The following is a 62,076-nucleotide window of genomic DNA, read 5'->3' as shown; positions in this document are numbered from 1 at the left end:
AAGAGAATGAGAATTTTTTATGTTTCCTAAAAGTGGAGTTCTATTCTTCCACTTGTGCTTGCTAAAGCTAACCAAAACTTGCTGAATTTTTATTGTTGTTGGTGGATTCTTGGAGATTGAATTTTCAGTGGAGTTCAGGTGATATTGTGGGCTGCATATGATGGTTTTTATAGTGAGAATCTGGTGAGGGAATGTAGCTGAATTTCAGTGTGTGTTTCAATAGAGATGTGATTGAATTTTCAATGTTAAAAAGATGAATTTTGGTGGTTGCATAAGGTGTATTGCGGCTGAATTTTTAGTGGAGTTAAGGGGAAATTGTGGCTGCATAATGAAGATTCTTATGGTTGAACATTAAGGAAGTTGTGGTTTCATAATGGAGAATTCTTGCAATTGTTTAAAGTAGATACAATATGAAAGCTTAATGGTTGAAAGTGGCAGCCATCAAATGGTTCTCTAGTGGCTGAAATAATGTAGAATATATTGTTGCATGAGTGCGTGTTTTAGTGGATAATGCTCTTGAATTTTTTATACCATTTTGAGTCATGATGAAAGCTTGATTTTAATGGAGATTTCCATAAGCTTTTAGCTGTAATGAAAGCTTGGATTTATGAAGAGATTGCATCTACTTGATGCTTTGATCTAATGAAGTTTTAGCAGCACACCAGAGATTATACCCATCTTTGCCAGCATCTCTCTACTCTAAGACTCACTTCCACATGGCTTTGCATGGCCACCCTCCAATGCACTACTCTAGAGGCCAAGTGTCATCCTCTTAATTCTTCATCTTTTAGTGTCACGATTTAATTTTCAAAACTCTAATTTCCAAATAACTTTCAAAACTCCAATTTTTATTTTTTAAAAAATAATTTAATTTTCAAAACTCCAATTTTTAAAACTCCAAATTTTCAAATAATTTTAATTTCACTCCAATTTTCAAATAATTTTAAGTCCTTTCTTTTTTTCTTCCTTCCTTAGGGTTTAAAGTCATCAAAAATCTTGTTTTTAATAAACTTGTTACATTTCCCTTTAGGTAAGCACTTTCACAAATTTTTTTCGATTTTCAAATAATTTTCGATTTTCACGTTTTTTTTTAATAAGCATGAATGGGTTTTTTTTTTCATAATTCCAAAATAATTGAATTTGTGGGATTATTTCATACAAAATCAATTGGGCTTTGGTGGGGGCCCAACATCCATGATATTTTCTTTAAAAATGATCTTAGTGAAATGCATAATTGCCATTGATGATTTCTTACTCTATTTTGTGACACATGCGATATATTTTGTATTTATTATTGTGCACTAATCTCGTTTCATGATAACGCACTATTACTTGCTACTAAGGTATAATCTCATCCCCACTTTACTTATACTCATGCATGATTCGTTTTATTATTTGATCATTTCATCAATATCCATTGATTTATTTATTAATTGTCAAATTTGCTTCACTTTATTTAGTAGAGACTCGTTTCTAGAGGCATAGAGGGGTGTTGCGGTCTTTTACTGTAACTTTCCAATAGGTAACCTGACATCCGGACTCAACTTTGGTTTCCCATAGACTGTCTTTTCCAAATAAGGAGTCACACTTAGGTGACGTTTGTGTTTTTTGGCTTTTTGCTGAAAGCAATTTTCTTTTAGAATTTAGGTTGTTTGTTTTTAAAATTTTTTATGACTTATTACTGAATTTTAAAATTTTTTGGCTAAATAGAAAAACCAGTTTTTTAAACCTCTCCCAAATACGATTGGAACCCGATGCCCAACCCTAGCCCACCCATTCCTTGTAACTCTCTGCAACGGGCAATCCTGTACCCTCACCTCATCCCCAAAGTGGTAATTTCTTCATTCTCCTCCTCCATCGCTCTCCATCCGAGACTACACAGTTGGAAAGACGCTCCACTTTCATTCGACATCGTTGATCTGATCGAAGGTAACCCTCTGTTCTTTTCTTGTTTTTTTTTTAGGATTTCAATAGAGCAGTCGAGTCTCATTTCCCAGTACTTCTCTCTTTAAAACTCTCATTCTCTATTCTGGTTCACATATGCAAGTGCTCTGTTTAGGGTTTTTGAGTTCACGTGTTGTAGGTCCTAAGATAATTTTTGGATTTCTAGGCTCTGATAGAGAACCTGTGTGGGTGTTTCTTTTGTTTGAGTTAATTTTTAAGAAAAGATTTCTTGGCTACTGATTTTGTTTGAGATTACAAAGAATGTGGGTATCAGGTATTTGGGTTTTTGTTATTTCTTACCTGTTGGACGAAATTTCTTCTTGAATTTGGCTCATTTTTATTCTTCTTAAATTGTGTAATTCGGAGTTCTAACTGTGAATGAGTTGCTACACTGAATTTGTGCTTCCATGTCTTCCTTTCTTCTATTAAAATAAACCCTAGAGGGATCTTTCTTTTTCTTTTTGTTTCTTTTTCCTTTTCTTCTATTAAAAAAAGTGAATTTTTAGTTCAGTTTATGGGATGTATTGTTCATTTCTGCACATGTCTGTCACTTAATTTCAAATGAGATGTTCTCTCCCCCTCCCTCCATCCTCCATCCCCTTTTATTTTTTATGCATTGTTTCTTAATCCTGCCCTGTTTCTTAATCGTCCTTACTCTTACCCATTTAATTTCAATCAAATTTGTGTGTTATTCAGATCTTTTTGGAAAAGAAAATTGTTGATGGGGGTAACAATTTGGTTCAAAATACAGGTGTGAGGGAACCTACTTGGGATGTGGTCTAGGTCCACTTTCGTAAATTTTAGTTTAGTACATATTGCTAGCTGAACCTACTTGGACCTTAATTGGCATAAGATGGCACTAAATCAATTTGTTCTCAATTTGTGGTTGTTGAACTACTGGTTAAACTACATTCAGTTTAGTTGCAATGGACCTTAATTGGCATTTGGATGTCATGCTGAAATCTGAAGGATTTCTTGATGTTGAATTTAGTGAAGGTATATGAATACTTGCATTGAACTTTGATTGTAAGACATTTTTCCATGAAATTTGCTTCCATACTAAGCATTGGTTGTGATGCCACTATACTAGACACAGTTAATTCTTGCTTTTTTTTTTTTCCTAGAGATCAATTTTTAATGTTTATAAGATGAAATCATTCTTGGCATAATTTGGGTTTTAATGTTTCTTGTGCTAGATGAATTCATTCTCTACATAGAATGGTTACATGTGAATGGATTGATATTTGTTGTCTATTCTTCCATCATCCAAACTATATATTTAGTGTCTCTAATTAAAAATTAAAAATTAATCATTAATGTTGGTTGGTTTTTTGTACAGTAACAAGTCAAAATGTTGAGATTAGTAAGGTAAATTGGACTGATCCCATCCAAAGAAAGCACTTTATTGATCTTTGTCTTCAAGAGGCAAACAAAGGCTTTAGATCAGGTGGAGGTTTAAAGTCTAGTGCTTGGCCTCGAATTGCTGAAGAGTTGGAGAAGTTACTTGGAAGACATTATACTTCAAAACAACTTAAGAATGGGTGGATTACATGAAAAAACAATATTTCATTTGAAGTAAAATGATGACTATGACAGGACATGGTTACAACTCTGTAACCAAAACTTTTGATTGGCTAGCTGAAAAATTGGAAGAATATCTACAGATAGTTTTTTTTTTTATTTTTTTTATTTATGGATTTGAGTGAATTTTAAAAATAATTGTCTTATATATGTATGCATGACTAATTTGTTGTTTATCTTGTAAAATAGAAATATTCAAAAGCTAAACAATTTCGTTTTAAACCATTAGCAAACATGGAAGAATTAAAGGCATTGTTTGGAGGAGTGTTAGCTACTAGGTCTAAAAATTGGAGCTCTGGAGGAGTGATGTCTTCTGGTCCTGAGGAATCATCAACACATTCTACATCTATGCCTAGCGAAACTTCAATTAGTTTAGAAGAAGATGAGAATTTGCCCAGAAGTACTAATGATGAAGTAGAAGGTTCTAAGAAAAAACAGAAGAAAGGAAATAAAGATCAAACTCAAGAAGAAATGAATAGAATAATGAATGTGTTGGAGAATTTTGAAGGACCCTCAATCAAAGAATGCATGAAGATTTTGAATAGGCTCTTGACTTATGAGGATCCATTATACTATGTAGCAATTAATGCATTTTGCAAGAAGAAAGAGTATAGCAATTAATGTTTGTGATTTTGACATGATATTTAGGTTTGTTGTTGTTGGATGGGAAGGAACAACTCATGATTCAAGAGTCTTGACAGAAACTATCCATAACCCGCAACATAATTTTCCAATGCCCCCATCAGGTAAATATTTTATTTTCATTTTATTTAATATAATTTGTATTTATTCATTATAATAATGAACTCAATTTTTTTTTTCCAGAAAAATATTATTTAGTAGATGCAACATACACACACACTCAAGGTTTTATGGCACCATATCGTAATGTGCGCTATTGGTTGAGTGATTTTCATAGTGGTGGTAAAGTTGTCGAAAAAGAGGAGATATTCAACCAATGCCATGCAAGATTAAGAAATGTCATTGAACGTGCTTTTGGTGTTGTTAAGGTGTGTTTCCCAATATTGAAGAGAATGGCACCTTATTCGTTTACTACTCTAACAAAAATTGTCATGGCATGCTTCTCCATTCACTATTTTCTTCGACAAATCTCAGTTGCGAATAGATTATTTTCTGAATATGACAATGAAGTAGAATTGGAAAGTGACAATGCAAATCAAAATCAAAACTCAACTACAAGCAGTCTTTTTGCAGCATCTAATATAAAATTCATGCAACGGTTTCGAGACCAAATCGCAAATGAACTCTTTCAAGTGTTTAGTTAACTTGTCATTTTTAGTTTTTTACCATTGTAAGAAATGCAATGTTTAGATATTAGCATAAAATGTGATGTCTTTGGATATTTGAAAATATGCACTTGAATTGTTATGTTTTTTTTTTAATTTGATTTAGATTTTATCAATCCATTATTTTTCAGATTATTAAGTTTAAATATTTTATTTTCATTATATAAAAAATAAATATATTAATTATTTTTTGTAAGAATGATAATGATAAATTATTTATTATAACAATTTTATTATTTTGAACTTTTTAGAAATACGTTAAATTATATTTTTTTAATACATTAAAATATTAAGATATTGGTTTTTAATATACAAAAAAACAAACAGCTTAATACTTAATAGAAATAAAATATTAAAAAACAAACAATTTAATACTTAATACTATTAAGCATTATTTAGTATTAAGTTAAATATAAGTTCTACTTAGAATTAAGCCAAAAAAACAAACGTCATCTTAGAGTTTTTTTTTTCTTAAAAATAAAACAAAAATAAGTGACGATTATAAGTCTTTTCTAAAAATCATATTTTTTATAAAATAAAAAATAAATAAATAAATGAGTTTCGTGAATAAGAATGTATGCAAAAAATGTAAGTACACACAGGTCTAATTAAAGAAACGGATTTTTACGTATTAAAAAAGGATTATCAATCAAATTACATCACACGCACTTAGGAATCATTATTTGTATTTCAATTTCATTGTTTATGTAATTGTTAAAAGATTTGTATTTTATCGTATCTTTTCAACCACTAGATTAAAAGTTAACATAATTAGAGTACATTGGATAATGATTCAAGAAAAGGTTTTTAATTTTTTAAAACTTAAATAATAATAAATAAATAAAAATCGTTGTCGACCAAGGAATTAGTCTTCATTCCTGAAAAGAAAGTTTCTAATGATTCGCCCTCGAAAAGCTTCTAATGGATGTCGACAGAGGAGAAAGATGAATAAAATTGTATAATTACACGTGGCCATTTTATTTGAAAACAAATGATCTAAATAACTGTGGGGTCCGAAGAAAAAGGGTGTCCCCATGTAAATTACCTTGTTATATCACGCGGACCACGCTAGGCCAAGGCAATTATAGCTTGCCAACCCGATAGGGAACCATGCACGTGGACCCCGGCAGAAAATAGTGTGACGCCCATCCTAAGATTTTAAATTTTACCTTTATTTTATTCGATCTATTCTTTACTTATATCTCCAAACTAACCTTTTGTCAGCTATTAAATTGAACACGTGGATCGCCAGATCATATTAAAGTCAAATCTTCTGTTTTAATTATTCGTGAGTCATTTTCTCGTAATAAATTATTAAATGAGATGGCAAATTAATATTTTTACCACAATTTTTTAATGTTCTTATTATATTCTTTACTTATATATACTTATCTTCGAATCACACTTTTTGTCATCAATTAAATTGGCCACGTGGATCACCAGATCCTATTTTATTTTTTTCTATTCACGTTATGTTGCGCCTTATCTTAAAATAATTGCGCGTTATCCCCGAGAACAAGTTAAAACATATCTTATGGAATAAGTAAGTTTTCTTGTTTTGGTAATGGTTGGTGCTCAGTTCATCATTGACTACAGTACCTTACTGTTTTTTAAAATATTTTTTAAAAATAATTTTTTAGAACAATTTTTTAAATTTATTTTTTGATATTTTAAAAAATAAAAATTTATTTATAAACCCTAAAATGTTTTTAAATTATATATAATATTTATAAATATGTTTTAAAAGTCATTTATATCTAATACTTTATTTTTAATTATTTTATGTGTTTGTATAATTATTTTTTTAAATAATTCTAAAAAAATAAAAACAATTTAAAATAATTTAAAAAAATATTATTTAAAAGCACCATATTTTTATTTTTAAGAACAAAAAGTATAAAACAATGGGCCTGTTTGTTTAGTATTTTCAAGAACTGTTTTCTGTTCTTGAAAACAAAAAACACCAAAAACTCGTTTGGTTGAGAGAGTTGTTTTTGTTTTTGTTGTTCCCCGTGTTCTCAAAATGACACTGTTTAGAGAACAACAAAATGTTGTTTTCCCCGTTTTTTTACTGTTTACAGAACAAAATTAAACAAAAAAAAATCATCTGTTCTCCGTGTTTTTTTTTTTCTTCCCGTTTTCATCTCTTCTCCAGCACAGTCGCGTCACCTCTTCTTGATTTTTCCCGTTTCTCAGTTTTGATTCAAGGTTCGTGAAATTTAAATCCAATGGCACAATAGCAAAGAGACCCTAAAACGGATCCAGAAAACACAAGGAGCAAAAGAAAATCCATTTTTTTTGTTTTCCTTGGGGTTTTTGCTTGGATTTTCTCGGAAATCAAACGAGGATGAATTTTCCCGGAAATCGAATGAGGGATGGATTTTCTTGGGAATCAAACGGGGGTTGCAAAAAAAAAAAAAAAATGATAATAACATGATTAGATTAGTACCTGCGAGGATTGAGAGTGGCAGAGGAAAATAGGGCCTTTTAGGGATTCTCTCGGCTGGAGGGCAACTTCAGAAAAGGGCTTCTTGATGCCCGATCAGAGAAGGGTGGCTTTTTGAATTTTATATTTAGTAGAGATAAAAAAAAAAAAACAAATCATGAGAACAATTTTATCTCAATTTAATAGAAAATGCTATAATTTTTAATAAAGTTAAAGATTAAATAAAAAAATATTAATAAAAATGATTTTATTATGTTTGATTTATTTTAAAAAAATATAAAAAATATTTTTATTTTTAAATTAATAAAATAAATAATTTTTTTAATTTAAATGAACTATATATCTAAAAATCATTTATAAATTTATAATATAAAATTACTTGAAGAAAATATTTTATTAATTAGAAAAAAAAAATAATCTTTCAAACGTGTTTTTTATTTTATTTGTTCTAAATTTTTTTTTTATTAACTCAACCAAACATGTTTTTTTGTTTTTGAGAACAAAAACTGTTTTTCAAAATTCAGTTCCCAAACATAATTTTTTTTAAAAAAACACCAAAAACTGTTCTTAAAAATTGTTCTCAAAAACTGTTTTCCAGAACAGTTTTCAAAAACAGCAACCAAACAGGCCCAATATTTTTATTTTTAAAAACAAAAAATAGAAAATAATTTTCAACCTGCAACATGTGTTTATATATATAAAAGAAAATAGAAAATTATTTTTAAAAATTATTGTCAAACAAACACTAGCATTTTCCTAAGTTGTATATTAAGATTTTTCTTTTTCTTTTTTAATCTTTCAAATTATAAACTTAAAAAGTAAATTTTTAACTTAATAGAAATTAATCCAAAACAAGGCTAGACAATAACATCTTCCATTTAATCATCAATAATTAAGAGTCCGTTTGACCATGTTTTTTTAAACTTCTTTTTAAAAACTGTTTTTTTTTTTTTTTTTTTTTTTTTTTTTTTTTTTTTTAAAACTCATAAAAACAACTTTTACTTATTTTTAAAAAACTGTTTTCAAATAACAATAATCAAATAATGTTAAAAAAAAATTTAAAAAACAGTTTTACATTTTTTAAAACAAAAAATTGTTTTTAAATCATATGACCAAACAAAGTCTAAATTTTAATTTAGTTTATTAATTGGTTTCATACCTCCCAAACTTTGTCATTTCTTTTGTACAATGTTTATAATTTTAGTATTTTTATTCTACTTTGTTTTTAGTGGCATGTTCCATGTCTTAATTATATGACTCATTACTCTTAATTTAATTTATATGTTTAGGTATGATGCTAAAAGCGTTATTTCTTAATAGAATTGATGTCACATTCCTATTGGAAATTATACTAAAAAGGGATGGCAAAAATTCACCCCACAATTTCTATTTTCTATTTTCTACACATTTTCTAAGGTATTATTGTATGCTCACAAAAATCTAGCGTGCAATTCACTTCGTTGTGGAATTTAGTCCAAAAAAAACAGGATTCCCAATGTCGCCAGAGACGGTCCAAAAGGCTGATTTTGAGTAGTGAAAAAATCAATTGACTTTACAGGGAGACAAGGCACTAATCTAACGCCACGTGGAAATTAATCCTCCTAAAACGGTGTCCACCGGATCTTCCCAGTTCTTGTGGGCTTGTCCAACCGAAAGCTTTTGTTTCAGGCTTTGAGCTCCCTGCTCTGGGATCTCCCATCAAAGCCAGAAGCACTGTGAAATGACGATTTTCTCCTTCTTCTCCGGAGCCTCCAGAGCTCTCGGTTCCAGCTCTAAGCTTCTTGTTATCCTCTCTATCAGGTTCATTTCTTGCTCAGTCACCCTCATTTCCGTTTGGTTGCTGGGAAAATGAAGGAAAATCGAGCAGAATTTGAAGCACGCAGTTTCTTTTCTGTTTCATCCTAGTCTCATTGTGTTTTCGTTTTCTTTCTTGTGGAGACTGCATCAATAGTGAAGATAAATTGAGATTTTGAAGAAAATTTGTAGATTCAGTTTCGTCTCCGTTTCGTTTTAATTTCATTGCGTTTCCGTTCGCGAAGATAGACCGAACTTTTCTTGAAAATTTGAAGGTTTCAGTTTCTTCTCCGTTTTTTAATTTCATTGCTTTTTTACTTTTTTTTTTTCCTTATGGAGAGTGCATGAAAGCCAAGATAAACTGAGGTTTTCAGTATTACAGAGGGCCTGTTTGGCTGCGTTCTCTGATGTGTTTGCTGTGATGAGTTCCGCATTTTTTTTTTCAGAAATGGAAAGGAATTAATATGTTTTGAAAAGTGCGTAAGAGCTTATGATTTTTTATTTTTTATTTTATTTTAAGTTCATTTCTAAAAGGAGTGGGCAGTTAAATTCGGTGAGATCGGAGTGTTTCTATTGCGACGAAGCTGAGATTCTGAGCTTTCATTTCGGTTCCTTCGTTTTTCCTTCATTTTCTTGCCAATCAAACTGAGAATTAGGCCATTGTTTTGTGATCTATTGATCTAAATGCTGTGAACTGTGACAATTCCTACCTAGAATAGCGCGGATCAAAGCTTCTGCCTTTATGAATGTTTGGTTACCGAGTTAACTTATTCATGCTACCAATCAAACTTACGTGTGTTTTATGATGAACATCTTACACTTGATCAAGTTCACTTTATCTGAGCTTTTTTATTTTTTTTAGAAGTTCACTTTCTCTGAGCTTTTGAGTTGATGCCCTTTTTCCTAAAGTGCTTTTCCTGATAGACTCTTGAGACAATGCACAACTGTTCTCGATTTTGCAAAAGGAAAACAATACGTTTCCTGAGTTGATCTTAGACGCAGTTAGGATCAGTATTCCGGAAAACTTTAGGTCCTGTTTTGTAGGGGAATGGAGAAAATTTTCCTGTTTCCGGGAATAGAAGAAGAAATGAAAACAACACAGAAGGTGTGATAAGATGAAAATTTGATCATTTTTCAGAAATGTTAAGATGCTGTTTTGGTGTTATAAAAAAGAGGCAAGCAAATGACTCTCCAAAACTGTTCAAAAAATGAATCTTTTCCTTGTTTTCATGCAAAAGGAAATGCATCTGAAAAATCCATTTTTTTTTTCCAGCCACCTAAGACCTTGTTATTTTCCTCTTAAAGTAGAATTTCGGAGATTCGGGTCTGAGCAGACATTGCACTGTTCTTGAAAAGATGATAACAGTGATTTGTGATGGCTTGAAAAGAAAAATGGGGCATATATTACATGTGCTCGGCTCAGGGTTCTATTTGTTCCTTCTACTTACCCTTAAATGGCTCCTAACCCTTTGACCAATTAGCCTTCTTCTCTCAAGCTAGCTCATCCACTTTTTTTTCATATCTATCCTCTCTTCTGGACTGTTGCAGTAGTGGTGGTCTTGTGGCATACTCAGAATCACAAACAGATGCTGGTGCACAAAGTGCTGAGATCAAGCAAAAGGAACCCCAGAAGAAGAGAGTGGTGGTGCTTGGAACTGGATGGGCTGGCACTAGTTTTCTGAAAGATTTGGATATCTCATCATATGATGTTAAAGTGGTTTCGCCCAGGAATTATTTTGCATTTACTCCTCTTTTACCTAGTGTCACATGTGGAACAGTTGAAGCACGAAGCATTGTAGAGCCAATTCGGAACATTATAAAGAAGGTAAAGCTGACTCAATATCTTAAAAATAATAAAGAGCATTTATGCTCTTGTAGGAGATAACATTATGCCAGGAATCCATGATACCTGGTTTTGATTGATAACAATCTCTTTAGTATATATGTACCTCACTTACCAGAATATCTTTTGTTTTGCTTTCCCTTTTTTCTGACAGAGAAATGGAGAAATCCAATATTGGGAAGCGGAATGTGTTAAGATTGATGCTGCAAACAAAAAAATTCGATGTCGGTCTGTCATTGACAACAGCTTGGTAGGCAATGAAGAATTTCTTGTAGACTATGACTACTTGGTTATAGCAATGGGAGCACAAGTAAATACTTTTAACACCCCTGGCGTCAACGAACACTGCCATTTTCTAAAGGTGGATATTACAGCTTCATTCAAAATGGAGCTTTTACAGCATTAAACCGTATTCATGATGTTATAGACTAGATGCTTGTTTTTGTTCTTGAGACCCCTTACGTGGCTTTGGGCATCAGTCTTTCTTTCTTTTCTTACTTCTTTAATTTTATTTTTTTTTAATTTGCAAACTCTATTTTTTCATGAAGTAAACATATCAGTTTCATAATCCAATGCATCTTAACAATTTATATGAACAATTTACCATCAGTTTTCTTTAATGAGGTGCTGCATTTGCCTTTTTTTCCCCCTAATTTTTAATTGTTATTTTTTTGATAAGAAACTGTGATTATTCATGCAGGAAATAGAGGATGCTCAGAAGATCCGAAGGAGTGTGATTGATTGTTTTGAAAGGGCAGTCCTTCCTGACTTAACTGATGAAGAGCGAAGGAGAAACCTTCATTTTGTTATTGTTGGAGGGGGTCCCACTGGTGTTGAATTTGCTGCAGAACTACATGACTTCATCCTAGAAGATTTAGTCAAGCTATATCCTATGGTTAAAGATCTTGTGAAAATAACAGTGATCCAATCAGGAGATCATATCTTAAACATGTAAGGAATATATGGCATTCACAAGTTATTTCAATTTCTTATGGACATGTATGAATGGAGTACTATGGTATCTTAGCAACTATTTACTTTTCTTAAAGTGTCATTTTCAATCCTGTATTGTTTATGGGAAGATGAGGTTTCTTTAGTAATAAGTCTTAAGACTCTAAGCTTCATTAGGTGTTATACTTTCTCAGTACTAGAAATGCAAATGCAACATCAATGCTTTAAAGCTTGGGAAATGTTATATTTTATATTTCTGTAGGTTTGATGAGAGGATTAGTTCATTTGCTGAAAGGAAGTTTGGAAGAGATGGTATCGAAGTTCAAACAGGATGTCGGGTTACAGGTGTTTCCGATAAGGCAATGACCGTGAAGGTGAAATCAAAGGGAGAAATTTGTTCTGTGCCTTATGGAATGGTTGTGTGGTCCACTGGTATTGTCACTCGCCCAGTTTTGAGAGACTTTATGGATCAAATTGGCCAGGTTGGGTTTATTAATTCTATCCTATTATCTTAACCTTGAGTAAACTGAAATGATTTGCATTGTTGATGATTATTTCTTTTATCAGCTATAATGATGGATTTCTGTCTTATATGCAGAGTAATATAAATTCTATGCACTTGCTTTGACTTTGTGTTGATTGACATTACATAAATGGTTTCCATCAGTTACTGATGGATTTTGTATTTTCAATCAATTATGATTTTGGTTTTGCTCTGTATGCAGAATAAAAGACATGTTCTAACAACTAATGAATGGTTGCGAGTAGAGGGATGTGATGGTGTGTATGCTCTTGGTGATTGTGCTGCTGTAGCTCAACGTCGAGTCATGGTATGTGAAGCCTTCTTCTGTTGATTTTATTCTATAATTTGCTGGAAGTGCCTAAATCTATTGAGGTGCAGTGCATTACCACATATATACCACATACCGAAGTCATCACGGATTTAGCCAACTTGTCCTGGTATTCACTGACAATATCAAGTTCCTTGTGTGGGTATTTTGATTGAGGTTCGGAGGACTTGCTCTGGTTGGCATTGAGTCATAAAATGTTCTCCTTGATTTAATCTCTAATCCCCGTGTGGTTTTTGAACTAATTGTGATTTTTTCTTTGGTAGGAGGTGGATAGATTGTTAGTACAAGGATCACACCAAACCTAATGTTACTATTTCCCTTAACAAGGAAAAACAGCAAGTGTTTTATTTAAAAAACCAATGCTCAATGTATATCACTGATTTTGTTAGAGTGAACCAAATCTCCCCAAGAAGCAGATTGCATTGAGAAACAAAATAGTTTCCTTACTCTTTACTGCCAGAAAACACTCTTCTGAGTAACCTGTTGAAAGCTTATCTGACACTGGTGGGAATATATTCTTGTCCTGTTATCTGGTTGTCACATCAGTTTCCATCTGTAAATGCCATTTTGCATTTAATTGCTCTGTTTATAAGCATTAATATATTTATTCAATACAATCATGTCTTTAGGAAGATATCTCGACCATATTTAAGACCGCCGACAAAGATAATTCTGGTACCTTAACTGTTAAAGAATTCCAAGATGTAATTGACGACATCCTCGTAAGGTATCCCCAAGTGGAACTATATTTGAAGAACAAGCATCTGAATGATGTGAAAGATCTGTTGAAGGATCCGCAGGGCCATGAGAGAAAGGAAGTGGACATTGAAGGGTTTAAGTCTGCCCTTCGTCATGTGGATTCACAGATGAAGAGCCTTCCTGCAACCGCTCAGGTATTTATATTTCATGCTCTGGTGAAATGAGAATTTATATAGGTTTCCAGCTTTGTGCTGTCTAGGAGAATATTACAATGGTTACATGTTATCTTTTGGCACTACAGGTTGCTGCTCAACAAGGTGCATACCTCTCTAGTTGCTTTAGCCGTAGGCAGCAATGCCAAGAGACCCCAGAAGGGCCTTTACGTTTTAGAGATTCTGGCCGTCATCATTTTCGTCCCTTTCGGTATGCCATAACTTTTCCATTGCTCATCTTATTTTACCATTACCTGCAGCATTTTACAGTAATTTAATCCAGTGTTGTATGATGTGCCTAATTTCCTAGGTAATCTACCAAAGACTAAACCTTGTTTATTCCTATAGCTTTATGTTGTAGTCCATATATGTAATGCCATCCTTCCAAAAAACAGAATGGCCAAGTCATCCTAACTGCTCCACAGATGAATTATTTTGCATGAGTTGCAGGCCTCTATTTTCTAATTTGCTGCACTCCCAGTTTAGCTCCAGACCAATGTATCATGCCTTTAAGGTCGAGTCACCCACCAGTTCTGCCTGCTAGCAGGCATTTCTGATGGACAAGATGGTGAATCATATGAATAATTTGGAAATGGAGAAAGGTGAACCTTAAGTCCATACATGGTCAAAATTTGTCGGTCTTCACATCTTTAAATCGCTAAAGCATTCATATCTGTGTGCTTCATAAACTGATCATCATTGCTTGAACATTTTTATACCTCTTTGGCTTACACTTCATATACTAGTTCTGCTTTCTACTTTTCCATTTTCTTACATTTTATCAGAGCATATAATCTGCAATATTTCATACAAAAGAAAGCCATTTTATAGAATGCCTTAAAGACCCAGAAAATAAAGCACCCATAGCCCATCACCAACACATTTACCATAGCATCAACATTCCTGCTTCTCCCTATCTTTGCATGCAATTTTTTTTTCTTCATTTTTACCCTTTTTGACCTTGACTTGCTGATAACTTGTGATCACAAGGTACAAGCATTTGGGGCAATTTGCCCCTCTGGGAGGAGAGCAAGCAGCTGCAGAGCTCCCTGGAGACTGGGTATCCATCGGCCACAGCACCCAGTGGCTCTGGTATTCTGTATATGCAAGGTGAAAAATGAAAATCCTCTCTCCTATTCAGTGACTAACAAGTAAAGAATCCCTGCATCGGTCTATCTAATTCGGTATCCTTCTCTTTGTTTTCTTCAGCAAGCAAGTGAGCTGGCGCACAAGATTCTTGGTGGTATCTGATTGGACGAGGAGATTCATTTTCGGGAGGGATTCAAGCCGAATATAAAAGCCTAAAACAATTGCGAAAACTATCATATCAAGCTCACCTGCTGTTCTGATTGTGATGCTTCCACCTTCTTCTCCTGTAAATTTCTGTTGTTGTCTATTTTTTGGGAAACTCGGTATATTGTAATACTTAAGCAATGGACAATGCACTCTCGTTCTGATGTAATGCCATTTCTGATATGAATTTTATGATCAGCTATGAAAGTTGAAAGGGATACCATTGAGCTCCAAAATGGTGAGAATCTTTCTGTTGACCTTCATATCATATTATCATCTCTTTTCAAATTCAGGTGGGCTTCAGTAATCAACTCTATTGGGCCTTGGGCCGTGAGTATTGCGCCAATATTGGGCTGTGAGACCTCTTCATCATCGGATCTGAACCAATGAAAAGAGGGCAAAAAAGTTAACACGGCCCCACAGAATCCAACCGTCCAAATCAGAGACTTCTCCGTTTTGGAACCCCGATCCGACGGCCAGATACAATCTAAGGACTTCGTGGTGTAGAAGCATGACCACGCGGCAAATTCCTGCGAAGGAGGAGGTCTCCGTCTGGAGCGAAAGACACGTGTCCTAGAATACCGGGGTTTTAACTAGTCAATGAGATCAAGCATAGAAAGTGCATTACGTGTCAGTTCTTCCTTATAAATGGTACTACAAAACTCACGTAGGAAAGAAACTGTTACTTCCATCTTTCTCTCTGTCCGAAACTCTACCTTCTAGGGTTTGCAATGAGGACGTTTACTATCTTTGAAAGAGCCTTCAAGGCTTTTCGTGACAACCCTTCACTCTCCAAGTTGATGGTTGTCTGCACAGTCAGGTTTTTCTTTTTTCTCTTTTTTTTTTTCTTTTTTTTCGTATTGTTATTATTATTTTGATTGTGAGATTTATTGTTGAAGAGATTTGTTTGCAACAGATGGCAAAGTTTAGATTTGGGTTGAGAAAATAATGTTGATGATGAATGTCTTTTGCTTTAGGCTCTTAGTCTTTTGACTCTTTTCTGATCCGTTTGGTTGCTGAGAAATTTTATAAAACGTCAAGAAAATTCTGAATGTTTTTGTTAGCTTGTGTTATTTTGTAGGGGACAAAAAGAAGTGTTTGAAATAGAACAGAATTATTTGTGGCCTCTTTGACCATGTCGTTCAAAAACAGTTTTCTTGCTTTAAAAATTTTAAAACTATTTTGAAGTAATTTTGAATACACCGGAAACATTAAAAGAACTGTTCTTTTCTTTAGGTTGGAAACAATTTAAAAAAAAAAAAAAACTATTTTTAAAAGTTTGTATGCATGTCATGTGTATGATTTATCCTTCAAAACAATTTTAAAATTCGTTCTTTTTTCTTTTTCCGAAATTGTTTTTCTTCATCAATTCTACTACTTTTTCCAATCTGAGTCAGGACTCAAACCTATATATGATTTTACCAACATTTCTCCGCAGCGGTGGGGGCTTATTAGCTTTCGCAGAAACGAGGCCATTCTCCGGCTCAGATTCAGTACCAAAGAAGAAAGTGGTGGTCCTTGGAACTGGGTGGGCAGGCACAAGTTTCCTGAAGAACTTGAAGAGTTCCACCTTCGAAGTCCAGGTGGTGTCGCCCCGTAACTATTTTGCATTTACTCCTCTGCTGCCAAGTGTTACCTGTGGCACGGTGGAAGCTCGCAGCATTGTGGAGCCTATTCGGAACATTGTCAGGAAGGTAGAGTGCCATCAAACCAATTTGCATTCATTGACATATTACCTCATAGAAGCTTTAGGTTAAGTTTGGTTTTCGGAAAGAAAGTACCATCCAAAGAAAAAAAAATATTAACAAAAATGATTTTCTAATATATATATATATATGCTTGTTTGGTTTAGAGAATGACTAGAAAAGGAAAAAGAATATTAAGAAAAATAATTATATCATGTTATAATTAGCAAATAAAGAAAATAAGTGAAAAAATAAATAAAAATCAAATCAAATTAAAATTAATTAGAAATTTATATATATTTAAATTATTTAATCATTTTATAAGTGAAAAAATATAAAATGAATTTGAAAAAAAATATAAAAATAATTATTTTATTTTATTTTATTTTTCCTTTACTTTTTCTTTTCTATTATTTCTTCTATTTTCTATCTTTCTCATTTTTTTTTAAGGCTATATTTGGTTCCCTAAAACATTAGAGTAAAAAAAAAAAATGGTAAAAAAAATGATTTTCTCATGTTTGGTTTTACCATGGAAAATATGGAAGAAAATTAAATATAATTAAAATTAATAAACATTTTGTATATTTTTAAATTATTTAATTTATATATAAAAGAGTTATATCCGTAAAAAAGAATTAAAATAATATATAAAAATAATTTATTATTTTTAAATTTATTTTTTATTTTTTTTCTTTCTTTTTTTCCTCTTTATTTTCTTTCTCTCACATTTTCTTTCAAACTATCTGGGAATCAAAGATAGCCTAAATCTTCCAAGAACCAACCATAGGGCATGGAAGCTTTTATGACAAAAGGCAAAGCCCCACTTGCAAAAGGCATGATGATCCATACTTGAAGCCATGTTCATCATATAATCAGCACTGAACATTGATATTTCTTGGTTTTAAATTGACTGTTCATCAAAGGATGATTTTCAAGTGATTATTTTGATGTCTTTCATCTCTTGTCCAATAATTGCAGAAAGGTATAAATATTGAATTCAAGGAAGCTGAATGCTACAAGATTGATACAGATAATAATAAAGTTTATTGTAGATCAGGCCAGGACACCAATTTAGGAGGGGAAGAGGAATTTTCTGTAGATTATGACTACTTGGTGATAGCCATGGGGGCTAGATCAAACACATTCAACACTCCTGGTGTGGTAGAGAATTGCCATTTCTTGAAGGTAAAAAAAAGAAACTACTCTCACTCTGATCCCATATCAATACTAAAGAAAATTTTCAGTGCCCAGAATAATAAAACTGTGATTCAGGAAGTGGAAGATGCTCAGAGGATTCGTAGGACTGTGATCGACTGCTTTGAGAGGGCAAGCCTTCCCAATCTTAGTGAAGAAGAGAGGAAGAGGATCCTGCATTTCGTGGTTGTTGGGGGTGGCCCAACAGGAGTGGAGTTCGCTGCAGAACTTCATGATTTTGTTCTTGAAGACTTAGCTAAACTGTATCCTAGTGTAAAAAATCTTGCAAAGATAACACTCCTCGAGGCAGGCGATCATATCTTGAACATGTAAGTCCATGTTTGGATTGACATGATGATAAGCTTCTGGCCCTGCTTTCTCTTTTGTTCTTAGTATAATTGATCATGGAGTAATGCTCATTATTCCCTCATTTTCCACTGTAATTCTCATGCTTTCCTGGTTGGTTGGACTTGCAGGTTTGACAAAAGAATTACTGCTTTTGCTGAAGAGAAGTTCCAGAGAGATGGTATCCATCTGAAAACAGGGTCAATGGTGATCAAAGTAGATGATAAACATATTTCTACGAAGGAAAGATCAACTGGGGAAGTTTCAGAAATCCCATTTGGAATGGTCGTATGGTCAACTGGTATTGGTACTCGTCCTGTCATAATGGACTTCATGAATCAGATTGGCCAGGTTGATTGCCCTAGAACTATGCCCCATCTCATTGCTATCCTCTCCATTTTACTCTCTTATGCTTATAGAACAAATTTCTATTTGTTTGAGTACAGACTAACAGGCGGGCTTTAGCAACTGATGAATGGTTGAGGGTGGAGGGATGCAATAACATATATGCTCTAGGTGACTGTGCTACAATTAATCAACGAAAAGTCATGGTAGGCACAGTTTGATCTTTTTTTTTTTTTTTTGGTTGATCAGTTTCTTGCAGTTCAAAAAATTTCATATTCAAGTAATCTTTCTAGCATTCAATGACAGGCTATTGTAAAATAGTCATGCTCATATGTTTCCCCCCACCTGTTTTTACCAATTTGTTAGGAAGACATTTCTGTGATATTCAGCAAGGCAGACAAGAATAATTCAGGAACTCTAAATTTGAAAGACTTCCAAGAAGTAATTGATGACATTTGTGAGAGGTACCCTCAAGTGGGGCTATACTTGAAAAAGAGGCAGATGAGAAACATTGCTGATTTACTGAAGAGTTCTCAAGCTGAAAAACAGGGAACTGAATTGGATATTGCGTTGTTCACATCAGCTCTTTCTGAAGTGGATTCCCAGATGAAAAATCTTCCTGCAACAGCTCAGGTAAAAACTCAAAAGTAATTCCTCCTCAATAGCCTCTTTCTGCAATCTTCTCATACTTTCCTCCTTTCACTGTGTTCTTTCAGGTAGCTGCTCAACAAGGCCAGTACCTTGCCAACTGCTTCAATCGCATGGAAGAGTGTGAAAGGAATCCTGAAGGTCCTCTCAGGTTCAGGGGAACAGGACGCCATCGGTTTCATCCTTTCAGGTACAAGTTGAAGTCTCTCCCCAGGAATCCTGTTTTCAATTCTTCTTCCCTGGTTGAAATATTAACCTGAAAAATGACTTCTTGTAGGCTTATCTGTCTGGAAGGCCTTATTCATTTCCTTCTGTAAGGAAGGAACTGGGGCCTCTCTATATTAAAAGTAGTTGTGTTACAATATGCTCAGTGCCTTATCCAATATCTTGTTCAGAAATAGGGCACCAATCACCAAAAATATCTTCTTTTTTTTTTTTTTTTAGCATTGTGCAATTAAAAGAATGGTAATTTTGTGGTATTTTGACAATGAACTCTATAATCGGTAAAGGCCTTACTCTATTCCGGACTCTAGTCAGGAATAGTGGCCTTGTCTAATCTAGTAACTCAAACAAGTTGGGGGAGCACCCACTTCCCCTGGTACCAGGGAGTACCCTGGATCCCTTAGTTCCCATCTGGCCCCTAGTTGTCTTTACCTTGGACCCCTTAGTATTGTTTTTACCCTGGACCCCTGAACACGGCTTATATGTCTGAAAGGCCTTATTCAATTCCTTCCGATTGCGGCCTCTCTATATTAGAAGTAGTTGTATTACAATATGCTCAGTGCCTTATCCAATTTCTTGTTCAGAAATTGAGCACTGATCACCAAAAATATCTTTTTTTTTGGAGCATCGTGCAATTAAAAAATGGTAACTTTGTGGTTTATGGATATGCTCTAACTGACTTGATTAGAGTCATTTTACCTTCTTGGGAAAGAAATTTACCTTTCCATCCTTGCAATTTGACCTTCATTCACTCCTCTATAGAAGCAAAGACCTCTTTGTTAACTCTGGTTTTGATCAGTGGAGCTCTTAGAGACTTTTCTGAGCTGACCATATGAGGAACCTTTAGAGACCTTCCCTACAGCTCTTTTTAGCCTGATCGATAAGTTTGCTGAGAAAATGATGTCAGAACTAACCATTTTGAATGCATTTTCCAAATTTTGAGTGAATCCCCATGTTTTGTTTTGTTTTGGTCATTGACAGATATCAAACTAGTTCTAAGATATATCAAAGTTTCTTCAATTTTTGGAATTGACTGAATATATGCAGACTTCAGGTTGGATAATGGCTCAAATCTGTAGACTTCTTTCAGTTAGATGCCAAGAAAATAGGCCTCTTTTTAAGTTAAAAACACTTGGGATTATTGAGGTACTAATTTCCCTGTTATTTGACTTAAGCTTATGATGTTTTTTCTGTAAACAAGGTACAAGCATCTTGGGCAGTTTGCTCCACTGGGAGGTGAGCAAGCTGCAGCTCAACTCCCTGGGGATTGGGTTTCAATTGGTCAAAGCACCCAATGGCTCTGGTATTCAGTATATGCAAGGTAATCTTTTGTGAGGTTTTTGTGGGGTTTAAGCATTTGGTCTATATTTTACTGTTGTTAGCATACCCTCATTCTCTCTGATTGTCGTCTCCACATCCAGCAAGCAAGTCAGCTGGCGCACAAGAGCATTGGTGGTATCTGACTGGGGACGGCGGTTCATTTTTGGAAGGGACTCAAGCAGAATCTGAGACAGCTGAGAATGCAAACAACACTGAAAATGTCTTCTGTAGTAGACAAAGCAACTGAGACTTTGCCCCCGCTTCTCATTCAACATTCTATAATTTTACAATTGTTAATTCAATAATGTTCTTTCATTCAAACTGAATCTTGGGTTCATCATTGGTATACTGTATTATGCTTGCAATCTATTCAGTTCTTATTTAACAAATCACTCATGTGCCTCTTCTGCTTTCTCACCCCCCTTTAAGTGCAAAGTCATGATGAACAGAGTTGGATTTGATTCGATCATCAATGTCAGTTTTTTTTTAGCTTAAGAAGTAGTGTTCCAAAAGCTCTATTCCATTATCACATAACAAAGAAAGCTTACACAACCAATTCCGAGGAAGCAAAAGAATGCTTTACCCCACATTACCAAAGCTATAGCTCACAACATCAATTGCAAATGATTGCAGAAAAGAAAATGGTGGAAAAACCTCTTATTTGCAGCTTATTTTTTCTTCAATACAGGCTTCTGCAAAATCCAAACTCAGGGAAACCGAATGATCCTCTCCATCTTCATCTGCGCAGAAGTATGATTTTCTTCCAATCAACTCAGCCACCCTCTTTGCAGGCCCTGAATTTCGGGGACTCTCGTTAATACACCGGTCAGTCCTGATCATTGGAAGTATATCGGGCATCTTTGTGATTGATCGTGGAGATGGTGGAGACTCATCATTCTCCAGGCTCTTGTGAACCACCACCACCTCACTTGGAATCTCCCACTTCTTTTTCACTCTCCCCTTATCCAAATTCTCTCCATTTTCCTGGAAAATTCCACCAGGTTTTTCCAGCGATGAGTTGCGCCTCTTGTCACATCTCTTACCGTTGTCTTCATTTTCTGGTAAAGATCTCTTCCTCAATGAGGAGGAGCATCCCCCAGTAGACTGGTTCCCTATCAGACTGTACCGGCTTGCCACGACTCTGCCGTTCTTTAATGGCTTCTTTGCTGACTTCTCTCCGTCCGTGAAAAGCTTTTTTGGCTGAATTGATGAGACAAACCCCAGTTCTTTCTTCACAGGCCTTTTGGATGCTATGGTGGTCGCGGCTTGTTTGGAAGCCTGAGTCTTGGAAATGATTTTCCGATTTTTTGGACTCACAGTCATGCTCTTTCCCCTTTCTTTTGTCACTTTCCCTTCATCGATATCTTCAAGCTTCCAAAAGCAAGATTTCCTGCGACTCTGGGTCGAGATAGGGGTCACTTCAGGCTTACCCAGGTGCCGGAGCCTGCCTCCGGCGGCAATCTCCGACGGGCCAAGACTCATACCTCTGCGAACTCCGGCGACAATCTCCGATGGACCCAGACTAACCCCTCTTCGATGAACCTTTGTTCTTACACTGGAAGATTCTTCAGTCTTCACTCCGTCACCCCCCTTCACACTCTGTTTCTGCTCCATGAACTTGGCGGCCACAATTCTCCCACGCTTCTCCACCATTTTCGCACTCCTTTTCACCTTTTCGAGACAAAGCTCATCGAGCCTCGACGACAATCTGCTAATCTCTAACCTAATCTCCTCAATCTCCGCATCGATCTTTCCCTCATCTCTCACTTCTTCCTCTTCAAGAACCTTCACCGACTTCCCTTGGGACTTCACAGTTGCGCTCTTGGCCTGAAGGGGATTCATGGGTACCGAAGATTTAACAGAAACAGCAGATTGCTTCACAATCACAGGGATGATATTCTCTTTTCCCTGATCAGAATCGATCGATTCAGAGACATTAGTGAATATGTTCTTGAGAGGAGTCCAAGGCGCTTTGATACCAGAAGAGTCTTCAAAATCCCCGCTGTCGAAGGCGGCATTGTTCCATATTTGGAGATCTGAATCTTCAACAAAACTCATTTTTCTTCCTGTGGAATTCGTGAGATGGAAAGATGATTGATGTTAGGGTTCTTGGAGGAGATCGAGAGAAGCTGGATAAAACCTTAATTGGGGAAGTTCTCTTTTCGACCGTTGAGCAGGAAAATGAGACGTTAGAATCTGGGTTTAATCCTGGCCGTTGGATGCTAAAACGGCTCCTCCAGACGCTCCGATTTGATTTAAAGGTTAATTTTTGGTCAACAAAATCGTGGGTTTAAAGTCCGGATTGGAGCGCATCATATCTGGGCCGCGCTACGATGTTGGGAGCAGATTTCAGACCTGGGCCTGGCCCAATAACTATGATGACACCCGCACTTTTCCTCGGTTTTTGGTCTCCAATTAGCCCAAAGAAAGCTAAAATCAGTGTAATTAGCTAAGTGGTTGTGCTATCTTGATGAGCTAAAGGGTATTATTAGATTAGTTTATAGATAATTTACAGACATATCATATCATATTCAAATAGACTCTTCAATATTTAAAAAAAAAAAAATTATAAAATGGAAGGAGAAAATTAAAACCCTTACAAAAACATTAATTGGTTGATGCTCACAATTTTAATGCTTGAAGGATGATATTAGAATTTTTATGTTTTGTTTGAATTAAGAAAATATAAGGCTATGTTTGTTTTTCAGAAAATTTAAGGAAAAATATAATGGAAAGAAAATAAAAAATATATATATTAAGTTTAAATTTAATTTTTAGTTTCTTTAACTTTTTTCTTTTCCATATTTTCATTTTTCTTGTAGTTCTTTTCTGACCGTTTAACAGCCACTGGAAATCGAGGCCCAGCCCATCTCAATGGTATGGACTCAAGAACTGGGCCGGCTCACAATCTCGCCCCAATTGGAAAACTTTTTTTTTTTGAACAATAATTGCCTTTTTGATGTTTTTCCAGTTAGGCAGAGTTGAGGCTCTGATCTCTGTAATGAATCGAACTGAAGCTTCTTTGTTTCTTCACCTGCAAAGTCACAATTCCAAGAGGAACTCCAGTTCTTGATTTTGCAGAATCAAAATTTGGAGAATGGATCAAGTGCGGCAGGTCTTCACCGTCGATCTCTTGGAGCGGTATGCAGCCAAGGGCCGTGGAGCCATCACCTGCATGGCTGCTGGAAACGACGTTATCGTCTTGGGCACCAGCAAAGGCTGGATCATTCGTCATGACTTCGGCGTCGGCGATTCCTACGGTACTTTTTATTTATTTGTTTATTTAGGAATATATTCGAATTAGGTATAGCTCTGCAGGAATTTATTTTAGAAATTGTTTTTGGTTCTCAAATTGCGAGCATTTTCATTATTTTTAGGAAAAATGTTTAGTACTGTTTTTGATGGAGACTGATGGATTTTTTCATTTTGATGCTGATGATTTTAGTTATTGTTGATATTGATTATAAAATAGGCACTTCTTTTTTTCTTTTTTCTTTTTTGGATTTTGATTGATTCGCGTCAAAGAAATTTGAACAAATTTCTCTTGTCAGAACTTGTTTTCGGTTCTATATTGCCACCATTTTTCAATCATTTTCAGTAGAATGTTTCATGGAACTGTTTTCCAAAGCCACTGACGTCATTTTTTTATTTTAATTATTTTGGATTTCTGTTTTTGTAATATGGATATATTCGTGAAACAGTTTCTGTTTCATTCCCTGAAATGGTGTAGATAATCCTGTTGCATTTTCTTGGAAAAGATGCACTATCAGGAAGTGATTTATAAGTCCATTTTAATTCCACTGTTTTTAGTTTCTTTATATGCTAGAATCTTATTACATATCTATCTAGGGACTAGCAATTGAAGGTAGATACATGATGAAGCAGTTTTATTTGGCACATTTCCAGGAAGTATTTGTACTAAACAGTTTTCGCTTTGATTTTAATTCAGTTTTGTTTTGATTATGTTTGATATGTTAGAATCTCATTACATGTCTGTGTGAAGAATTGCAATTGATCTTGCAACTGTTGGGAGTCTAAACTACAGCCATATTGGATGCTTTGCTGATGTAAAATGGCTATGAATTGGTGAATGGGAATTTATAGATTGCTTTGAATATCTTTGACTGCATACGAACTTTTATATTGGTATGATATTGCAATTTGTTTATAAGATTAGAGTGTGATCTGAAGTGAGCTGTTTAAGATTGACTTGGTTGGCCCTGGTTGCCAATAAAAAATGACGAGCTTCAGACAGAGTTAGAAACTCAGGTGCTCAAGGAACCAACCTTAATAGCACTAAACTTGGGTGGAATCAAAATTTATTTAAAAAATTTTAATGTGACACCAGTTGGACTGATAAGTTGAGTGAAGCTGAGTTTAAGGAGCAAATTAGAAGCATGGAACATGCCTCGAGTTTTCTAATAGTTGCACAATAAACCCCCTACTAGGCTCAGATTGACTTGGATTAGTTTGTTCTTGCATGCCTATGTAAAATGAGGCAATGACTAATCTTTTTCTTTTTTCTCATTTTAATTCTAGATATTGATCTTTCTGTGGGTCGAACTGGGGAGCAATCCATCCATAGGGCTTTTGTTGATCCTGGTGGGAGCCACTGCATTGCTACTGTTGTTGGCAATGGAGGTGCTGATACTTATTATACTCATGCAAAGTGGAGCAAACCTCGTGTTTTAAGCAAATTGAAAGGTCTTGTCGTGAACACTGTTGCTTGGAATAGACAACAGATAACAGAAGGTGAACTTGTTTGATATGTTTTGATGGAGATTTACACATATTTATTTATTTTTTATAATAGAAATATGTTGATTTATTGGATTTGATGTCTCTAAACACAGCTTCTACCAGGGAAGTCATTCTTGGTACGGACAATGGCCAACTTCATGAGATTGCAGTTGATGAGAAGGACAAAAGAGAGAAATATATGAAGTTTCTTTTTGAATTAGCAGAACTTCCAGAGGCTTTCATGGGTTTACAGGTGCTTCTTTCTCCCTGAAATGGCTTCTGGATTACCACTTGGTGCTTCTTCTGCATTAGTGGAGGCTTCCTTACATGTCATCAGCTCTGCAATCAGCCAGAGTTTTTCCATTATCACTGTAATTAATGCATATATTCTTCCTTTTGCTTAGCACAGATGGAAACAGCTAGCACAAGCAATGGAACAAGATATTATGTAATGGCTGTTACTCCCACCCGAATGTATTCTTTTACTGGAATTGGATCATTGGATGTAAGTTCATATCTTATTTCTATTTTACATGGTTGGATCCCTAAAATTGGTAGACTGTTATGCAAGGAATATATACAATTTGTTCAATGTGGCTCGGATGCATGATTAAGATAAAAAATTCTGGTTGAATAGTTATGCATTAATTGGGTTGATTTTTTTGTATCCTATACTATTTTTCTCCATAAAATCTGCTTAGTATGAAGTCTATGTATAGTCTGTTTCATATTAATGCCTCAAGGATGATATCCTGTATATTAGCTTGTACAGGCTTGTGGCAGGATGCTCCAATCTTATAGAATATGCCAGATATTTGAGCTGGTTGTCCTTCAGAAAGTGTACCACCAATGTTGGTTCAATTCTTGGTCTGAGCTTGAACACTGGCTTCACATATTTGCACATAGAAACAAATTTTTAGGTCTCTTCCCTTCTGCTTCTTGGCGCAAGAAAATTTCTTTTCCTTAGAATCATTAGTTTCTGTCTTGTGTTCAGCACATTCCCATTGTACAGGACAATTCTGATGTTTACCTTCCGTTCTAGGCAGACACTGTTAAGTTATGAACAAGTTCTAATTGTACCAAGTATAAGGGCTAGACCTTTTTCTTATTTCTCTTGAAATTTTGCTCCCCAGATAGCTAAATTAGTGGCAATTTTCAACTTTATTTTGCTTTACAAATGTTATAGAGGATAAAAATTTGGAATCTGCGACATAGAGTTGTTAAAGACGTGCTTAAAGCGCAGCTAGGCCAAGTTATAGCACTTGCATGCTAAGGTGTGCACCTTGTTGGGGAGGCTCGTTTCGTCTTCTTTATTTATCCTCTTTTAACACTTTTATTCTAACTATGTATTGAAATTTATATAATTTCATTACTTATTTGTTGATTTTTTCTTTTAAAGATTTGAAATGTTAAACTTTTTGTTGTCTGGATTGGATTTCAGTTCATATTTTATAGAATTGATATACATCCTAAGTTGCATTTCACTTTGCTTAGCCATGTGCCTTGTCTTGCACCTTGCACTAGGGGAATTTTTCACCTTACATGCATCTTGTGCCTTTTAAAACTATGATATGAGAATCCTCAACCTTTATGAAAAGAAGCATCTTTTTGCGATCTTTTTAGATATGGAAAAGAATTTCATGTTAACTTATTACAGGAAAAAAGAAGAAGTAGATGAATTCTGTTTTACCTCAGGTCGTACACTGTAGATCTAAATATGTGACGCCTTGGTGGCAAAGAATATGAAAGAATTTTGAACAGTGGGTGACCATTTTTAAAAATTAAAGTAAAGAGGAAAATCTATTTATGTTTCAAAGAGAAATGTGACCATATGAGATGTTTCATTCCCTGGATTTGTGCTTTCATCATGAGTTTCATGTTTTTGGCCTGGACAATGTATTGTTGGCTGACAGCTCTTTCTCAGTCAATATTGCTTATATGCTCATCTATTATTGTGCATTTTCTAGACTGTTTTTGCTAGTTACTTGGAGCGTGCTGTACATTTTATGGAACTTCCTGGTGAAATACCAAACAGGTAAGTGATTTTATTTAATGTAATTTTTCTTTCGATGTATTAACTTCCCAATTTTCAGGATGATACTTTGAAGGACAAGTCCTTTTCATTTGTTTTAAAAAAATAATGATATTATCTTTTCTTATCCAAAAAAAACAAAAAGGAGAAAACTCATCGCTTCAACTTCTCTAAGCTGTACATGATATCAGATGTAGTTAAAAAACTAGGCTTCAAGCGTAAGCTTGTTTATTCCAAGCTTAGAAACACTTCTTTTAACTACTTCTAAAAGACATATCATACTCAGTTTTGTTAAGATTTTCAACATCAGAGAGGTTTTATTATCTCCTCTAATTGACCACTTATGATTTTATATCTATTAGGTGAAAATTTGATTTGCTCTAATTCTTTCTAGTTTTGTGAAATGAGGTTTGCCTTACTTTTTCTGATCTTGCAGCGAACTACATTTCTTTATCAAGCAAAGAAGAGCCATACATTTTGCCTGGCTTTCTGGAGCAGGTATCTATCATGGTGGCCTAAATTTTGGAGCACAGCATAGGTAGTGAATGAGATTCATAACTTTTTTTTTTTTATGTTCTGTAATGTTTTTCCTTTTTTTTTTTTTTTTTGATAGGCTTGTTCTGTATCATGGTATGAAACTTATTCTTGCATTCATGTTTTAAAAATCTCTCAATAGTTCATCAGATGGAGATGAAAATTTTGTGGAGAACAAGGCTCTTTTGAACTATACAAAACTATGTGAAGGTCCTGAAGCTAAACCCAGTTCTCTGGCAGTATCTGAATTCCATTTTCTGGTTCTCATTGGGAACAAAGTGAAGGTGTGTCCTCAAGAAACTTGAGCCTTTAATGATACCCATTGTTTGTTAACTTCATGAGTAGGAACTTCATTTATACTCGAGGTACTTAAGTTCCTTAGGTCCTCTTATTTTAGAATGAATCAAGTTCAAGAATTTTTTCCTTGGTTTTCTTAGTGCTTTCCAAGGATTCTTCATTTGCATGTCCTCTTTTAATAAACTGTTAAGATTTTTTCCAATGTTCCTGTAGGTTTTAAATAGAATTAGCGAGCAGATAATAGAGGAACTTCAATTTGACCTAACATCAGAATCAGCTTCCAGGGGTATAATTGGATTATGCAGTGATGCATCTGCTGGGTTGTTCTATGCATATGATCAAAGCTCCATCTTTCAGGTTTTTTTACTAATAACATCATCTTTTTTCTTCTTCTTCTCCTTCTACTTGTTCTTTTTCTTTTTTATTTTCATTTTTCTGCTTAAACTTTTTTCCTTTCTGGCCCCATGTTTCTTTGCACATTGAAATTCTTCCCCGCTCACTGGCTTTGAGGATATAATGCAGGTTTCAGTTAATGATGAGGGCCGAGATATGTGGAAGGTGTACCTAGACATGAAGGAGTATGCTGCAGCTCTATCAAATTGTCGTGACCCACTTCAGAGGGATCAAGTGTATTTAATGCAGGTTGCTTTCATTACAAATAAAGTGATGGCTGTTTTAATTTCAAACTTTAATTGCTTCTTTGTTATGAAGCTTTGCTACTCTACCTCTTATCCATTGAAAAGAATCCTCTAGATTCGGGCAGCATATAACTACAGTAATCGTTATGCAGGCTGAAGCTGCTTTCTCCACCAAGGATTTCCTTAGAGCAGCATCTTTCTTTGCAAAAGTAAGTTCTCTCTCTCTCTCTCTCTTCCCCTCTTTACCTTTTTAATTAACTTAGCTGCTGTGCTGGAACACTTTTCATTAACTGTTACTCATTTTGTCTTTAAGTTGTTGTCATTATTATTATTGATGTTAATTTTGTTATTATTATCATAGATATCATCATCATCCATCATTATCATTCATATTCTTAAGGGTAGTGACCCTTGTTTTGTTATTATTAACATTTTTCAGATTAATATGGAAACTAACTTTATCATTTTTAAGATACCTTCCATGTTTAAGTTAATTTTTGTTTCTCCTGCCTGCTAGGCTACTACTTCATAAATGGTTAGTTAAATAATCACTTTATGGCTATTTCAAGAATGTTTTTAAAAAGGGGGTTCTGGGTAAAATGATAGAAGGTCTTCTAGATTGAGCAGGATTGGATTAAAAACCATAAAATTCTAAGCATCTCACCAATTGTTAGGATTAATGTTTTCCCAAGCTGACTTGCAAGCTCAAAACAGCTTCAATGTGATTGTACCTTTCATAATCCTTTGGTGTGAATGAATTAATGTTGAGACATGGACTATTGGGTAAATATGTTATTGATGGTTCCTTTAGGAAAACTTGGAAGCCCTTAATAAGCTTGGCTATTTCTACTGTAACCTAAAGCCTACTCAGACTTTCATCAACATTTCAAAAGTGGTTGGGAGGGTTTGGACAAGAATCCCTTTGCACGTCCTCAGGAATCTTGATACAGCCTTAAAGGATTCTGTGTATAAGATAGAAAGTAGAAAGGCTCGATTTCATTTTGTCCAAATTACATGCATTCTAGTAGTAGTTAAAGTAGCCAATTGACATAAATCACACACTTCTCCCTTGTCAAACTTACAAACAAGTCCTGAACAGCTAATTCTACTCAATCATCACATTCGTACATTCCTAAGAAATATGTGAGGTATATTCCTCTTCAGGGACAAACCTTTTTTGGTTCCAGTGAGTCCAGTTGATGGTCAAAGAATGGTCCTTCCATGAACCTTGGCCAAAAGCAATTGGTGGGTGGGCAACCTACCCAATAAGTTGTGCATTAAACAAGTCATGGAACCAAGCCATTATTTTCTTGGTTATATGTTGCACAAACCAGTTTTAAAAGTAATTGTATGATGGATACACACACACACACACGAGAAGTACAATACTGATGGGAATGCATTTTGCAGATTAACTATATATTGTCATTTGAAGAGATCACGTTGAAGTTCATTAGTGCAAATGAACAGGTAAGAAAGATTCTTGCTTATGCTTTCAGTTTTATAAAAATTTAGCACAGATTTGGGAAAACATTTATGCAATGTGCGTTATCACATATTTGTGCAACAAAATCTCTTTCATGTTGATCCGTTCTGTGTTTATGGAATTCATACTTTCTTAAACAAAATTCTGTCTGGACTCTGTTTATGGAATTCGCTTTATTTACATATTACTTACCTTTGTGAGGATGGCCATTATGTAATAGTTACGAAATGCTCATTATTAACTTTGGGGCACTTTTTATACTCTCTGTGTATGTGGTTACAGCCCCTTCTCTTGATGGGTGCTTTTCAATAATACTCCATTCCTACAAAAAATAGGACAGAAAAGATAAAGATAAAATGAAAATTGTTATGTACACTTTTAGGATATAATTGATGCCACTTATTTTTGGGATTGAATTGTAGATACAAAGGCTTCACCTAAATTTGTTTCATGACAAGCTTAATTCATCTACTTGCATCCCTTTCATGCCTAATGAGTTTATTATTGATATGCAAAAAATTACCTGTGGCATACCTTTCCTGCTTGGCATGGAAAGAACAATATTTTGGAATATAATCTTGTATCTGATGTGTTAGTTCATTATTAATCACTGCTTCAATTAATAGCATGCCTAGCCTTGTATAATCCTATCTATTTCAGATAAGAACCAGAATTATATCTGCATTTACACAATTGGTAATTTATAAATGCTAGGATCACTCATATTTTACAAACAGTTAATATTGGTTTTTAAGCAGTCCACTTATTTGAGTATGAGGAATCTTCACTTGAGAGACACTTGGGATTTTCCTATTATTATTGCAGGAACTTCTGGACAGTTATTTAGTGATTTTGTGAGATTTCAAAGTGCTTCCTAATGTTTGGAAGTATTTTCTTTACAAAAAAGTATTTGACAAAATTTTTAAAATCCATATAATCACTTGAAGTGATTATTGGATTAGTGCTTTGTAGGTCCTTCCAAAAATCACTTTTTTTTAATGTAATGCATTACCAAAAGCATTATAAAAAGTACTTGCTTTTGTTTATATACAAACATTAATTGATTCTTCACAAAAGTCTTTTTGATAGAAGTGCTCTTGATAGAACACTACATGCTAAAAATGCTTTTATAAGGATCATTCTCTAACAGCCCTAAGCCTCCTGGATTAACTTAACCAATACCCTAAGATTTATGTACATCAGAACTGCTTCCATTTGGAATTTGTGCATGCACACAATAAAATCCATATTTTTGTGCCTTTCATGCAGGATGCTCTAAGAACTTTCTTGTTGCGGAAGCTTGATAATCTTTCAAAGGACGATAAATGCCAAATAACAATGATTTCCACATGGGCAACTGAATTATACTTGGATAAGGTTTTGCTCCTACCTATTCCTGACTCTTCATTAATAACTTAGCCATCCTTTTTGTTTTCTTTTTCTTTATGTTTTCTACTTATGCCCTATTAGAGATGACTTCATCAATTAAAAGAAAATTATTTAATTTAATTCATCTTACTGTACCAAGGTATTCCAGAACCATTTGGTCATGCCACTTTTTGGTTTCTTGCTTTGTGTTTGTCCAGAGATCACCAAAAGAGGCAATGTAGCAGAAAATAACAACACCAAAAAAAAAAAAAAATTAATAAATGCAAAAAGGCGAGAAACAGAGGTTAAAACAAGTTTGCTTTTTAGACTATTGTTCAGTAGGTCATGTTCAAGTGTTAAAATATCAGGTTGTCTGTTGTTAGGACTGAGGAATGTTGCACACCAAGAGCACCTTTTGTGGACTTCTGTCCCTTTTGTGTTGGTACTAGCCATGATGACCTTATTTTTTGGCAGTTAGAGTCCTAGACTTTTATACGCTCACCATAAATATTGTAATTCTAGCCAGTTTAGTGAATTGGTCAAATTCGTAACTGTAGTACCCTCAAATGGATCTAGCTTGGGTTATATACATTATATTGCTCCTCAACATGAATAGAACCCCTTCACTTATATTGTGACTTACCCAAAATAGTTCATTGCACAATAACTAACATATTGCCATTCTAAAATTAATTATCTATTCTGTTTTCATAATTTTAGGTTAATCGGCTTCTCTTGGAAGATGACACTGCTTCTGAGAATCGTAATTCTGAGTACCAATCAATTATCAAGGAATTTCGTGCTTTTCTTAGTGACTGCAAGGATGTGTTGGATGAGGCAACTACAATGAGACTACTAGAAAGGTAACTTAATGTAACTTGCACATTTGGTGTGGACCTTTTATCTGATTGTGCAATTCTATCTAATAGTCGTTATTTTGTATGATCTTTTAATTTATAAGGACTGCAACACACTGCATGCCATTGGAAACCTTGTTTTTGCCTAATTTTCAAGGAGGCAAATTCAATGGGAATCCTTTAGTAGATCTATATTAAGAAATTGACAGTTTTATCAATTAGTTATCTTTTTTATAAATGTTCTTCACTTCTGTCTTCATTAACTTCAATCAGGAAGAAAGAATTTGTTTTGCTCTAATTTCATAAATTTAGAAAAGTAAAAATTTTTACATTTGGATTTTGGCACGCTTAACCTATTCTTTTTGTTTTTGTTCTTTGAGCCTTCACATAGGGTCCTGGTAAGTTTCTGTTTCGTTTTTTTCTTTTTTTTACATTTTCCTTTTGTCCCTCTTGGTTTATTTGAACTCTCTTTCATGTTTCTGTTCTGTATATTTCATGGTAACTGTAATTGGAATTGTTTATCATAAAACAACCAGTTTCTTCCTGGAATTTTCTCTTAAAAGATTTTTGTAGTGAATTGCTGATTCTGAGGCATGGATGTGGGGACTCTTTTACATTTTAAGGCATTGGGTGTTTATTTAGCTCTAGCATAATTTGAGACATCACGATCATTTTGATACTCATTTCCAACATCTACTATCCATGATGCATCACTGTCCTTATGCTGAAAGAAGATCACTTCTTAAAATTGTCACTCTATCTTGGTTTTCTTGTGTCAGTTAAAAGTATGACAGAATAATTCTTTTCATTTGTTTTTTATTGCAGTTATGGAAGGGTTGATGAATTGGTATATTTTGCAAGTTTGAAAGAGCAGTATGACATTGTAGTTCACCATTATATTCAGGTGTTTTTCTTTCTTTCTTTCTTTCTTTTTTCTCCCCATTTTCTTTGAAGAATTCTGGTAACACCACCTATTGTGCTGCTCATATGTTCTCCTTAGTGATGTCGTACGTGTCACATGTTTTTTCTATGGTATCATTTTTTATCCCCTTATGGGATTCAAGAAATAACTAGAATTCTTTGAAGAATTCTGGTACACCATCACCTATTCTGCTGCTCATATGTTCTCCATAGCTATGTCACAAATGTCACATGTTTTTATTTTTTTTATTTTTTTTTAATTCTTTTATTTTATGGTGACAAATTTTTTGTCCCTTATGGGATTCAAACTTGGAACCTCCTCTCACATACCTACCCCAACATCTTGCCACTTGAGCCCAGGCCTCAATATAACTACTACAAATCTTGTGACATGTTTTTTCTTGGCTGTTTTCTCCCCTTGATGGAAAACTTAATCATTCCATTACAAATCGAATAAAACAAAGCAAGCAAATGTAAAGGGATGGATGAGAGGTTGTTAAAAACACATGGTAAGCAAGAAAAAACTTTACAAGATGATCATCCCCTCCCTCTGGAAAAGAAGGCCACGTCTAGAGAAACTGAACCTCCAACCACAAGCAGTAATGAAATGTGGTAGCTTCCACTGGAAGTTTCTAAATTAATGGATCCTTTTTTGCAAGACAATTGGCTTCCTTATTTTCTGAATGCTGCACTCACAAATAGGGGGAAGGCATTTTGTTAGTTTAAAATTTAGCAGTGTAAGTAATGTTTCTTGATAGTTTATTTGTTAAATTTTCCCATATTTATCATAAGTTGACATATTGGTTTGAACTTATTGTGCACTTTTGGGGCTGGATTCAGCAAGGAGAAGCAAAGAAAGCATTGGAAGTGCTTCAAAAACCTTCTGTTCCTATAGACCTGCAGGTACATACCAATCTTGAGGATTAAGAAATTTAATATTTCTCATCATCTGTCCTTACGGTCTGAGCTGGTTTATTTTATGTTTCTGAGAGGTTATAGGCTTTCATCTTTTGAACCTGTTACTTCATTTTCTTAAAAGGTAATAAATTGTGCTTATTTTGTAGTACAAGTTTGCCCCAGACCTCATCATGCTTGATGCGTACGAAACTGTCGAGTCATGGATGGCCACAAAAAACCTGAACCCAAGGAAACTGATTCCTGCAATGATGCGCTACTCAAGTGAACCTCATGCAAAGTAATATGCAGCTATATTTGTCTTATTATTAACAGTGTGTTTCTGTTATGTTGTTAGGACTTGAGGCCATAAATTCTCTGTTAGTGTATATCATCCTAAAATATTCTCAGCCCCTGGTTAAACTTGGATGTGGTACTGGATTATCGTACTAAATTTCTTTGCATGTTGTACTAAATTTCCATTAATTTTAGTTTTTGACCTGACTGTATATCACACGCAGGAATGAAACTCACGAAGTCATCAAATATTTGGAATTTTGTGTTCATCGCTTGCTTAATGAGGATCCTGGTGTTCACAACTTACTGCTCTGTTTGTATGCCAAGCAGGTTGAGTCCTGTACTAGAGTTAATTGAATTTTTTAGAACATGTTTCTTTGTTTATGGTCGAATTTCATTTCTTGTTATTTTTACGAATCTTTTTGATAAAATCATATGATCTTATATGAGCACAAAAAAAAAAAAAAATTATATTAAGGCTATGAAATTCGAAGTTAGTTGACTTGCAGCCTTTATGTTATTTTAATAAGAGAAACAAATTGAAAATGGACTTGCACTTGTTAAGAAAATTAAAAATCTTGGTAAAAAATAGAGTCTGGCCAAAAGGTCAAGTTCTAATTGTTGTTGCAAAAATGACATGGAACTCTGGTTTTCCAGGCTATTCTAATTTCATCATTCCTGGTAAAAGCAGTGATTGTTGGGAAAAAAAAAATCAGTGTGAATCAAACTTAATATAATCTTCTTTTGATATTATAATCAGGAGGATGATAGTGCACTTCTGCGTTTCCTACAATGCAAGTTTGGCAAAGGACGAGCAAGTGGTCCTGAATTCTTCTATGATCCCAAATATGCCTTGCGCCTTTGCCTCAAGGAGAAGAGAATGCGTGCTTGTGTTCATATATACAGCATGATGTCTATGCATGAAGAAGCAGTTGCTCTTGCCCTGCAGGTGGAGTTTACTTTGATATTTTTATGTGCAATTCTCTGTGATTCTGCCCTTTGTATTTGCTATTCTGGATGTAGCTTAATTTATTGCTAACTGTTGACAGTTCTATCATTCTATTTAGTGTTCTACTGCTTGTGGCTATTCATTTTTAGTATGATCTATGGCATAATTATGAATCATTTGATTATAGAGACAGTAACATTTGATGGTCTAAATTATAAAATTTCAGTAACGTACTTCCAATCTAACAAGAATTCCATTGAAAAAGATGGGCTCAAAGTTGTAAATGGTGGGGCGCATATCTCATAGGTAACATTGGAAACAGGAATGGGTGTTAAGATGTGCAAGGTCTAGGTATCACTAGAAGTGCCCTATGCCAATTACTCAATGTTTGCAATATGAACCTCACTATAGCCACTTTTTCAGTCTGGGTTTTGGATTTCAAATCCCTACTTGTAATTTCTTCTCATTTTCATTCTGGCTTTGCTCATCTATTTTTAGCACCTTCAAGTGTACTTTTCTTCACAATGTTGTTATTGGCTTTCTTTGTACTTTTCTGAGCCTTTAAGCTTCAGTCCTAATCAAAGTTTTTCTTATCATGCTCAATTTGTAATCCTATTGTGCATATTATCTATCTCTGGACCTCCTCTTATCTAATATATCTTGCTACATGTTTGTTTATTACTCCTTATCCAGCTTGTAGAGGATAGTAAGTCCTATTCATGTTCCACAGAATCATCATTGGAGAAAACAAATTTCTCATCAAATTATCTCCACTTTCGCTCCCTATTTGTTATTATACTAGCGGTACCCTTTTGCATGCTTTTGTTACTGAAAATAGCAATGGAATGAAGCATCCCACCATAACCAAACAAAAAAAAAGGGGGCAAACTAGAGAAAGAAAACCCACTCACCCAAAAAGCCTCATGCAGGATAATATCTCCAAGCAATTCCTTTGTTCTCCTTTTCTCTGCTCATTATGATTAGCAAGTCTCCTTCTGCTATAATCTTATGAAAACCAAGAGTGAGCACTTCACTTGGGCCTGATGTTGTCTTGACCTCTAGGTTCGGATAAGTATTGGATCAAGTTTCATTCACTTCCCTGAAAAACCATGTATTCTCAAGCAGCCTGGTTTCCCTAATGGACATTCATCAAAATTAAGCTTGACCAACTCAGGAGGACAACTCCACTTAACCATCTTACGAACAAGTCTACTTCTAGAGGAATCAACAGTTTTCCAAACTCTCATCTGTGTTCACTTTTCCTGAGACCTTGGGAATGAGATGAATCCTCCAGCTAGACAGAAACATGCATTTTCAATCCTATGATAGGAACTAACAGCCTTATGCTGCCACTTTTGCACTAACTAATCATGGTAAAGGAATTAGGAAGTCAATTTTCTTCCTGTCTCTTGCATGTATGGCTTTCGTGCATCAAAGTTGAAATTCTACTAAAGGTAAAAGCATGTAATCCAGCATGGCTGGAATTATTAGCCATGTGCTCTTTCACTTTTGAAGTGTTTTGTTTCAAAAGTTTACGTGTGTGTATATTTATGACACTGCCAATTAGCACCTGCATCCGTTTCAAATTATGAAATGCAATGCACATTTGCTAATGAAAGTGATACAATTTTAGTTTCTAATGGCTCTTTGTGATATTGCTGTTCTGTGCTTTTGTTTATTGAGACCATGGATTTGGAGTGTTTGTGTAACGGTGTTGATGGCTTCTATGTACAGGAACTTATACCAAGGATTAGTATCATATCGTTATTATTGTAATATGAATTTTAGAATATGTTTTTTGCCTTCTAACATTTGGCAGATGTATTGTACAAGTACTTAGTTCTAATTTTGTTGTATAAATTGTCATTCTGGCGCACTAGGTGGACCCAGAGCTTGCTATGGCAGAAGCCGACAAGGTTGAAGATGATGAAGACTTGAGGAAGAAGCTTTGGCTTATGGTTGCCAAGCATGTAATTGAACAGGAAAAGGGAGCTAAAAGGGAAAACATTCGGAAGGCAATAGCATTTCTGAAGGAAACTGATGGTCTCTTAAAGATTGAAGATATTTTACCATTTTTTCCGGACTTTGCCTTGATTGATGATTTCAAGGTATGATTTTGTTCTCTTGATTGTTATTCTAGTTTTCAATAATCATGATGATTTACTTTTACCTAAACTACATATATTGCATGATAGTCAGTTTTCAAGCTTTTGTGTACAAATGTCTAGAAGTTTCCTGTCTCTTGGTAAATTTACAAAAGGTAATTTCACAACTCCGCATTTTAATCAAGCGGTGCTTTTTAATCTAAATGATGGTATTTAGACGAGCATTTTTTGATGCGTTTCTATCAGCATCTTTAGGACAATCTTAATATAACATTTAGAAAAAATGATAGATTCAGTGTCATTTATGGATTTTGTGTAACCAATTCATATACATATGTTTATATCATACATAGATTTCATATAATATAACACAAGTACATCATGTAGAGTCAAATCAATAGATCCACATCATTATGACATGACCATCTAGTTGCTTTCGCAGCCTAAACTATTTAGATGGATGTTTTTGGTATTACTAGGCTACATTTTCTCCTATGATATCCATTTTTATGTTGATGGTTGCTTGATTGTTGGCTTTTAAACCAAATTGAACTGCCTTCAATACTAAATGTCAAGAACGAGTTTGCAGGAAGCAATTTGCTCTTCGTTGGAGGATTACAACAAGCAAATTGAACTACTGAAACAGGAGATGAATGACGCAACACATGGTGCTGACAACATTAGAAATGATATCAGTGCACTTGCTCAAAGATATGCCCTTATTGACCGTGATGAGGAGTGTGGGGTATTGATTTTCCTCATGTTCTAGTTTCCTTTGATTAGCAAATAATTCTAAGTTTTCACATTCTTGCTTCTCACTTATGTTTACATTCGGGTTTGTCACATCTATTTTCCATGGTTTATCAAATTAGGACCCAATCAAATCATTATGCTTGATTTGGTTTGCATTTGAAATGCTGCAGCAAGTTCATCAGGAATTCTAACAAATCCGAAAATTTGCCTCTGGTTTGAACTTGTGTGGAAGCTGTCTCTTCAAACTCTTCTCCTTTTCTCCAAATTGGATCTAATACAAACCAGGAGACCATCCCAATTTGTAGATGGCATATTTTACAGCCTCTTTTATTCAGCTCCACTTGATTGAATTGGCAGAGTTTTCTCAAAATTTAAAAATGGAACAAATGGATTTCAATTGCACCCTTCAGATTTTTCCTTTCATCACTAATCTTAGAAATCAATCATTTCTCCAGCAACATGATGAGATTAAGATTCATTTTTTTAATTTCATGCCCATATCTGGCATCTGACTTCTCATCCTACAAATTATCAGGTTTGTCGCCGCAAAATCTTAACAGTGGGTGCAGACTTCCGGATGACTAGGGGTTATACATCTGTAGGGCCAATGGCTCCTTTCTATGTCTTTCCATGTGGACATGCCTTCCATGCCCAATGCCTGATTACCCATGTGACACAGTGCACCACCCGAGCTCAAGTAAGTTGTATGATATGGCATAAATTTGCAATTCTCTAGCTGAAAATAATTATTATTACTTTATCATTGACTTCATTGAAATATATATGAAAATTTGTGGAGCTGATTCAATATTAGAGTCATTTTTCTGTGCTATATTAATGTAATGTAACAGCTTTCTCGGTTAATCTACAATCTATCTCTGGTTATGTATTGTACAACCCTACTGTAAAACTTCTGGAAGAAACTGAATCCAGCAGGCTTTAATTCTAATAAGAGTTAGCATTCATTTTAGTATTTTACAACCCCATCCATATAGCATTAACATTATTGATTAAGAGCCCATTTGAGAGGATTTTGAGAGCTTTCTTCAAAAAAGTAGGTGTTTGGCAAATTGCTTTTAAAAATATCAACAATTACTTGATATATGACTTTTCCAAAATTCACTTTTTTGTTGTATAAAACATTACCAAAAATACTATCAAAACATTTTTTTATTTTTTTATTGTTTATATCCAAACACCAACCAAGCACCAAACAATTTTCTTTGAAAGTGTTTCTAATAAAAGCACCACCAACTAAAGCCCTATAGATGAAAGCTTTTTAACCAAAATCACTCCCAAACGAGTTCTAAGTCATCATTCCTGTGCAGAGATGACAGAACTTTTCATAATGGATCTTTTTTTTTTTTTTTGTCATTTCATATCTATGCAAGGGGCACGTTTTTGGAGTGTCTCATTTTAACATATTGCTTTTTATCCATCAAATTGGAGTGTCTCGTTTTAATATATTGCTTTTTTATCCATCAAAAATAAAATAAAATTCTACGCAAGCCTTTTAACATGCTTGTAGGCAATAAATTATCAACAAGGACTTTGATGATTTGCACAAGAATCCATGACCTTCATTCATGTCTCTCAACATATACATCTCTTTGAATTTGCAGGCAGAACTTATTTTGGATCTGCAGAAGCAACTTACTTTACTGGATGGCAACACCAGGAGGGAATCAAATGGTGGCCTAACAGAAGAATCTATAACTAGCATGACCCCTGCAGATAAGGTGTGCTTTTATGTTTTTCCAAAATTAGTGATTAAGGAGTCATTTGGATTCCGCATATGAACAAAATCATCCTATATTTAATAGGATCACTTGAGATTCCTGTGAACAGTTGTGCCTTCGGTCTTATCATAATTGCATGAAGCAGTGTCCAAATATGCAGTTGAATTCACCACTATTCTACTACTAGTCACCGCTGTATTCCAGATGATGAACTTTGCCTTATCCTCTGTTTGGTTCCTTGGTTCCTAAAAAGTACCAAGGGAAGGTTAAAAAAAGATAAAAATGAAAGGGAAAAGATGGGTTTAGACTAATAAAATTTTCTAGTACACTTCTTCAAATTTGCTTCTTCTTTTTTTCTTTTCTTCTATTTAAAGAATGAAGTATTTGAAAATGCAAAAGTTTTTAAATAATTTCATTGTATTTAAAATTTTTATTTTTTTTCCTTTCTCTAGTGCTTGGTATCTGATCTCATTCATAAAGCTGACCAATTCATGGTTAAATTGATGCATAGATCCGATCACAGTTGGACGATGCCATTGCTGGTGAGTGCCCATTTTGCGGTGATTTGATGATCCGTGACATCTCCTTGTCGTTCATCTCCCCAGAGGAAGCACATCAGGACTCTTCATGGGAGATAAAGCCGCAAAGCCTTGGAAACCAGAGGAGCCTCTCTTTAGCCATATGATTCCTAACTTCCAGGTGTGCTGAGTGTTTGGATCTCTACCCACTTCATTGTGTGCAATTTTTTGTGTATTTTCTTTGTTTTTTTTTTTCTTTTTTTTTTTTTTTCCAATTAATGATTTCCCATGTGTAAATCCACTTACTAAGAATTTTAAGTTGCAGCACAGCATCCACCTAAAAAAAAATTTATGCCTACGCCCAGTTAGGGTTACACTTGGGTCTTGGAAAGTTTAGAAAAAAAAAAATGTTATATATATACAAGGAAAAGTCATCAAATAGAATGGGTTGGTGGTGATAAGTGTAGGAAAGGGTGGGTTAGTTTGAAAAATCCTCCAGAGGGCCGGAGAAACGAGTAAAAAGTACTCTAAAGGCCTTGCAAAAGTAAAGATAAAAATATAAAAAATAACCTTTAACTGATAGTATTAGGATTCTATTGGTACATTGGCTTCTTGGATTATAGTTATAATAGAAGTGTATTAACATTACCATGTGAAAACACAAAAAGTACGATGCATTTAGAATAAAATAAAATTTTAAGCTTTGCAAGTTTCTTCTTTCAACTAGACACTTGATCATGATTGTATTTCCTTACAAAAATTAGTTAACGACACCATACATATAATGTTGGTTAGTGAATTGACAACAATGAGGAGCAACTTGAATCATTATAAATAATCAGAAAATTTTTATGAGTATCCAATTATGAAGGTACACATAAGCAACCTATGTTCATATTCAACTGGAAAAATATGTAGAAATTTGTAATAAAAACGTGAGATTGTAGCAAAATCACATTACATATTGAAGTTCCCATGACTCAATGCTTGTTGACAGGAATGATCACACAAACTTTGAGAATGGAAGAAAAGGGTCTCCACTGATGAAATTGAAGGATTATAACACAGAAATATTATGGGTATCGGGTTTAAGGAAATTAAACAAAAGGAGACAGTAAAGGGTATTTGAATCAGAGAAAGTGGGCATGTGGGGAAAGGCAATAGATTAAAAAAGGAAGAAAGAAACGAAGAAAAAAGAAATACTTGTATGGAATTTGAAGTTCATTTATTGTCATGCTAACTAATACCCACAGCATACATCTCATAATGTAAAAACCCATGTTGAATAAATAGAAGATGGAAGAATCAAAATGGAGTTATTATTTTTTTATATGGAGTTGCAAACCTTTGACATATAGAGGATGAGAAAGTAGAATCAAAACTCAACATGTAACATTGAAAAATAAAACTCTTACTAGTAAGAAAATGTACAGAATAAAGAAAGGAGATAAAAGGGAGATGGTGATGGAAAAATAAAAAAGAAATGAAAAAAATTTCTTCAAAACAAATCAAAACCCAATGCTCCCATGTTGTTTTTAATCTCATTGTTCATTTCCCTAAAAAAGGTGTATAAGATTGAGTACCAATATCAAGAGTTTCCCATTTACGTGTGAAAACAATAGAAGGATATTAAATGAAACCCTAAAAATTGAAATTATTGTAAAACAGATTTCTCAAAATTAAATCCTAGAAATTGAAATCATTGCAAATAGATTTCTTAAGCAAAAAATAAACCGATCTACAAAGAAAAAGATATTAATATATCTTGTAAAGAAGAGTTTCCTCTATCTTTTTCCATGTCGTCAATAATGAAGATAAAGGGTTCAAAAGGTTATTAGAGTTTCATTGAGTTTTTCTTATTTTAAGCTTATCTCATTCTTTTTTTATAATCCATGAAAATAAACCATCATATTGGGTTTTATTTGGTTTTTCTCATATTTATAAGGAATAAAAAAAATGTCATTCAAAAGATAAAACTATCATTTTAAAAATTAAATCTTTGACAGAAATTCAAAAATATTGGTAACCCCTTAAAGCTAGTTATCATCACCACACCACCTTAATAATTTTCCCTATATAAATATTTGGATACTATAAAAAAGTTAGGATAAAAAAAAATAGTAAACATCCATTTGGTTTTTAAAAAAATCAAAGGAAAATATGAAAAAAAATGAGACGAAAAGAAAGAAAAAAAATTAAATTTAATAAATTATTTTTGTACTTTTATTCAAATCTGTTTTATCTATTTTTTATGCAAAAATATTTTATTCTTATTTTATTTTATTTTTTATATGTAAAAATATGTAAATAGTTATCTTTTTTCAATAATTTATTGGCTACAGAGACCATCAATCCCTTTCTCCTTTAAACAATTAAGAAGAAAATAAAATATCATAATTTTTAACTTTTGCTAATATTTTTCTACTCCGACTCTTTCCCCTCGGCGACCAAACGCATCTGACCAAACATATCTTACACTAACAACAATAAAAGAAGAGCCGAAAATTCAGAACCCTAACTTCAAAGACGACCTGAGAAGACGTTAAAACCAGAGTATAGAATCCCCTAAACGAAAAGATCAGCACCGCAAACAAACCCCGGTAGTACCTGGAACTTCACGATCGATACTCATAAAACTTATACAAAGAATATTTCCTTTCCTCTGATTTATTGGTAAGCCGACTAACTCCAGAAGACCATGGCTAAATTGTTCTTATGTTTCTTGAATTTCGAATCTTCCCTAGGAAGAATACAAGCAGCAAATTGAACTTCTTCAAAGCAAGCCTTTAATTCCTTTATAGCTACAATTATTGGCTCGGCCTCAGCAAGGAATGGAATGGAACTGCCCCCACATAAAGATAATTTCATATGTTCATCAATTCATCCCATTGTTACTCGCGGATTATCGAAGATAAACAACTGCCTCTTTCGGTTTTTTTTTTGGGGTTTTTTATTTTATTTCTTCTGCATATTTACAAGAAATTTTTTCCGAAAACCCCTTCGTCTATGTACAATTTACATACCAACACCTCCTCCTCCCAACAATTCCAAGTTTCAACTCCCCAGTAACTCGCCTCGTCCGACTCAGCATCTCTCACTGCCGAGTCAGCTCGTTCTCCATCTCCGGATCTCAGCTCTGACCCCAGCAATTGAAGTACATCACTTGCCGGAGAGACTCATCGGCTTGTGTCCGCCTCTCCTCTCTGTTCCCGACGAGTCCGCCGAGATCTGGGTCACCTGCGCCAGAGACCGGTCGGATATCCGCCGAATCCCCGCCGGAGGAGAACCTCCTCTTACCGATCTGAAAAGGTCGGGCGCCGGACTTCCACTTGCATCCCTGATCGGCGTGGCCATTCACCACCGCCACGCTCGTCGCCATCCAAACCCGATTCAAATAACTCATCCTGAATATTCGAACTCGAGGTAAATCTACCGGAAATTCGGTATCTTAGAATTGTGTTTTAGATTTCCAACACCGTCGTTCTGGTGGATAAGAAGCAGTGCATTTATAGACGGAGAGGGAACGCTAAAGAAAAGGCGGTTTCAAAAAACCGGAAACCGGAAACCGGGTTTGGGTATGGCGGTATGGAGACATTATTGTAGGGGATGTGGTCGAGATCTTCTCTTGGCCTTATCGATACTGTACAAACCTTATTTTATCTCCAATTTCTCGGATGTGGGATAAGATTTTGTCTCGGACGTGGGATAAGATTTGGTGTAAGCGTGGTGGATCCCTACGCATGTTACCAACCTATGATAGGAAATATTGCGCATTACGTGGTGTATCCAAGTGATCCTCATCTTGCTTCTAAGGAAAATAAGGAGAAATATTTTTTAATATTTTTATTTTTTTCATGATTATCTAGACATAAAATAAATTATTTTCTTTGATATTTTTTTTCCTTAATAATTTTCCGAGATTTTTAAGGTTCTTTGCCCCTTTAGTGATATTTTTTTTTTCCCTATTTATCGTATCTATTCAAAGCTACTCAAACATTCATATAGTATATGACATGTCCGGTATCCCACTCATTAGGATGGAAAGAGGACGTCCGAGTGACAACACGCAAGTGCCTCTCCAGTCTCCACTCCCTTCCAAATCACGATATATTAATTCTCTAAATTATCGCGAGAAATGGAGGGAATAAAGTAACTCGACTGGTCCATATAAAAGAAAGGGACATGTGGCGGGCTTATCCGAAGGGTGAGTTGTGACTCATCAAATTCCAGCCAATAGAAAGAGACCAAATATTTTAAGGTGGGGCCCACTTTTCAGATGTGATATTGTCCTTTGCTTATATAGGGGTAGACTTGTCTATTTCTCGGTCTCTCGCAAGTGGACAAACGAACCACGTGAACGCGTATGGAGTTGGTCAAGTGGGTCCCAACTTCGCTTTTACCAATGGCGAAGGTTGCAGGTGGCAACCGCTAAGGCCTAAATAAATAAAGGAATGAAATTAATTAAATTGAAGTCAATTATATAAATAATTTATTTATTGATATAAATCTATTCAACTTATTATTTGTTTAATTTGGTTTGATTTTGACAATGATACATAAAAGGGAAATAATTAAAAATAAGAACTCACTCTTGGAGGTACCGCACAGAGGGCGGCCAACCCGCTCGGGTCGAGAGGGGGATTTCACCACAACAATTGCCTTTCAAAGGGTGCCAAATTCTTTCGAGTAGGGGTATCAGCCGAATATCATCTCTCGGTTGAGAAGTCCTCTTGGTCTCGTTTAAACCTATAATGATTTGAGAACTTGCCTTAATCCATCCTTGAAGAACTCAAATGGATCATCAAAAAGAATTGATGAACGGATATTGAAGACGATGATAAGACGTGTACAAGGAGCAATTTCAGAGAGAAAACCTCATACTATCAAATCAACATGAGGTGTCAAGAAGGTCAACCACATGCCTCCTTACACAAATCTACGTGCAACCTCCAACGTCTAACTCCTTGTTTGAGAAGTCTATAAAGGAGGAAGAAGAAGAGAGATGGACGATTTTTCTCCTATATAGTCAAGACACCCATGAACTGAGGAAGTGACACTAAAAGATTGGCTTAGTAATCCAAATAGTCACTAAATCATCACATCCAAAAGGGTTGAACATCAACAATTCTTGTGTGTATATATCTATATATAACCATAATCACAATAAGTAAATTACTATCATACTATCTAGATCTTAATATTCAAACTTTCCGTATTTGATCTCAATCAAACACCATAAATTTCCTATTAGAGCCCAACTAAATCATCCTCTTAGTTCATGGTTTTCTCTATCATTTCCTAAATAAATAAATAAAAATTATGGATCAATTATGATTAATATTAATGGACTTTTCCCAGCATGGTCTTTTTGAAAAAAAAACAAAAAAAATTGTTGATGACTAAAAAAATAGGATGATTCATATTACTAGGCATATTAAGGAAAATAATCAAATAAAATAATAAAAATATAAAGAATCTAAAAATAATTAAGGAGATGTAAAATTAAGCCAGTCAATATTTTTATAAATAAAAATATTCATAAGGTCGTGGCTTACAATTCAAAATTGCAATAATCTAATTAAAAAATCATGGCTTAATAATCTAATCTAAAGCATAAGGTGCTATGTCATAAACTTATAGTACATAAAACTTTATAATATTCATGATAGTTCAATATAAAACATCAAATGATCACCTAATATTATGAATCAAGTGTCATGGTTTGTTAACCTAAGAAGCTTTTCTAGATGTATTTGTAAACTTTACCAACATTTTTTAGTTTGTTCGTATTAACTTAACCAAATTTAAAATTTTGAAAAAACTAATTTGATTTGGTTAAGTTCATTTTGTTCAAGTTCAAAATTTTTTTAATTCATTCTTTTTTTCTTTTGATGATCGAAATTTGATTATATAATTTAACAATCCAAAATTTTTACTTTAAAAACTCCGTAGTGTATATAAGTGTACGTTACTTTCATGTATAATAAGCAAAAAAAATTGTTTTTTATATTTGAGTTACGAATATTTTTATTTATGAAAATATTTCAAAATTAATTTTGAAAACAATTTTCAAGAATGATAACTATTTTACAAAATCTAAATTGTAATATTACCTTGGAGCTATATTCGTCTATCCCCAAATTATCTATTCAAACATTCATGACAAACTACAAAAATATAACTTACAAGATCATAACTAGTAAGCTCATTGCTTGAAAACCCAACAAGAATATACAACTGGGATTCTTATACAATTGAAAAATGTTGCATTCAACATTGTGTTCTTGATGGGGGTTCAGCCCTGGCATGAGCCCATTAGCCTTGTCACCAAGCTGTGTTGAACCTCGTCTCCAAGACTCCCAGCTCTGCACAGCAGGAGTACTACTCTTCAGTTGGGTCCCCAGCAGCTCAAGTACACCACCATCCTCAATGGCTCCTCCCTGGCTTTGCGCACCGTGTCGCCGCCTCGGGGCTTCTCCATGGAGCCCTGAGGGCCATGCCGGAATAGTTCTTGGGACGATGATGAGCCGATTGCAGCGAAGTAGTTAAGCTTGAGAGCAGATGAATTTGATTTCATCACTTGGTCTTCAAGGCCAAATGCAGCTCCTAGGGTGACTGCCAAAAAGGCCTTGTTGATGAACCCCATTTTGTACCTTTTCCCAGAAGTGAAATTCTCTAAGGTAATATGCCTATATGGGAGAGAGTTTCAGTTATAGGAGAATGTCCTACGCAGGGGAAACAAGAGGCAAGAGTGGCCTTGAGAACCAGGGGGCTAGTGTCTTATAAAGCAGCCACAGGAGCCAACGTGGCCCTAAAAGAGAGTATGGGCTGAGGCGTGAAAGGTGGTTTGGTGAGGGGAAAACCACTGGCAAATGGCAAAAACCATCCAAGTCCTTAAAATATGGAGATGGAAAGATGGATTTTGAGTATGGTCTCTTTTGTTTTCCCCTTTTTTTCTTTCTCTGGCTTTAAGGACACCTTTTGTACATACTTGGGTGGGATGGGCCACCAAGCTCTCTTCATACAGTGTATGAAGATGAGGATTCAATGTGCTTCCCTATTGTCTTATCCTTTTCAGCTTTTATCTCTATTCTCTAGTGCTCATGGGTCACCCTCATTCACATTCTTTTGATCTTTCAAGTGAGGTCCACCTATAAAACTAATTCTAAATAAAGAGCTTTGTAATTATTTTGCCCTCAACTTTAGTAAGTTGTTTAGGATATTATCAAATTAATGGGTGTGGTGGGAGAGGACAAAAGAGTATTGAGCTTCACTCTCCATGGAGGAATGCTTTATTTTTTCCAATTATTTTCTTTGTTAGCTTTTCACAGAACATAGAAAAAGGAGATGGAATTGGCCTGGAAAATCATTCCAAAAAATTTCTCACTTTCCCTCTGGATTTAACCAATCCCATTAATGCCTTATTTGATATAGTTTCAAATTTTCAACAACCAAAAATCTAATAATGTTTCTACTGATCTTTCAACTCCCAAAAGTCTAACAATGTTTTTATTGATCTTTCTACTCTGAATCTGGCTAAGATGTTGTATGATTAATCAAGAAGCACATGGAATAGACTGGCATTAGGGTTCTCCACTGATGACAATAGATCTCAATTCAAAGAGGAAGGTCCTCAAAGAAAAAAAATAATAATAAGTTGGGCAAAGTCATTGAGTGGGTCAGTAGAGCACCCCACTTAAAACAACTACTTGATTGAAGGTGGGTCTTCTCACAATAATCTTGTATAATGTTTCCCATTTTATAAAAAGAAAGTGACACTAACCCATATGGTTATTGGCTTCCATCTCACATCATATCTACTACTATCAACCATTTTAAAAGATAAGATCTTCCCCTTTTGTTATATTCATGATTGCTTGCTACTTTGGCTTATTAAACTACCCTGTTGTCTTAGTTTATTCTCAATACCTAAGGACATGTTTGGATGCACCATGGGGAATGCTTTCAATGGCAACTAAAATGCCCAGTAATTGAGCCATCACTGCAAAACCATGAAAGCTCAGAACTTGAGCATGCATATGCAACTGAGAGATTCACCAAACTTTAGAATGTTCCCAAACGCGTCACAACGCCTCGATTATATTATAAACTAACGTTATAATCTAGGATTAGTGGACAATATAATCGAATCTAGATCTCAATCTTCATTCCACTAGTTCTATTCAATTAAGTAATGTAACATTTGATCATCCTTGTTCTAACCAAATCTCCAGCCAAGCATCCTATGGAGTTTTGCTTGCTTTTAAGCTGTCAATTCATTTATAATAGTACTAACTAACCATTATTTTATCACTCTAACTACACATAAATCTTCCTTATGGTATGTCATGCCTTTGTTTAGGTTTCTTTAAAAGCTATTGGTGCCAACAAAGTTTGTTCATCAAGGTTCAGGACATGTCTATGGATTCTTCCAGGGAGTAATATGCTGTATAGCTTAAAACTCTTTACCACCTTTGGTTTATGGGAAATCCTACCGGAAAGTGTCTCAAATTTTTATTTGATATATATTTTTTTGGATAAAGAAGAAACATTATGTAGAATATTAATTTCATATACCATAATTCCTTCTAAAAAATGGTTTCCTTTTTGTTAAGAATCAACTTTTCTTTTCATTAAAAAACAACTTTCTTTTGTTAAAGAAAATTGTATAAGATAATTAGGAAGAGTGACAGATGACCGATGAAGCAAGAATTCGTGATTTAGGATGTAGACATAAGGATAAGCATGAAATATTTCAAAGCTCAATAGTCATATTGAATTTTTCCCTTTTTCTTTCGCATTCTTTTTGTGCATCTTCATGCATGGGGTTTTGCACTGACTAAAGACACCGAAGCTTCTACCGGCATAACAAGTGTTATCAAGACCTTTTTTGAGAATTCATACAAATTTAGGAGTTTGTTGTCCACCAAACTGGTGAAAGTAGTAATTAACTTCATGAAGAATATTGAATGCTACTGCAACAAGCTGTTAATATAGCTAATGGATCTGAAGACAAAGGAGTAAACAACTTTTGATTTGCCAAAAAATAATGATTTTATTTCTAAATCAAAATCCTCCTATCTACAAGAAGGAGAGCATGAGCCCTGAATAACTGTAACTTAAACCAAATGCATGTAATATCCCATGATAATGGCAAAAATACAAGAATTTTTTACAACCCCTTGAGGGAGTTTAGGAGCAATCCCCTGGACAAATGAGCAAGATTTCAAGTAGGATACTACAAACACTTCTGCTTGAGCGTAAAACAAAAGAGGAAACCACACATTACACTGAATCAATCCCTTCAACCTGCTGCCTGGCCAGGTATCTTTCCCTTCTTTCTTTCTGTAAAAAACCGGAAAATGGAGCATAACAGAGTAAGGTGATGCAAGAGAAGTGCATTTTCAGAAAGCCCAAACGGGCAAGGAGAAAATGGAATACTGAAATGCCTCACCCATTCATCTATGACAAGTCCTTCCCCAACAATTCTAGGGCCTGTGTCTTCTGGGGGCTTTTTTCGTGCCTCAAGTGCAGCCTCAGCCTCAGCTAACTGTCGCTTAAGTTTTTCCAGAGGCTTGACAGAAATGGGCAATGATTTAATGCAAACACAAACACAGATATAGACATCTATGCGGGCATATAACCAACTAAATCCTACTTACAGGACTAGGGCGCTCTGTATCAAGAAAAACAACCCGCAAAATCTGCTCTTCTGCAACTTGATCCTTTTGCTCATCAAACTGTGAAGAAAGTGTTAAGTCTCAAGAATTCAAATGTCCAGTGTTACAATTCTTGAATTATTCAGAGAAGTTTGTAATGGAGCATGTTCATAGAAAATAAAGTTAAGGCCAGGGTCCCAGATTCAAGCAAGCAGGGATTTATCATAGTAGTCTTAAAATAAGTTAAAGGAAAACCCGAAATTGATCCTTAAGAAGGAGAAAAAAAAGGGTGATTATCATTTTGCTTAAAGGGTAACAGAGATCATTGTTGCTTGAAGAAAACCTTCACCTCAACCAATGTTTTCTTTTGATAGCTAGAGCCCAAATGGAAAATAACAAATACATTGCCTCAATAGGATTTTCAAATGCAACCCAAATTCGAATTGATTGTCTTGTTCGTCTTCATCCACTCTGACAACAATATTTATGCAAATACAGAAACACCATTTAATGTTATAACTACTTAATATGTCCTATTTCTTTGCCTTTTTCCAGTTTTAAAGGAGCTACTGTCAATGGCAACTTGATGCAACCACACATGGTGGCATTGAATATACATTAAAAAATGGCAGATGATTGATTGAGCAGTTTTTGGCATCAAATATAAAAGAAAAGATGTAGAACTTAACAAATTTGGTTCCATACAGGAAAAACCAATAAATTTCAAAATTCAGGAGATTGCACATAAGTTATCCAAGTAATGATAGTGTGATAAAACAATAACAAGCAATCAAAGAGCTAGGCTAAAAAATATACCAGCTCAGGCACATAATCCATTTCTCCTTTAACTTTTAAGCTCATGATCTTGAACTTAACCTTGCTCTTCTGATCTACTGCTGGTTTCTCGTTGTTCTCAGGATGCTCCACAAACTTGAACACTGGCCGTTCAGTAGAAAGTCAGGGGAAGGAACACAAAAAAAAAAGGGAAGCAAGAATAAAGAGACCAAGAAAATAGCTAGAACTATTACCTGTTGCAATAAGACTTTCGCCTGGAGCCAGTATCCCCCCTGGAGGACGCATATAACAGCTTTTTGGTGCTGTTGTTTGAAACTAAAGAGAACATGAACACCAGTTAGATCTCCTGAGTAGGTATTGGCACTAATGACACAAGTCAAAGAGACTATTACAAAAATTAAAATTCTGATTATAAAATGTAATGGGGTATTTAATGGAATCCAAATTTAGCAGCCAAGGGTCTGGCAATAGGCCAAGATCCAAAGAGGGTAGGAATGGGGTTGCAAATTTTTGAATAATGGGCATCAAGGACTCCGACACAGCTACACACCACTCAAATATCAGCATCCAAAGAAGGAAAAAATGAAGAAAACAATTGACAAAGCTAAATTCCATACCTTGAAAGCTAAATGAGACCTACTAATGTTTTTGATGCTGATGGCACTCCTCACCTGCTTACCAGGTTCATCTTGAAAAGAAACAGAGTTGACACATATCAGGAAATGGAAAAGAAAAATAAAAAAAGTAACAAATCTAGCAGGCATTCATGAAGATCTCCTACATTATTCTTCCTCAAAATGTTAGGGAATATGATGTAGCCCAGATTCTGGAGCCAAATCTATGCCAGGCTACTTATCACATTGATGAAAGCATTCTAAGGAAAGTTTATTTACAGGGCCTAGTGATTGAGTGAAGAGTAATTGGAACCACATTGAAACTCCAAGAACCAAGAAATTATGTAATGGAAACACTCCAAAACAACAGAAGATATCAGCTATAGAGACGGAATGAAGAAGACCCAGATCAAGAAGTCATCAAATAAAGCAAGAGAACACAGCCTAAACCAATAAATCATCCAGAATCCACTAAGCCACATCAGAAAATCCTCAAACAAAGAGAACCAGGAATGGAAAGGAAAAGGAAAAGAAAAAATGAAGGCTTTACAGGGAAAGTAGAGCTTGTTGGGAGGATCAAGATGAAGCCTCCTCCTTGTGGGCAGAAGAGACTTGGTCACGAAAGACACAGCGTTTGAAGATTGAAGAACCTGGTGACTCTGGCTCTGCTGATGAACACTCTGCAAAGAAGAAGAAGTCGAAGAAGAAGAAGAAGCGTTGTTAGATTGCCAAAACGGCATTTTACAGAGGCTCCAGACTTTCTCTTCAGAGAACGACTTCTCACTGTCAACAGCCATCCTTCCACCGGAATCCGACACACGGTCACCGCCGGCGACAGTGTATCGCCGGAGATTATATTTTTTGAATTTGATTCGTTGAGGCGATCGTTTTTTGAGGTGGTGTGTATGGCCTTTTTATCTGTGTATGCCTGTACGGTGAATAATGTACTGTCGTTATCAAAACGACGACGTTTCGAAGCTGGCTGGGTTTTGTAGTTTTTGATTGGGAAGTGGCAATGGCTGTGGTTGGTGCCTTGGTGGGTGATGTGGTGGGGACCACTTGCTGACTGGGACGACAGTTCGGATCTCAAAATATGGATTTAGCTCGATTTCATTGGTGTCTTTCACGTCCCACTTTTTGGGCCCCATTTTCAACAATTTTACTGGAATTTTTTTTTTGAAAATTTTACAACATTTAAAAAAAGATTCTTCAAAAATTGAAGGAAAAATATTTTTAAAATATGACAACTTTAAGAATTCCTCTCGAATAGTTTAATTTTAATTTCATTTTAAATTAAAATTAAAAATAAAATTATAATTTTTAAAAAAATAATATAAATATATAAAAAATTGACAAAAAAAGAGATCGTAAGATGTGATTACAACAAACAAAAAGGAGAATAAGGAGATAATATGATTAAAAATGATGGTTTTTCCTACTTTATCTTAAAAGAAAAAGATTAAAATGATAATTGATGTGAAACATGAGAGAGGGAGAGAGGGGCATGATATGTTATGATGTGAGAACATATTCTTGTAGTGGCATTTGAACTACAACATGGGAAGACCCACTGATGCTCCCATGTGCCCCTCTTGCAAAAGGCATCCCCCTTTTTCTTTAGGGATTTTGGGTCACCTATTTGGGAATAATTGGGTTCTGAATCAAAACCCAAGAATTGGATTTACTTCCAAAAAAACCCTTTTTAAAAAACAAATAAATAAACTTTTCTACTTTTAAGTTTCAATATGCTCCTTAGCCTTTACCTTTCTTTTTGAAAGTATGTTAGTAGTTCAAGTTTTTTACGGATTCACCAAAGGATATATTTGGTATGAGTTCTTCAATTAGTGGACTAGGGTGGCCATAGATCAACTACTTCTTTAAATTAAAAAAGTTTTGGATCATCAATATCATTCTTTATGTTAAAATCTCCCTCGAACTAGGTTCTACCACCGCAAGACCCATTACTAAAATCATCCAAGGGACATGATGCTAGGCTTTTGATATCCGGATTTAGACATAAGAGGGTATCCACTTTTTGCAAGGTAAATTTTCATCAGTTTTAGTAATTAAACTAAGGGAGAATTACCCCGAATGGTGGGCCGGGCAAAACAATTATTAGAAAGGGTGATATCTTTTAATAATTAGGGAGAATTATGTTTTAGGGGTAGATGGGCCCCCAAATTAACAAAAAGTCCATGTAACTCTTCAAATTGAGTCTAAGACCCAATGAAAGTATGGAAATTGAGTTGAAGGATATCATCCTTCAATATTTCCAAAAATGCCCTTTGTTGATTTTAAGAAAAAAATTAATATTTTTGAAAAATACTTTTATTTAATTTAATATTTTTTAAAAATGCTTTTATGTAATTTAATATTTTTTAAAATACTTTTATTTAATTTAATATTTTTTTAAAATAAATTTATTTAATTTAATATTTTAAAAATATTTAATTTAATATTTTTTTAAATACTTTAATTTAATTTAATATTTTTGAAAAAAAAATTAATTTAATATTTTTGAAAAAAAATTTTAATTTAATATTTTTGAAAAAAAATTATTTAATTTAATATTTTTGAAAACTACTTTTATTTAATGTAGTATTTTTGAAAAAAAAATCATTAAAAAAAATATTTAACTTAATTTTATAAAATATTTTATATATCTTCTTAAAGGGTATATTTGTCCATTATTATTTCATATCCTTCAACTCAATTTGAAGAGTTATATGGATCTTTTGTTAATTTGAGGACCCATCTACCCCCAAAACATAATTCTCCCTAATAATTATTGGGGAAAACTTTAATAGGCTTAATATATCAAAACTACCCTTTAACTAAAACTTTTAAAATTCAAAGCATTTAAAGCACTTCACTTGATTTGTCAATACATTTATAGTACATAGGTCCCATATTTATTGTAATTATTGATATTTAAATTTTAAATCAAAATTTTCGGTTTAACCCTTACAATTATATATAATTTGTTAATTAAATTTACTATTTAAAACAAAAATATTTTCAAAATATCATTTATTGTTTTTTTACCTTTTTTATTTTTATTCTATTTTTTAATTTTATGAAGAAAAAAATAAGTTTTATAATTATATAATAAAAATGATGATTTTTTCATATATATATATATATATTATAATTTTAAATTGATAAATTATGTTTTTGTATTAAATTTAAGGAAGATAAAATGTTTAATTTTTCATTCAAATTCTCTAAAAAAATAAGAAAATGATAAAGAAGGTTTAATTATTTTTTATTTTTATAATAAAATAATTTTAAAAAATTTATATGATTTTTTTTCCTTTGCATAATGTTTTTTTTTTTTTAATTTTCATATAAATTTTTTTTCTCAATGCATCGAGTAGATGATGTTAATATATTTAATATGTTAAATATTAATAAGGTATAAAAGGTGATCCTCAATATTATTACTTTTATTATAAAATATAGGTACAACAAAAATATGTTATAATTACAGTATAAATACATTTACATTACAATACATTACAATAAAACCTAATTAAGAAATTTATGAAATTTTTTATAAAAATGGTAATTTTGTATGATCATAATATATTTCACAACATACCTATATCATAAATAATTTCTGAAACCAAATGAAAAACTAATTTGAATTCATGTAGTTTATATATATATATATATATATATATATATATATATATATACCGTTGTTAGCCGTGGATAGGCGTTTGTTAGGCTGTAAGAGGGTTGGGGTGACGTCTCATAAAGTTTGTCAATATGCTATTAGGCTCTAGATCAAAACCCTAAAATGAGTTCAATTTTTAGAACCATGTCTAGGAGATCTAATGATTCTCAAGATGTTGTTGTAAACAGTGAAGAGATCAATTATCCTAAGATTCAAAATGATTTAAATGACTGGAAGTTACCCAATGTGTCTAATCAAGAAATTTATAAAAAATGAACCTTTAAGTTTTTCACAGATTATACCATCAAGACCTCTGAAATGTCAATCAGCTTAGAACAAGACGACCAAATCATAAGACTTTTAGATAACAGCTCCATTGAAAAGCATAAGAAAGATGGCTATAATTTCATACACTTTGGTATGATTCAAGTAGCAGTTAAGCCTTTGACAAGATTAGGTTTAAACACCTCTATTGTCATGTGTTTAAGGGATAATAGACATCTCGAATATCGAGATTCTATTATAGGCGCAGTCCAAGCTGGACTGAATGATGACCCAGTATATTTCCAATGTTATCTTAACTTCATAGTTAGAATAAGAGATGCAGACATCTTAGATTCTGTTGTCCTGCATATTAAGACCCATGACTTTAATATCAAACCAGGAAACAGTCCTGTTTCTATCATAACCAGGTTTGCCTATAAGAGCATGAACACAAGCGTTGGATCTGGGGCTCTTTGCACCAGCCCTAAAGGTGAGACCACTTACTTTCACTCAGATATCCTAAATAAGTCAAATTTCATCATTCCCAAGAAGATCTTGTGGAAAGATGTTGAGTTTCCTAAAAACTGGCATTTTGCTAATGTCGTTCCAGCCATTGCACAGTGATCTGAAAGGATTGAACAAATTGTTCAATATCCTGATGGAGGAGGAAAACTGGTTTTCTCCAACTCTTTCAAACATTCTAACACTCCTAGAGTTTTAGTTTATGAACCCTCTAGAGCTTCAAGCTCTTCTATCCCAGTTAGAACCACTAGGGAAGAAGAAGGATCCAGCTCAGGAAATCGTAAGAACATTAAGCTAACAGGTGTTAGAAGTCACACCAACGTGGCTAGACCATTTTACATAGAGGAAAATGAGTCTACTCAGGAATCCCAATAGGATGAGTCCCCTGTTATGTCTCCTACCTATTCCCAGATGATTAACATAATAAGCTTATATGATGAGGACTTTGAGATCAACAAGGATCTCTTAAGAAATGACTTCTATTCTGAAGTCAATAAGCAAAGAAATGATTGGTTCTTTAGCACTATCCCTAAAGTCATTAGAGTCATTTATCAAGAAGAATTCTATGCCTACTTAGGACAAGAAAAGAAAAATATTAAGTTTTGGATTTGGTTTGAACTTTTCAAACAAAAGGAATATCCAGATTATCCTTATAAGCGTGTTAATAACACTAAGAGCACTAATAAAATTAAGTCTTTTGAATTTTCTAAGGAATTCCAGGAAAATCCCTAAATCAACCAGGCTTTGGTCGATAAGATTAATCAGAAGATTAAGGATAATCTTGTTGCCCCTTTGACTATCCAACCTCATAAGAGAATCAATATGGTTAAATGTGATATTAGTTCACAAGAAGAAGCTGATGAGCTAATTAAGATGTTTGAGGAACCCCATAACCAAACTATTTCAAAAAATATTAACAATTTGGAAGCCTTTAAGACTAGGAATTACTATCTTAAACCTACCTTTCCTGACATGCAGTTTGAGGAAAGAAATCAATATACTCAAGCCTCATACACCAGTGGTACTATCTATGAATGGAACATAGACGGTATGACCGAGTATAACATACTCACTAAGCTTCAAGAAATGACCATGGTAAGTACAACCTATAAATTAAACAATAGACTACCAGATCATGCTGTAGCTCAGACCATTGTTGCTGGGTTTACAAGTTAGCTTAAGGGTTGGTGGGATAATTATCTCACTTTTGATAATAGAAATAGTATCCTAAAAGCCTATAGGATTAATGAGAATAGTGAAGTTGTTAAGGACAAAGATGGCCAAGATATAGAGGATGCAATGGCTACTATAATCTACTTTATATCCAAGCACTTCATTGGAGATCCTGCAAAAATTAAGGATAAAACTGCAGATCTCTTAACCAACCTTAAGTGTCCCAAGCTTCATGATTTTAGGTGGTATAAGGAAGTCTTCCTAACCAAAGTCATGCTAAGATCAGATTGTAACCAGTCTTTTTGGAAAGAAAAATTCATCTCAAGATTACCCAAGCTTTTCTCTGAGAGAATTAGGATTAAGATAAGGGAACAGTATAATGGTCAAATCCTTTATGATAAGATAACCTATGGTGAGATTATAAGCACTATCACAGCTGAAGGGATTAAGTTGTGCAATGACTTCAAGTTTAAGCAACAAATGAAGAATGAACAAAAAATCTACAAGAATGAATTTGGATCATTCTGTAGCCAGTTTGGTTTCAGCCAAAAGGAAACTATGCCTCACTCTAAGCAAAAACCAAACAGGAAGCCTAGCAAAGATAAGTTTTACCACAGTAAGAGAGGTACCTATGACAACTATAGGATGAATGATACTAAGCAGTCAAGACACGTCCAAAGAAGGGTCAACAAAGATACCCAGAAAAAGGTAGAAACTCCTTTAGATGTCAAGCCAATTATCTGTTTTAAATGTGGCAAAGTTGGCCATTATAAAAAAGATTGTAGAGTTAAGCAAAAGATTAATAATTTAAGTGTCTCAGATGACCTAAAAAATATGCTTTGTAAGGTAATGTTAAACTCCACAGATTCTGAATCAAGGACTGATTCAGATAATGAAGATGACATTAACCAACTAGACAGTAGTGGTGAAGTTTCTAGCCAATCTTCTAGTGACCAAGCAGAATGTATTAAGGGTAATTGTAATTGTCGTCCTAAAACTATAGATGTCATAAGTCAAGATCAGGAATTTATCCTAGATACTTTAAGGAAAGTTGAAGATGAAAAGACTAAGCAAAATCTTTATGAATTTTATAAGAAATCTGTTGTTACGGTAGAAGCTAAGAAGACTGTAAATCCTTATAACCTTAATGATATCTTAAACAGGTTTGATCAACAGTCTCCCAAGAAAGTTAGCATTAAGGAACTTTATGATGAAGTTAGGCAGTATAAAAAGGAAATTGAGGAGTTAAGACAATTCATAGGTTTAGGTCTCTCTAATCTCCAAGAACAAATCAATAGAATTGTCAACCAAAGTAACCTTATGAATATTCTAGAATCTTCTCATGTTAATGATAATGAGATAGATACTTTTTTGAATACTATGAGTAGGGTTATCTTCCAGAGGTGGGAAGTCTCTCTTACTATAGTAGTCAAAGATAAATTTGTCTTTGATATTATTGCTTTGATAGATTCAGGAGCAACTAAAAATTGTCTTCAAGAAGGTCTTGTACCTATTCCTTTATATGAAGAGACTAGTCAATCTCTATTTGGAGTCAATAGCAAGAGACTTGCCATTAAGTATAAATTAACATATGTTCATAATCGTAACCATGACATCTGTATTAAGCAAACTTTTATCCTTGTCAAGGATCTTAAGGAAAAAGCCCTCCTAGGAATACCCTTCTTAAGCTCTATTTATCCCTTGTGGGTAGATAACCAAGGTATAAGAACAAAGCTTTTTTATAAGGAAATTCTTTTTGAATTTGCTAATCCTATTGAAAACATCGCTCCTTGTGATCAAGAAATTAATCTTGTTAGAATAGATGATCCACATAAGATATTAGGTACCCAATTCATTCATAATATTATCATAAATGATATTTTAAGCATTCCTTTATGCATTTCAAAATTTCAAACTGATATTTTGAACTAAGGAATTTTAAAAGTTGTTTTCACATCTGAGAAAACAATTAAGTATATAGCTTTTAAGTATAATTTAACTGATTGGATTATTTTAAACCCTAATTTTCAAATTTAGTTTATTAAAGGAGAAAGTTTCATTCCTAATCACTCAACTCGTGGAATTTACAGGGTTCACGAGACCATGACCCTTAAAAAGAATACCCAAGCTCCTAACCAAAAAACCCAATCCAGTCAAGCTCCTTCTCCCCATAAAATGCTATGGAGCTAACAAGTTGAAGAAGAAAAAGCAAGGCTTCATTCTTCTAACCCTATGCCTAACAAGATGATGACCTTGTATTATGATCATTCTGATCCAGCTAATCCAGTCAAGGCCACCCAGTACCCAGCCATTTTAGGGTCCTAGACCTTCAAGCAAGTCACTAAGGTTAATCCCTCTCAAAAGGAATTAGCATCAAGCTCCTCTTTTTCAAACAAGCAAATTGTGGTGGCTGCCAACCCTACACCTCTTTCAACAAAATCAAGATATTGGCAAAATGATTTAAATCAACCTCTTTTGGTTATTGAAAGAGAATTTTTCTCTGAAAACCCTAGAGAGATTGCTGCAAAAGCTTTTCAAGAAAATTTTCATTATCCCTCTAGTGATATTTTAAAAACAAGAGAGTTTTATGAAGCAGTCCTTACAGAAACTGGTTCTATTAAAATTAAGCATAGCGCTGATAAATTCAGCAATATGGGCTTGGCATTCTCCATCTGCCATATCTGTAAGATTCTTACTGTCAAGCAATGGGGTGGAAATCCTAATCTTTCAAGGGAATTTTCTGAACCATCAAAGGCAAGGTTTTTTAATTATTGGGATTATCAAAGAGCATGGTTTAATGCTTTTATGATCCAGAATAGGGACTTCCATCATTCATGGATGTTCTATTTTCCATCTAAGAATCAGTTTTCCTCTTTCCCATTTTGGTTCTACAGTTGGTGGACTTATTATGGTCCGACTATTAAGATTCTTCCTAAGCCCATCCTGGATGGCTTTGAGCTATTCAGAAGTTCTTTTGATATCCCTAGAGAACTTTCAGCTTTTCCCCATTTACTATTCTTTTTCAGCAAATTTGGCTTTACTTGGATAGTCCAGTGGGACTATATTGTCATTACAGATGAATTGGCAGCCTTTCCATCTTTGGGAAGGACTTTTAAAACTAAATGGTGGGATGCCTTGAAAAATGATGCATCTATTGATGCAGTTAAGCAGTATTTCCTTAAGAACCCCACACAAGTCTCAGCCAGTGATGATATGTCTCAGTTTCTCCTCAAAAAGCAACAGTTACAAGCCATGCTCGCAGCAGCCAAGACCCCTCAAGATTTCTAGAAAATCCTTGAAGAAGTAAGCTCAAGCTTCTCCCAAGAAAATTCTTATGCAGAATTTGATGATTCAACAAGCTACTTTCCAGACAATGGTGACGACTGTGAAGGAATCCTTCCTCCAATAAGAAGATCTAAGTAATCATCAGCCTTATGTCTTCCATCAAGAATATTTTACAGCTTTGCAGTTTCAGCACCAAAAGCAGCAAGCATATGACTACACAGTCTAAAGTAGCCTGTCAGAAGTCTTCTCAACCGAAAGTGGGTTTTTCAGTGGAATTCGGTGGAAAAGTGAATTTAACTATTCACTATTCACTATTCGTGCATGGGATTACTATTCATGACAGTTAGTCAAAAAGCAAACAGTGCTTTGTCCCCTCTTTTTGGCTATTTAAGGAGCCTTAATCCTCATTTGTAAGCACCTAGAATTTTAGATCTGAAATCTCTCCCAAGCTTATGCTCTCCCTTTTCTCTTCTTTCTCTCTTATCATGTAAGCCTTTCAAGCCCCAAGCTTTCTTCAAAGCTTTCCTCCCATTATAAGATATTTCTCCTTATGTATCTATGTTTTAAGATTTACCTCCTATGATGGATGGTCTTTAAATAATGTAAATTTTCAAGATTATTTTAAGTTTACCTCCTATCATGGATGGTTTTATATTTATGAACTAAAAAGTTTGTGGTTCCTTCTCTTTTTAAATTTCTTTGGTTATTTATCTTGTTTGGCTTCTAACCCTCTTCTTTGTTTTGAATCATAACATAATTCCTGTTTTCATTGCATATGACCTTGTCCTGGGTGTTGTTGGTATCATATATATATATATATATATATATATACAAAAATTATTAAATAATTTCAAAACACTAAATAAATATTGTTAACATATTGATACGATGTGTTAATACCAATAGGGTATGAATAAACATATTTAGAATTATTACTTTTGTAATGAAATAAAGGTACGACATAAATGCATTTTACTTACAATATAAATACACTATCATTACAATATATTACAACATAATTTAATTTATTTTTATTTAATTTTTTCACGTGCTATATTACCCAATGAATAATTGTGAGTTATTCCATTTAATAGGTCTGTATTAGTCAATTGAATATTTCTATATTATTCAATTGACAAGTGCTTGTAAAAAATAATTATTCATTATATTACGATAACAAAGTTTTTAATTGTATGTTTTATATATAAAACGATATAATAACTTTAGGATATGGTTTTTATTTATGAGATATTAAAAATTATTTTTTTATAAGGTTC

General features: G+C 34.2%; 6 protein-coding genes across 6 annotated transcripts; 3 read left to right on the top strand and 3 right to left on the bottom strand.

Moving 5' to 3' along the window:
- The first annotated feature begins 8,723 nt into the window (after positions 1-8,723).
- LOC100254643 (external alternative NAD(P)H-ubiquinone oxidoreductase B1, mitochondrial) lies at positions 8,724-15,157 on the top strand. The gene is made up of 10 exons (XM_002274433.5): positions 8,724-9,078; positions 10,621-10,897; positions 11,070-11,276; positions 11,616-11,866; positions 12,129-12,348; positions 12,592-12,696; positions 13,347-13,610; positions 13,718-13,839; positions 14,619-14,738; positions 14,838-15,157. The coding sequence occupies exons 1-10, from the start codon at positions 8,999-9,001 to the stop codon at positions 14,923-14,925; spliced, it is 1,734 nt and encodes a 577-aa protein (XP_002274469.3). The 5' UTR covers positions 8,724-8,998; the 3' UTR covers positions 14,926-15,157.
- Positions 15,158-15,268: 111 nt separating this feature from the next.
- Positions 15,269-21,072, top strand: LOC100249308 (external alternative NAD(P)H-ubiquinone oxidoreductase B3, mitochondrial). The gene is made up of 10 exons (XM_002274487.3): positions 15,269-15,741; positions 16,360-16,615; positions 17,585-17,791; positions 17,879-18,129; positions 18,277-18,496; positions 18,592-18,696; positions 18,857-19,123; positions 19,207-19,328; positions 20,562-20,681; positions 20,782-21,072. Exons 1-10 carry the CDS (start codon positions 15,653-15,655, stop codon positions 20,867-20,869), a joined length of 1,725 nt encoding a protein of 574 aa, XP_002274523.1. The 5' UTR covers positions 15,269-15,652; the 3' UTR covers positions 20,870-21,072.
- A 44-nt stretch (positions 21,073-21,116) lies between these two features.
- Positions 21,117-22,895, bottom strand: LOC100264907 (uncharacterized). The gene has a single exon (XM_002271279.5). It carries the CDS (start codon positions 22,736-22,738, stop codon positions 21,338-21,340), a length of 1,401 nt encoding a protein of 466 aa, XP_002271315.1. The 5' UTR covers positions 22,739-22,895; the 3' UTR covers positions 21,117-21,337.
- Positions 22,896-23,636: 741 nt separating this feature from the next.
- Positions 23,637-41,182, top strand: LOC100254609 (vacuolar sorting protein 18). Its single transcript, XM_002271348.4, has 23 exons — positions 23,637-23,940; positions 25,220-25,432; positions 25,534-25,673; positions 25,830-25,925; positions 27,388-27,455; positions 27,889-27,990; positions 28,129-28,270; positions 28,497-28,640; positions 28,806-28,925; positions 29,074-29,130; positions 30,332-30,391; positions 31,677-31,784; positions 32,496-32,638; positions 33,458-33,536; positions 34,394-34,456; positions 34,618-34,748; positions 34,969-35,074; positions 35,505-35,693; positions 37,574-37,801; positions 38,388-38,543; positions 39,087-39,248; positions 40,174-40,290; positions 40,802-41,182. Exons 1-23 carry the CDS (start codon positions 23,778-23,780, stop codon positions 40,973-40,975), a joined length of 2,961 nt encoding a protein of 986 aa, XP_002271384.1. The 5' UTR covers positions 23,637-23,777; the 3' UTR covers positions 40,976-41,182.
- A 1,937-nt stretch (positions 41,183-43,119) lies between these two features.
- Positions 43,120-44,372, bottom strand: LOC100853006 (uncharacterized). Its single transcript, XM_003633291.3, has one exon. It carries the CDS (start codon positions 44,209-44,211, stop codon positions 43,939-43,941), a length of 273 nt encoding a protein of 90 aa, XP_003633339.1. The 5' UTR covers positions 44,212-44,372; the 3' UTR covers positions 43,120-43,938.
- A 5,545-nt stretch (positions 44,373-49,917) lies between these two features.
- On the bottom strand, positions 49,918-52,781 carry LOC100244149 (vesicle-associated protein 4-1). Its single transcript, XM_002274736.5, has 7 exons — positions 52,427-52,781; positions 51,880-51,950; positions 51,496-51,577; positions 51,284-51,405; positions 50,471-50,548; positions 50,263-50,382; positions 49,918-50,153 (listed from the first exon to the last, which is right to left on the bottom strand). The coding sequence occupies exons 1-7, from the start codon at positions 52,671-52,673 to the stop codon at positions 50,094-50,096; spliced, it is 780 nt and encodes a 259-aa protein (XP_002274772.1). The 5' UTR covers positions 52,674-52,781; the 3' UTR covers positions 49,918-50,093.
- Between the last annotated feature and the right edge of the window lie 9,295 nt (positions 52,782-62,076).

The sequence above is a fragment of the Vitis vinifera genome, chromosome 12 (assembly GCF_030704535.1).
Source record: "Vitis vinifera cultivar Pinot Noir 40024 chromosome 12, ASM3070453v1".
In the NCBI taxonomy this organism is placed as follows: Eukaryota; Viridiplantae; Streptophyta; class Magnoliopsida; order Vitales; family Vitaceae; genus Vitis; species Vitis vinifera.
Note: the sequence above shows the minus strand (reverse complement) of the source record. Positions and strands in the feature narration are given on the sequence as shown.

What these genes read in the sequence shown, in the direction of transcription:
- LOC100264907 (XM_002271279.5), bottom strand. Translation starts at nt 22,738, where the DNA reads ATGAGTTTTGTTGAAGATTCAGATCTCCAAATATGGAACAATGCCGCC.
- LOC100254609 (XM_002271348.4), top strand. Translation starts at nt 23,778, where the DNA reads ATGGATCAAGTGCGGCAGGTCTTCACCGTCGATCTCTTGGAGCGGTAT. An exon ending in TAGACAACAGATAACAGAAG is followed by an intron (nt 25,433 to 25,533) that starts GTGAACTTGTTT and finishes CTCTAAACACAG; the next exon opens with CTTCTACCAGGGAAGTCATT. An exon ending in ACAATGAGACTACTAGAAAG is followed by an intron (nt 32,639 to 33,457) that starts GTAACTTAATGT and finishes TTTTTATTGCAG; the next exon opens with TTATGGAAGGGTTGATGAAT.
- LOC100853006 (XM_003633291.3), bottom strand. Translation starts at nt 44,211, where the DNA reads ATGAGTTATTTGAATCGGGTTTGGATGGCGACGAGCGTGGCGGTGGTG.
- LOC100254643 (XM_002274433.5), top strand. Translation starts at nt 8,999, where the DNA reads ATGACGATTTTCTCCTTCTTCTCCGGAGCCTCCAGAGCTCTCGGTTCC. An exon ending in CATCATTTTCGTCCCTTTCG is followed by an intron (nt 13,840 to 14,618) that starts GTATGCCATAAC and finishes TGTGATCACAAG; the next exon opens with GTACAAGCATTTGGGGCAAT. An exon ending in TGGTATTCTGTATATGCAAG is followed by an intron (nt 14,739 to 14,837) that starts GTGAAAAATGAA and finishes TGTTTTCTTCAG; the next exon opens with CAAGCAAGTGAGCTGGCGCA.
- LOC100244149 (XM_002274736.5), bottom strand. Translation starts at nt 52,673, where the DNA reads ATGGCTGTTGACAGTGAGAAGTCGTTCTCTGAAGAGAAAGTCTGGAGC. An exon ending in GGTCTCATTTAGCTTTCAAG is followed by an intron (nt 51,578 to 51,879) that starts GTATGGAATTTA and finishes TGTTCTCTTTAG; the next exon opens with TTTCAAACAACAGCACCAAA. An exon ending in GACTTGTCATAGATGAATGG is followed by an intron (nt 50,154 to 50,262) that starts GTGAGGCATTTC and finishes GGTTTTTTACAG; the next exon opens with AAAGAAAGAAGGGAAAGATA.
- LOC100249308 (XM_002274487.3), top strand. Translation starts at nt 15,653, where the DNA reads ATGAGGACGTTTACTATCTTTGAAAGAGCCTTCAAGGCTTTTCGTGAC. An exon ending in AGAATTGCCATTTCTTGAAG is followed by an intron (nt 17,792 to 17,878) that starts GTAAAAAAAAGA and finishes ACTGTGATTCAG; the next exon opens with GAAGTGGAAGATGCTCAGAG. An exon ending in TGGTATTCAGTATATGCAAG is followed by an intron (nt 20,682 to 20,781) that starts GTAATCTTTTGT and finishes CTCCACATCCAG; the next exon opens with CAAGCAAGTCAGCTGGCGCA.